The 71,426-nt window shown below is 46.5% G+C and overlaps 1 protein-coding gene across 3 annotated transcripts; it reads right to left on the reverse strand.

The window, feature by feature from the left end:
* Positions 1 to 15,109: 15,109 nt before the first annotated feature.
* Positions 15,110 to 38,735, reverse strand: Cd34 (CD34 molecule). 3 transcript variants are annotated; one of them, XM_023701229.1, is made up of 8 exons: positions 38,616 to 38,735; positions 29,620 to 29,790; positions 28,786 to 29,048; positions 27,172 to 27,252; positions 17,828 to 17,984; positions 17,544 to 17,596; positions 17,062 to 17,226; positions 15,110 to 16,389 (listed from the first exon to the last, which is right to left on the reverse strand). In XM_023701229.1, exons 1-8 carry the CDS (start codon positions 38,692 to 38,694, stop codon positions 16,207 to 16,209), a joined length of 1,152 nt encoding a protein of 383 aa, XP_023556997.1. In that variant the 5' UTR covers positions 38,695 to 38,735; the 3' UTR covers positions 15,110 to 16,206. The 3 variants fall into 3 exon arrangements, with proteins under 3 accessions (XP_023556997.1, XP_023556996.1, XP_023556998.1); XM_023701228.1 differs by having other exon boundaries at positions 29,605 to 29,790; positions 38,616 to 38,734; XM_023701230.1 differs by having other exon boundaries at positions 16,296 to 16,553; positions 29,605 to 29,790; positions 38,616 to 38,734.
* Positions 38,736 to 71,426: the final 32,691 nt, after the last annotated feature.

Below are 71,426 nucleotides of genomic sequence, written 5' to 3' on the forward strand. Positions count from 1 at the left end.
CCGCTGGCGTCCGGGAACGGCGGCCGCAGCCTGGGTGGATTCGGAAATTCCCAGGGTAGGGCCGCGGCTTGCGGAGACCCTGAGACCCAGGTCTGGAGGTCGCTGGCCTGGGCACCGAAGGGGCCCACACTCTACCTCCAATGGGTTCTCCAGAGCTTGGCGTGTCACAGTGGTCCCTTGCTCTTACCTGACCGTGCTTCCCCTGATTTCTCTTCAGGTGACCCCTCTTCTAAAATGCCAGAGGCGTATATTCATCTCGGATGCCCATTTTTGGATTGGGTCTTTGAATTTTGACGGCCTGATAGGAAGAAATACAAATGACAAATATATGAAAAAATGTTCAGCATCACTGGTCATTTCAAAAATGCAAAACAAAACGACAATGAGGTTCTATCTCACCCCAGAAAAAAATGGCTATCGTCGAGAAGTCAACCAATAACAAACGCTGAAGGGACTGTGGGAAGAAGGGATGCTTCTCCACTGTTGGTGGGAGTGGAGACTGGGACAACTATCATGGAAATTAGTGTAGAGATTTCTCAGAAAGCTAGGGTTGGAAGTCCCAGTCAAGCCAGCTATTCCCCTCCTGGGTATTTTTCCAGCAATGAAGACATCATACCAGAGCGATATACGTGCACGCATGTTTATAGCAGCACAGTTTGTCATAGCTAAATCTTGGAAACAACCCAAATGCCCATCAGCTGAAGAATGGATAAAGAAAATGTGGTATTTTTACACAATGGAGTATTATTCAGCTGTAAAAAGGATAAATCTGAGGTTTTGGTTGGTAAATAGATGCGACTAGAGACCATGCTCTTAAGTGAAATAAATCAGACCCACATGCCTAAACATTATATTGTCGCCTTAGTGTAAGAACCTCGAAGAGTAAATAAAATCTGAAGGGTACAAAGACAATGAACCTGTTCAAAATGAAGGAATTACTGAGAAGGACAGGAGAGGGAGTTGGGGAAAGAGATACATCTATATATGTATGCATGGGGGTTTGGATAATTGTACTTTGGACTTATGCTGGCCTGTTTAAAGGTGCAGTTAATGCTTTTTGTCTTTAATTTTTTGCCTTTTTCTTTCTTCATAATTTTTTTTCTTTTTTCTTTCTTGCAATTTTGTATGCGTATATCTGGTAATCTGAACAACTGGTTTGAAGACAATACCATGTAATGCAACAAATACTGTTTAATGAAATCCTGTATCATTTGAAATTTTTTGCTTTAGTACTATTTTGTACTATCCTTAAAAATATAAATAAATAAATAAATAAATAAATAAATAAAAGAAATGCAGGGGGGTCAGGTGGGCAAAGGGTAGACATTCTTTCTGAGCCTGACCTTGCCAGGCCTTATGGCTGCGGGATCCAAGAACAGTGCCAGGACGTTTCTCCAGCCTTTTTTTTTTTTTAATGTATTTGGCACAGTTTCTCACTACACAGTTCAGAGTGGTAGTAATCCTGGCAGTGATCTTCCTGATTTCAGCCTCCCCAACCCTGGGAAAGGGTCATTGTGGCTTGTGCTGGAGTTCTCTCTTTCTTCTTCTCTTCTTCTTCCTCTTCCTTTTCCTCTTCTTCCTCTTCCTCTTCTTCCTCTTCCTCCTCTTCCTTCTCTTCCTCTTCTTCTTCTTCATACTGGGGATTGAACTCAGGACCTTGTGCTTGCCAGGCAAGTGCTTATTTTCTACTGAGCTATCTCCCCAGCCCTCCTCTAGCTCCTTAAAGAGCAGCACAGCCAACCTGCAAATTCTTCATTTAGAATACATCTTTCATCTTTTTCTCAGATTTAGACTGGTTTGAGAATTGATAGAAAGCTGTGGACACTTTCTCCAGAAAAATGCACATGTGCCTACAGAGACTCATGCCTGCACAGTTGGTCAGGAAATTCTGAAACTTCTCAAAGGTTGGTGACTTCTACTTTAGCAACTCACTCTCAGCAGCTCCCTGAGACAGGAGACTGTTGCCTGCTCCCCTCAGCCTGCTGTCCTCTTAGTCCCTGCCGTTTCTTCCCTCTCAAGTATCTCTACCATGCAACCTCAATCGCATGTCCCTGCCCACAGAAATCCCACGTACCCTGAAGGCCAGCACAAAGGCCTCTTCTTCCCTGATCTCCCCATTCAAAAGTGTCATTGATGATGACCTCAGTTTTCTCCCTCCCCTGTCTGTCTCATCTCAGTAATTCCTTGCTTTGAACAGGTTCATTCCTTTTTCACATTATCTGTTGTACCCTTCAGATTTTATTTACTCTTTGAGGTTCTTACACCAAGGAGACAATATAATGTTTAGGCATGTGGGTCTGATTTATTCCACTTAAGAGCATGGTCTCTAGTTGCATCCATTTACCTATAAAAGTCTTAGATTTATCTTTTTTACAGCTGAGTAATACTTTATCGTGTAAAAATACCACATCTTCTTTATTCATTTGAGAATACTATTTAGTACTATTTTGTACTATCCTTAAAAATATAAATAAATGAATGAATAAATAAGTAAATAATGAAATGCAGGGCGTCCATTTGAGGATCCAACTGAGGGTTGATGGGCATTTGGGTTGTTTCTAAGATTTAGCTTCATGTCTTTGCTATTTCACTTAAAGACACCTGAAGCTATTAGGTGGTGGGTTTAAGATCAAGTTTTCCCTTTGAGAATCAGGTGCCTTGAATCGTCCATGCTTGACAACAGCTTGCAAGGAGTTCAGCGGAGGGGAAGAGGACCACCAGGGAGGGGCCTGGATGCCCTGGCACTGCGGGGCCCTGGGACCCTGAGGCTCCAGCACCGATGTGCACATTCCAGTTCCTGGAGAGCAGAATCCTCCAGTTGGCAAGATCTTATCCATTCCTTCTCCTCCAGGCAAAGCAGCCCAGTAGAGGGTTTTCTGCATGAAGTTGGCATGCAAATTCAGGCAAGATGCTCCTGCTCAGTTGCAGCTGCTCTACCACTCACGTCTGCTAGTCCAGGAAGGGCACCACCACACTCCAGGGGCGACGTCAGCAGCAACCAGTATGTCAGGCTTTCCTGCCTGTCCTACTTCCCATGCTCCTTGCGCATGTCTCCATCTCCTCTGCTTCTCCTCGCCAAATCCTAAGGCAATCCAAAGATTGCCCTTCTCCCTTCCCAGCTCAGAGCCGTGCGGTCTTGCTCAAAGTTGGGTATTTGTCTCCATCATACCTGGCCCACCTGCCTCACCAGGCTCAAAGCTGGTCTTCACATTTGCTACTTTGTATCCTTCTAACATTCCTATTTTCAGTCTCTAGCTGTGGTGATGGTATCAGCAGGTGGGGTCTTTGGGACAGAATTAAGTCATGGAGATAGAGCCCTCCTGAATGGGATTCATGCTTTTAGAAGAAGTGACACAGATCTTGTTCTTTCTTTCTCTGCCATGCAACAAAAGATGAGGAGGAGGTACTCAGCTGCAGCCAGGAAGCTAGCCTCCAGCAGAAGCAAGCCCTGGACTAAGACCTCAAGCTTGGCCCCCCGCACCTCTAGCACTGTGATACATGCATAAATGCTTATTGTTTGAGCCACAGTCCGTGGTATTCTGTTACAGCAGCTTGAACTCAGATACCCTTCTAGCCAGGAGGATCTTCAAAACAATCAACCACTTCTCTAATTAAAACAATTTGTGGCATGTTCAGCCCTTCCTGGGGCTGACTTGCCCAAGGATCAGCCCTGGGCTGGCGTCAGGTCTCCTGCCTTGGCCTCTCCCCTAGCTGGGACTCAGCATGGGCAGTATGCTACTTACTCTCCATGTCCTTCCTTTTCCGGCATCACCCTGTCACCTGTCTTTTCCTGGAATGTCAGCTGCACTTACTGCTCTTTACTTCTACAGTGTCTGTTTTCTCATGGTAAAAATTTTGCAATTGGGTCTCCAATGCCCAGTGCAGTGCCTGGTACAATCTAGGAACACATATGTTTGTATTATGTGAATAAAGCCTTTACACATGGTGCATATCCAGATGAGAAGTTCTGGGGCAAATGTGTCATGTTGCCAGATGTGATGGGACCAGATCCACTGATGTTAGTAACAGCATCACTGATTATTTTCAAGTGAACTTCAATCTGAGTCTTCAGTTCCTTCACTGAAAAAACGGGGTTAATAATTCTCAGGCTGTACCTGAACGTGTCTAACGATGTGCTTGGGCATATTTTGCAACTTTGAAGTTCTCCTCCTGTCAGTAGCATTGCACCACCTCATTTGATCCTCACAGTAACATTTTAAGGAGGCAGCTGACATTTCTCATTTTGCATAGGAGGAAACCAAAGAGAGATGATTGGAGGCAATTTGCCTACAGTCACCTAGCTGGCTATCAGGGAACAGTGGCTTGGTGCTGAGCTCCAAGGCCAGGTAACAAGTGCTAGCACATCACCACTGCCATTCTCGCCATCCCCAAGTATTGGAACACACACACACTGAGGTCCTGAGACTCCCGTGGCACATCACATCTGTCACCACTTTCCCCCACAAAAGGATTTTTGGCAAGTGTGTTGGGTTGGTGGTGCAAAGTGGACAGTGTAGCAACAGCAACCCCAGCAGGAAAGAGCCACATAGGAAGAACCTGACCTCAGGGCTGACGCCATACCTGGCTGCCTCTCCTGGACCCCAGTGGGGTGACTTCTTTACCTTATGGTTGGCTTTCTTCTAAGGACTAAGCAAGGTGACCTAAGTGCTGTTGCTGAGTTGTTGCTGCTGAAGACATCTGCCCCAGCGCCCTGCTCTGTGTCTGCTGGTTTTTATTTGAGTGCCTCAGAATATCCAGGGTGGGGTGGTAGAGGAACTGGCACGCTAAAGAAGTGAGTGTGAAGGGCACCATACTCCCACTGCACCTCTTCCAGGAGTGCGGAGGCCACTGTGGGGCTCGGAGCTTATTGGAACTGTTCAAGAATGACTAGGGAGTTTCCAAGCTCCGGCTTTCCTAAGATCTTGGTGGGGAGGGAGCACGGCCCATGGAGGGTCAGCCGGGGGGCAGGAGTGGAGCCATCATCCTTTGGCAACCACAGCTGTGAAGGTCAGATGAGGTTCCTTTTTGGAAATTCCCCAAAATAACTTGAGGGCACTCTGAGAATTTCAACGAAATCATCAAATGAACATTACAGACACTAAGAAGGCAGGTGGCACCTGGTGTGTAGTAGGAACTCCATGGTGTGTGTCCCCGAGATGTAGGTGCCACTGAGCATAGGCGGGGTTCCTCCGTTGCTGGCCTTCTGGAAGCTGCTTCCGCGTCCCCATGTTTGTTTCTCACTTCATGCAGAGCCCCAGGGAATGCAAAGCAGGGCTGTCCTTCACAGATCCTCGTGTGTGGTTACGGTGGTTTTTCCCTTTAAAGATTAAATCATTCTTATCCCTTTCTGTTCAACAAAGACAACAGTCCTTTGGTTTTTGATAAACGCTCCTTTTCTACTAGCAGGTGGATTTGCCCTAGGCACTAAGCACTGTGCTTTTAAAACATGTACAAGCCAAACTATTCGAATCTTCTACTTGGTCTCTTTCATTTTTCTTATCTCCTGCCCCCTGGGCTGGGTTTTCTCTGCCTTGGCAGGTTGATAACATGTGGATGGGAGAGCTTGGCTCTAATTAATAGACTAATTAGAGATACAAGCCTTTAATAGCTGATTATGGGAAAGTCATTCCCCACCCCCAGCTGATTGATTTATTTATTGCTGTTGTGCTTTATTATGGTACAATAACCAGCTTCTAATTATCTATTGGCTGGTTCAGTTCGACCTTTCCCTTCTCTTCCTTTCATCCTTCCCTTGCCTAACAGTAGGCACGTGCAGAATGGAAGGCTTACCCACTAGTAAGCAGCGCCAGATCAACGGGCAAGGCCCCCAGTGCCACCCCATCCCAGGAGTTCAGAGGTAAAAGGGAATGGGGCTGGCGGGAGGGAGGGGGCAAGAGAATCCTACCCACTCTTGGATAATCTCACCCATACATACCCCTGCCCTCATAATCCCTCTCCCTCTGCATACTATAACTCACCCATATTAGCCATTGCATTCAAAAGAAGCCTAGTAAGAAGCTTAAAAGTATGTAGTGAAAGCCAACTACCTGGCGCACACTGTCTCACACCTGGCTGTACCTCAGTCTCTCCACCTGTAAGGTGGGAATATAATTATTTCTCCTGAGAATTGTTAGCAAAGTCAACTAGAATGTTGTGAGGAGTACATGAAATAAGCCACCTCTAATGTCCAGCACATACTAAGCCCTCAAATATGTTAGCTATGATAATTACAGCTTCCTGAAATATTAAACTTACTTTTGACATAGACGGAATTTTAAAAATGTCTATAAAATGAATGACTATATCATAATTTTCCAGTAGATTCTGAGCCCTTAAAGTTCAAAGGAGTGATGAAAAGAGGAAATTGAACAATAAATCCTAACAAAAGCTGCTTTTGGTGGAGCGCTTATCAGAGCAGGGCTGGGGCTAACTGCTGCATGTGCTTGCTTTCACTTAACCCTTATGCAACCTGATTTTTATCAGCTTTCTTAAGTCTTTCTTTTTTGTTTTGTTTTTTATTTTGATAGCCTGAGTCTCCACACAAAATTTTGTGGGAACTGGGTATTCTCCCAAGATTCTGCAGACTCTGGCAAATGGGCTGATATTCTCACAGTCACTTTTCCTTAGGAATTCCTACTCTCACCAAGGCCGTCCTCTTGTCCTCGTGCTCTTGCACACTCACACCACAAGGACCCTCCTTCCTTCTTCTGAGAGCCCCAGAACACAGGGCCATGTCGCTTGACAGACTCACACTAAAGATCAGCAACACTTGGTGGTCAGCGGGCCACTCACTCCCCAGTGGACTCTGAGCTCCTTCTGGGCTGGCCTGCACCCCTGCCTGCCCTGCAGCCACAGCCCTGCCTGCCATCCCTAGCTGCCGCTCTATTATCCCCGCCTCTCTTCTCTCTGCTAATGGGAGATTCCTTTTTCTTTACTATGTGAAGAAACTGGGCTCTTTTGCATAGTCTCATTCGGGCTTTTCTCAGTCTAGGAACAGAGAAGGAACAGAAGGCAATGGGTGTTTGGTTGCTTTTCTTACCTAAAAATATTTACCAAAGAGTTTCCTCTCACTAGGTAGTGAAGCATGATGAGTTCTGCCCGACCCTGGAATGAAGACGCACAATAGTACATTCTGCATAGCATCTTTTTCTTCCAGTTATACTCACAGTAATATTACAGAGCAGGTATTATTATTCTTTTTTTTTTTTTTCCTAGATGAGGAAACAGAAAATGAACCAAGTTTTACAAAGGCACTTACCTACCACGAACAAGATCCAGAGTTGAATCTAAATACTGCAAAAAAAAACTCACAAAAACAAAAACTCAGTCAAAGCCACATAGCTAAAGGAAGAGCTGAACCCAAATGCAGCCCTGTGGGAGTTCAGAGCCTTGCAGATCGGCCACGGCCCCATGTGGCCACTTACTACAGCCCCAGCCTGCTGGTGAGGTTCGATTCACTGGACAAAGTGAAATCTTCTTGTAAGGGAGGTCACATGAGGGAGAGAAAGAGAAACTAGGGACTGAAGGCCAAAGACATTATTCCGAGTTAGAGGCAGCAACAGCTAACCATGTGTAGCTTCAAGCCTGAGATTCAAGTGGAGTCGTCGGCATTAATCACCGTGGAATGATTGCTCTGATTGCCTGATTTGTTGGTGCTGCTGTTGCTGAATTTTACTGTGATGCATTCAACCTTGGGTAGGGGCCACCTCCGGCAAAATAACCTGGGCTCCTCTTGTTCCGGAGTGGTAACTTCCTAAGTAAATCATCGTGCTGTCTAAAAACACCAGCCTGGAGGCTAAGGCTCCTACCAAGGGCTCAAGGCTCAGCTACAGGAGCAGTGAAGGAATGGCTTGTTGTAATTCATCAGTGCTTTTCCTAAGGACTTGCTCAAGGCAGGAGTAGGAAGGTAGGCAGACACAGGTGAAGAGGTATGCCGGCTGGGAAGCTGCCTGGCACCAACATTGTAGGGGATGCAAGAACAGTGCTGGGAACATACTGAGCCCACCCCAACAGTGACGGATGGCATTGGAGAGAACACGTCAATGCTGGGAGGTGGGCTCAGTGGGGATTTCACCACATACTAGCAATGTTCCTGCAGTCCCCTCCCCCCAAAACAGGGATTACGATCCCAGAACTGTTCTCCCCTGAAGTGCAGTAATGAGAAACTCGGAGCTTCTGTTACCTCCTCTTCAGGCCACTGTTATCTGGTCTCTACCCTCCCCCAGTCCACTCATTTTCACCAATGGTATCAATAACTCCTTGGTTGAACATTTGATTTTGCTGTCACTCTGTGGCATCTGACACTGTACTCCAGCTGTCCTTTCTGAAATCCCTCCCTGACCAACTCTCCAAAGTCCCCTTTGAGGTATCTGTATTCATTATTTGTTGCTGAATAATAAATGACCTCACATCCAGTGGCTTAAGCAGCATTGATTTCCTCATGGTTTCTTGGGGCCAGGAATCCGGAGTGATTCTGTAGAGTAAGGTAGCAGAGCTGGGTGGTTCTGGCTGGGGCGCTCTCGTGGGACTGTGACCTCCGTTCATTTATCATCTCTGAGAGTCTTCCAAGGTCTTCCAGACCCATCCCATGTGTTGGCAGGAGATTTCACAACCACCAGGATGCAGCAGAGAGGTGGCCCTAGAGCTTGTGACTGGAGCAGAGGAAGTATGTGAGACGAAAGCCACACCTAAGCTGGGGTTGAATATTGTGGTGGTTGATGCATTGTGTCAACTTGAGAAGTTAAAAGCTTGGCTAGACGGGATTTCCCACAAGGGGTGTGGAGGGTGTAGAGGGCTCACCCTAGAGTGACTCAGCACTTAGAGGATGCATAAAGGGGATTGAGGAAAGATGGTTTGTTCCACTTTCTCGGAGGAACTTCAGTCTTTACAGCCAGCTTGGATGCTGTCTCCTGGCTTCAAGCGCACTCTTGGCCTCTGCCGTGGATCCTTCAGCTTTCCATCGCAGATTCACGAGCCTTCTATCCCTTCCATCGCAGACCCATGATTGACTGACTGATACAGACTTGCACAGAACACTGCAATGTGGACGTCCTGTGCCCACTTCCTCATCCGGCTCTGCAGCTGACCATCATAGGCCAATCTTGTAATTTCTTCCTTATACATTTGTATATCTTGTGTTATATCTCTTCTTTATATTATATCTATTTCTCTAATAAAACCCTAACTGATACAAATACCATCACTTCTGCCCACACTGTCATGCACACCAGCTCTGATACAAAACAGACCAGGTCACACAAGAATATGGATACAAAGAGGTGACCTTGCAGCCATCTTGGAAGCTGTCCACTCCAGTATCCTTCTTCACTGACTGACCCTCATATGCCAGCATTCATATTCTTTCACAGATGTGTCCAATGTGTGTATACGTGTGTGTGTGTGTGTGTGTGTGTGTGTGTGTGTGTGTGTGCTGGATCATTGGAAAGTGGCAGGCATTATTAGACTTCATCTCTAAATATTTTTGCAGAGGAAACCTAAAATGAAGACGTTCTCCTCCTCAGCTGTGGTACCATTCTTGCACGTCAGAGCCCATCCAGGGACTTCACCTTCCCAGCTGCCCACGCAGAGCCACTTCCCTCAGACCACTAGCCCCCTTCCCCTCTGGGAGAGCCACCATTGCCCCAGCATTCCCTTTCACACTCTGGATTCCACACCCTGGCCAGAGTGAGCTTCCAAGGTACAAATTCGAGTATGTCTGTCCACACCAGGCTTTTGATGGCTCTTACAAAATGAAGAATAAGCTTCCCGAGGCACATGAAACCTGTGTCATTTGGCTACATCCGGAGCAGAATCACCCAGTAGAAACATGTTGCCAACTACATGTGCTATTTTAGATTTTCTTGACATTAATTAAAATACATTTTATTTAATCCAGGATATCCAAAATATTACCACAGCAACATGATCTCAATACAAAAAATAATAATGGGTAAGGTATTTCCACTCTTCTCCCTGAAGGTTCTCAAAATCTAGCATGTGTTTAATTCATATAGCACATTTTAATTTGGATGCTAAATTTTCTAGGGTTAAAGTAAAATGCATTTCTGCTGACACTCTAAGGTTATGTTTAACCACAAAAGTATACATAAAATTGTTTTTAAGTTTGAATTACTGAAATTGGATGAAGTTGGGTTTTATTCCTTTTTCGCATTAGCCACACTTCAAGCTCTTGGTAGCTACAGGTCTAGAGTGGAAATTCTCAAATGGGGACCCAGGTTACCCTGGAGCGGCCTATAACACTGCTGAACAATTTCCAAGGTCTAAACTATTTTCATAGGCTACCAAGGTGCTCTTTTCCTCCTTCACTTCCACTCTCTCACAGGTGCACAGTGGAAGGTTCTAGAAGCCACGTGAACTATAGCATCACACTGGACACAGAACCCCGTGAGAGAATGGTGGCCTCAAAGCCTGATCCTAGACAAATTGGCTGAAGTGTACAGCAAAGTCACAAAAAGAAAAAAAAAAGGTCACTCTCTTCCCTAATTGTTTTCTTTGAAAAAAATATAACTATTTTTCATTAAAAATGTGTTATGTATTACATAATAAGATAGTTATAAATGTTTTATTTTTTTTTCTCTTATTTTCTTACTTTTGTTTTCTTTTTTTTGGAGTGCTGGGGACTGAACGGGGGTTGGGGGGGGGCTGTGACTATTCAGTACATGCTGTACCACTCAGCTCCGCTCCCAGCTACTTTAGTTTCTGATGCAGTCATTATTGATAGACACAGCCCTCCAAAATCAAAAGCTTTCTGGAGCCCTCAATAATTTTTAACAGTAAAAGAAGATTTTTGAAATAGCTGCCTAATGGTCTAGTCTCATGGCTTGAGATTTCCTCTCCTTCCTCATATTTTTGGCTTGAACCTCTGGTCCCAGACAAGACGGAGCAGACACGCTTCTCTCTTTTCCTACTGCAGAGTACATCTAAATCCCTGGACATTATGCTTGCATAAAACATAAGAAGACTGATGGTAAAGAAAAGGCAGAGGGGCTATTGAGACTGGGCTCAAGAAATGCCACGGCACCAGGGTACTGTAGTCCAGACAGGTGGAAGCCAGAGAGTCTGCCCTGGCCCGGGGGTTGGGAGGCACCCATTCCCCCACCCCATGCTCCACAGAGGCCAACACTGAGTGGAGAACTTGGACCATCAGTAGAGCAAGCCTGCCAAGACAGAAGGTTGTCAAGAGATCCAGAGCCTGATAACATAATGCCCGAGATGTCCAGATACAATCTAAGACTGCTATTACATCAGGAACCAAGGAAGTCGCAGGTGCAATGCAGGGAGACAGCTAATAGACACCAACACTGAGGTGCTGGAGGGAAGCATCTGTGAGGATTTTAAAACAGGCTTCATACAAAGACCTGAAGGACCAATAGCAACGTGCTTGAAGCAAAAGAACAAAGAGAAAGCTCGGGAGATGAAAGACAGAAGACCTAAAGAAGAATCCTGCTCTTCTAAAGTTTTCCACTTTCTTGGGTCTTGCAAGACTCACTCCCATCCCTGGAGTGGCCACCTCCGGTCATGCCCGCATAAGGCCTCTTCCTCTTCCCAGCACATACAACTCGGCTCTCTTCTCGTTTCTCATCTCTGTGCATCTGCTGAGATCAGCCCATGTGTCACCTCTGCTGGAGCTTCCAGGGCCTCTACAGCCCTCCAGCTCAGAAGCTCCACACCATAGCCCTTGTGCTCACCATCCTGCCATCTTCATGGGCCAACAGAAGGGACTGCGCCACACGCCCGACGTAGCAACCCAGTCATACTGATTGCTCAATTCTGAATAAACGAACACTCGTCTGGGGCTCCCTAATCTCTGGAATAAAATCAAACTCTGTGGTCTAGCTTTAAATGCCATGCACAACAATGACAGCTAATCATGCTGTTCCTCAGCTTCCTTTAATACATCCTGTTTCTCAATTACACATGGAAAGACTGTCCTCTGAAGGTATATCCCTGACTCCAGGTCTTGGGTGTGCTCTTCTGGTTGCCCCCGATGTCCCCAATCATATCACCACCCAAATCCTACCCACTTCCAGAGACCCACTCAGATGCCACCCATCTGTGACCCAGGGTTGGATGTCTCCCTTTGGAAGGAGTCTCACCACCTCTGGATTCACAGCCCTCCATTTAATCCTTTCCTGTGGGTTCACTTCAGCCTCGTATTTGCTTTGTTGTGAGCTTGTAGTAGCCTCTACGAGATTTTCAAATCTGCAGATCCAAATAAACTAGTGTCTGACTCATCTTGGCCTCTGCTGCTAAGCATCGCTGGGTGCCTCATCTCTGTGAGTTTCCATTTCTTTCTCTGAAAGGATAGTACCCGCTAGTCCCTGCCCAGTGACTGCCAAAATATGCTCAAAGTTGGTTCGGTTTCTCAGTTTTCATAAGTACTCAATAAATGTTATGGTTATTGTTATTAAGTTACCTAAAAGAATAAAGAAAGAAAGCAATATTTGCTGTCTTCAGAACGTTTTTGGAACCCTCACCACGTTCGGCCTTGCTGCTTGCTCCTGCTGTGACCTTTGTCCTCCACTCTGTCATGAGGTCTCCTTCCTTTCCCACTCTTCTTCTACTCCTGTTCTCCACTCTGTAGGCAACACAATCCTTTTAAGATGTGAGATCACATTGCTCTACTGTTCAAAATGCTCCCGCAGTGTCCAGCCAGAGGCCGCTGTGGTCCTGTCCCTCTGCTGTCCTCTCACAGCTGCTGCCCAGCAGCCCTGTCTGCACGCAGAGGTGTCCGTGCTGGGCGCAGTTGCACCCAGGCCTGCACAGTCATCGTTCCCTTGAGGTGGGAGGATCTCTCCCCATCAGTCTGAAGCTTCTGCCCATGAGTCTCTGCCTTCCTCTGTACCTCCTAGAGTATCGCCTTAGTCATCACTCCATGCTCATGGGCCCTTATCTGCAGTTCAGGCTGTCGTTGCTTCAGTTACATGTGGTTAATCGTGGTCTGAAAATATTAAATGGAAAACTGCAGAGAGCAGTCCTACAGAAGGGAGTGATGAGGTCGCCCACTGTCCTGCTCTGTCCTGTCCCAGCCCTGATCCTCCCTTTGTCCAGCCTATCCGTGTTGGAGATGCCATGTGTTTGTGGCTTGGTTGTCAACTCCACTCTCCCAGTATCACAGTGCTGGCCTGGAAGGTTCAGATACCTGCTGGGGGTCTAGAAATAGCATCCCGGATGTAAAGACAGATTTCTATATTTTGCTTTTCATCATAGCCTAAAAACATGTCTACTGAGACGAAAATAAGTTGTCGTCTTTCTCCTGGGCTAAAACTGTAAGCCCCATGAGTAGTTTCTATATTCCCAGGAAGGCAGCTGGCACAAAGGAAGTGAGCGTTCAGCAAGCCTTACTGAAGGACTGGCTGGGGGCCTGGAGACACGCGCAGGTCCTGTAGGAACAAAGCAGCATCCTCTTGCACAAAATGGCTCACCTACCTCGGAGTTTCTGGGAAGAGGAAACATGGGGTTGGTCCAACTAGAGAGGCTGGGGTGGAGCAGACACCAGAATACAGGCTGCGCTTCTCCACTTGAGATGAAAATGCAGCAGAAGACGAGCTCAGGGACCCCTTCTGTAGTATGCAGGGCAACGCCCCAGTTAATTCTGAGAGGAGCTGGGGCAGAGTGGAGGGAGTTGGCCCCAGCCTGCTGGCACCTTCGTAGCCAGGCTCAGAACCTGCTGGGGGGAGCCTGAGCTGCCCTGACCTTAACCTTCACAGCTCCAGCTGGATGACACCAAAGGCCTCAGGTGGCAGGGTGAAGGGGAAAGTTGTGCGTGACCCCGGGCGACCAGGAAGCCCATCTTTTCTGTGAGCCTATGTTTGTGTTTAGCTGCACCGCAGCGAATTGGACTGAATGTATTTTTGAGCTCCTCCACACCAGTGCCTTGCTATGGCTGTGTGAGGTTTGCATATGAGATGAATTGGGCTAGCCAGCTAAGGGTCCGCGGAGGAGAGCAGGAAAACCAACGTGGAGTCTCACAGAGCCAGGGCCAAGAAGTAGGAGCTCAGGAGGCCACCAGGTGGCAGCATCGCCGCACTAGCGGGCTCAGGTCAAAGGGGAATTTGATTTTCCAGGAACAAAATTAAATCCCTCAGAGCAGGCAAGCTTTCCAGCTCTCAGGGACAACCAGCCTCCGCTCTCAAACCCTCACCGCTTCCCCACAAAGCCCCCACACTCAGAAACTCAGAGCCAGTTGCTTTAGAGCCAGTAGCCTCTAGCCAACGCGTCCTGGGCGTGCATGTCCAGGACTCATTCCTTCCCTTTGACAGGCCCGCCTACCTGGCCAGACCCTCAGCTGGCCACACTATGGCCACACATGCCACTATATGGAGGCCACCCAGAATTTTCTTTCTAAATACCTTGGTCCCTTTTCCTATCCTCCAAATCAAACACCATCTTCAGAAAGTTCAAGTCCCTCCTGAGTCCTGGGGAGAATTCTCTGGTTAGAGCAGTTAGAGCAGAGCCAGAGGCAGGCCCAGTGTGTCTGGAGGAAGTATACTAGGGGAAAAGGTCTGGCTCTGTGGCTGTCAAGAGGGGAAGAACTGACCTCCGTTTGGCTTCCACCGGCTCAGCCACTGTTGACACCACGGTGTTTCCTGAGGTGAGGTGGCCTGGGCAGCGCCCCTCCCCCACTTCCTGTGGCCTGGAGAGGGGCGACATCTGGAAGCCAGATCTCTAAGGCAGTCCCCAGCAGAGGACAGCCCTTTACCCTTCCTGTTCCGACCCAGGGCAGGGGACAGTCTGACAGTAGAGCATTGCCTTTGCTATTCTGCATTTGGTGTCCAGCTTGCCTTTTCTCAGAAGTGGGTTCCTAAGCCCCCAGTACGCTGTCCAGAGCTCCCCTTCAGCATTTGAGCCTGTGTCCCAAGGCTGGAAACAGCCAGCTTCCCTGTCGCCACTCACCCCCTCACCCCTGGAGAACAGTTGCCAACATAGCCACAGGTCCTCAACATCCTGCATGTTAATGTGACTGTGACCCTTGACGGTCCAGCCTCTTATGGCCCTCCCCTTCCCAGCACTTTCCCGAACAGTCCAGCCAAGTCCGATGGGGAAGCCACTGCACACACCCAGCCCAGCCACAGAACACACATTTAAGTATCACTTTAATTACAGTATTTACACACACCTATTTTTTTTTATTCAAAAAAAACAATCTTCTCAACTCTGGAAATTTCTATTTCCAACCGTCATTGAAATCAGGAACCCTGCTCACTCCTCTGGAAAAATGACAAGGCGGGCATTACCCCAGAGGAGGCAGCTTGGGGTCCCAGGGGAGATGTCTTGGGGCTGCAACCAAAGGGGTGCAGCACCATGAAGGGGTTCAGTTGGGAAGGCAGAGACAGAGGTGGAGGAGTCTACTGGGGGACTCCAAGGCTCAACTCTACCGGGAGCAGGGGAAGAGGGGGCAGGCCATGAGGTCAGAAGAGCAGGCCAAGCCCTGCCCTAGTGCAAGAGAGCGCCTCAGAAGAGCACGAGGCAGGCAGCTCTGCTTGAAGATCCCGTCCTGTGACCCAAGGGTAGTCTGTGTGGCCCAGAGACCAGGACTGAGTGGTGTACATGGAGAGCACAAATCCAGGCTCCAACCAAAGCACTATGCCAGCCTCTGTAGGCATGGGATAAGGCCCATGTGGAGCTCAGTGGAATATGGACATGTGGGGAGCAGGTGACCAAATCTGCTGTCATGGAAGGACAAGGGAAATGGCTTAAGAAGTATGTTTTCTGGCTGTGCTATTCAAGGGGAGCAGGCTCAAGGCATTACTTTGGTTTCCCTAAAGTACAAAAAGAAAATAGAAGGATCAGTAAAAGCAAAAGCCTCCTAAGAAAATGCTGGAGCTTAGGAAAGACCGCCCTTCCCCCTTGGGTTCTTGTAGTAGAAGGGAAGGAGGGCAGGAGCTGGCAACTCCAATATGGCTGCTACTGGGCCCACAGCCCCCACGGCAGACCCCTGGATCCTGGCTTTTCTCCACACCTGAAACTAAGGAAGCCCGGAGTCTGGGTTTGGAGAGCTGGAAGTACAGAAGGCTGGAGTGTACCTGCCTCCCCTCAAAGCGGCCCAGGGGCAGCATCTGGGGTGTGCACAATGGGAGAAGGTAGGATGCGAGGGACATCACCTCCACCTTGCAGGTGACCCACAGTCAGAGGCAGGGAGGGCTGCTTTCTTGGACACCTCCTGTCTTGCCCCACCCAGCCAAGTCACAATTCGGTATCAGCCACGTGTTGTCTTGCTGAATGGCCGTTTCTGGAGGTGGCCTGGCCGGTCCCGTTCTCCTGAGCCCCTTGGTTCACACTGGCCTTTCCCTGAGCCTCAGAGGAGGCCCCAGGGCCTGAGCTATAGCCCTGGCCTCCACTGTTCTCCGTATCATAAGGGTCTTCACCCTAGACAGTGTATAAATAAAGGAGCATTATCTGGTAAGCAAGGGTGTGAGGTACCGTGAGGGTGAGCAGGAGGGGCCAAAGGAAGTTGGGGAGAGGACTGGGGGAGGGGTGCAGCTGTGTGTGCAGACTCCTTTCTTCCTGGAGAGCGATCAGGGTTCCAGCTCCTAGAGAAGAAAGGACAGAGGAGAGGCACCACACCAGGTCAGTGCAGCTCAGCCGCCAGCTCCCGTGAGAAAACTGCCATCCCATGTGGGGTGACCTCCCCAGAGCAGGTTAACACCCAGAAGCCAAGAGCTCAACGTCAGCCTTGTCCTCTCATCCAGAACAGCACAAATAGATTTTCCTTCCTTATGTCTCCTTCCCGTGAGCAGGTGGCACACACCGGGCATTTAACAAGCTTACAAGTAAGTATGGCTGACCTAGCTGCGGGTTCTGGTTGTACCCAGCTAAACTATCCCAAGCACCATGATAAGCAGATGAGATGAATCATCTGATATGACAGTGAGTGGTGGGTGGACGCCAGCTACCTTCCCCCTAGTGTATCCATGGATACCAGTCTTTGTTTATCCATTTCTCTACATCAGGGCATGTAAATACTTGTACTGATATCATTCCCTGCTACGACATCCCCAACTTTCACTCATTCCTCTTTCCCCAGGCCCCATAACTGACCAGTCTTTCTCCTGTGGGGCTCCAACTTCGGCGGTTCATCAGGAAATAGCCAGTGGTGCCCAAGATAGCCAGCAGGATTCCTGAGGTGACCAGTGCAATCAGGGTCTTTCGGGAATAGCTCTGGTGGACCCCAACATCTTGTTCACTGAAATTTTGGATGCCCAACTTGAAAAGACAAGAGAAGACAGCTAGTCACTCAGAGGAAGGTTCTCAAACAGTACCTCAGCCCACTCTGGAGCCCAGAGTTCCACTCAACAGTGGACGGACACAAGAGGACATGGACTGCATTTCTGAACCAGCATTAAAATGGACCTCTTTTAACTGAGCTGCACTGTTTAAGTTCTGACTCAAACCCAGGAAGTTCAAGGCTGTCATAAAAAGACAGAGAGATAGGAAGTGCAGGACTAGGGAAGAGCATCACTTCCTCCCCTACTGGGTGAACACACAAGCCACGATGCTCCCTCAGCGACTAGAGGACTTACCTTTTCCAGGTCAGGCCGGTGCTTTTTCAAAACATCGTATTTTCTGGAAAGTTCTAGAATTAGAAACACAGATTGCTAGCGATAAATGAGCTCATCCTTCTCTATCCTCCCACACCACTCTAGAGATGTCCTCGTGGCAAGGGAGGTTCCTCTCCCCCAGATCCTTTCCCCACTGCCTATGGTCTCTGGAACGGCAGTGTGGAGTCTCCACCAAAGACCCTCATCCCCATCCTGCCTTTCCAGCTCTACTTGTTCCTCAGGGCCCCATGCAGGCATGCCCTTACCCGTGCTGTTGGCCAAGACCACCAGCAGACACTGAGGCTTCACCTCAGACTGGGCGAGGAGCAGGGAGCACGAAGTGTCCACTGAGGCAGCGTCAGCCTCTTCCTTCCCACACAGGATCTGGATCAGGTCCTTTCCTCTGTCTTTCTTAAAGTCCTCCTAGGGATAGAGAAAAATGGAGAGCAAGAAACTCCGTTACTAGTATTCAGAGTCTCACATAAGAAGTTTCACTAAGGGCTGGCCAAATAGCTCAGCAGATTAAAGTACCTGTAAACAGGCACAGGGGTAGGGGGTTCAATCCCTGGGCCTGCCATGCCTGCCATGCCAGCCCTGCCCCCGGGGCACACTGAGATGGCAATTGAGACAGTGTGGTGGCGCCCATCAGTAATCCCAGCTCCTAGGAGGCTTTAAAACAGGCGGATCACTATAAGTCCGACCTAGTAGTGAGATCCTGAACACCCTGTGGACCCTTCCCTAAAATACAAAAAAAAAAAAGTCTCACTGATATCTCATTTTGAATCCCCTCCATGGGAAAGAGCCTTTTGCCTAAAATTCCAAGGGGGAAAAAGTACTGCCAAGTGTGTATGTGAAAAAGTACAGTAATTTCAAAAATTTCCCAGTGCCAAACCATGTGCCAGAGAATGAACTTAGGAAACATTGTCTTCTTTCCTTCCTCCTCCTTTTTTTTTTTTTTTTTTTTTTTTGGCATAAGGTCTCACTACACAGCTTGGACTTGTAATGAGCCTCCTGTTTTCAGCCTCTCTAGTGCTGAAATTACAGACACATGCCACCATGCCCAGTCTCAGTGCCCAGCTCAGCATGCTAGGGATGGAGTTAACAAGGCATGTGGTGCCAGGGATCGAACCCCGGTCCCTATGTTTGCCTAAGCAGGTGCTTAGTCTGCTAAGCTATCTCACCTTCTCTCTCTCTCTCTCTCTCTCTCTCTCTCTCTCTCTCTTTCTTTCTTCTTTCTTGCCTTCCTTGTTTCTTTCTCTCATTTCCTTCCTTTCCTTCCTTCCTTCTTTTGCAGTACTGGGAATTGAACATACTGCCTTTCCACTGAACTACATCTCCATCTTATTTTTTATTTTGAGACAGTTACTAAGTTGCTCAGGCTGGACGTGAACTCTAATCCGTCCTGCCTCTGCTGCACAGGTGTGTGCAATCACGCCCATCTGCCTCATCTTATTTAAGGGTTGGCCAATTTACAGATGTGCCCTGCAAACTGAACTGAAAAGAAACTGCCAACATCAGAAAATACCAATAACGTAATAATAATGAAACCTTTTGCTTCAAGGACAAATAGCCTCAAGTGCTAGCGGACACACCAAGGAGGTGAGTGGGGAACACATCTATGCATATGTGCTCCAAAAAGGGTCTTCAGAAGCTTCTCTCACTTCTCTTTTACTGCTCAAGCGCTGTTCTTATCTGGGCCTCCTTCATCCTGTCCAACTCAAAACTCAAAACACAGTTTACTGAAATTCACAGATCCCTCCCCAAGTTGCTGACTGGTCCACAGGACCCCGAACTCAAAGGATCACCAGATTGTTCTTCAAGGAGTGACTCCAGGGGCCGGGGAGATAGCTCAGTAGAATAAGGGCTTGCCTGGCAAGTAGCCAAAAAATACAAAACAAAACAACAACAAAAAAAAACCCCAAATGACTCTTAGGAAAGTGTGCCTCAGGGCACTAGCTATGCCCTTTAAAACCCTGTTCTCCCTTCCCAGGCCTTCTTCCAGCAGGCTGCAATCTGAGGTGGCCTCCCCCAGGCTCTTCTCTGTCCTGGGGGCAGGTGGCATAGGAGGAAATGCCTGAGGGCTCTGACAACTTTCCTGTAGGGGAAAACTGCTGGGCGTGACAGTCAGCAGACCCGGATCTCCCAGTTCAAGGCCTCTGGCTGAGCCAGAGATCCTTCCCCTTGGAAGGGAGCCTGGGTATTTTCCTACTTGTGAGTCCCAAGGCAGGAAAACCCAGGCTCCTTTGCTCCTGGGCAAGGCAAGGTCAAGGTTGGCCCCAGGCCTCTGCTGGGGTGTGAGGGAAGATGACGGCTTGGGTACGCCTGAGGAGCTCCAGCTACTCCATCTGCAGCAGCCCAGTCCAGGTCAGAGAGCAGGACTCCTGCAGAGGCTTCTGCCCGCGGAAGACCAGGCCACAGAGAAAGGAAAGCGCAGCTCCCTGCAGTGCCATCTTAGAGAAGGGCCAGTTCTGGCTTCCCAGTGAGTCGGGTGTAGAGGCTCTGTCACTGGGAGATTCTGCCGCTCAGCAGCCTCTGCGGTCGGTAGGCAGTGCGGTGGACAACACACGGGGCTTGAGCAGCAGTCCCTATCCTGGGAGTGCAGGGGAGCCCTCCCCAGAAGTGCTCGCCCTCAACGGATCCTAGGTCACCTCCCTTAAATGAAGTACCCTTCTGCTACCAGGCCTCCTGGATGGGGAAAGGGAGGTCTGGGCTTCCACCGGTGTGTGGGTAAAAATTGCCTGTGTCTTAGGCAGGACAGGGCGTCTAACAGATCTAAACCAGCCAAACAGAAAGGCACCCTCCTGATCACACCCTGAATCTAAGAACCTGTGTGGAAAGCTCTGCTTGTGTGTGTGTGTGTGTGTGTGTGTGTGTGTACGTGCGCGCACGTGCACCACATACACAGAGGCAGGGATGAGAGTAAGAAGTGCTACTTCAATCCCACTTAAAGCAAACTTTCACTTTATAAATGCTGCAGCTGGATGTGGTGGCCAGGCTTACTGAAATCCAGATTGCTCACACTCATAGTCTAGCTCACAGGAGGCTGAGGCAGGAGGATCACAATGAGCTTGAGGACAGCCTGGCTACACAGTGAGTTCAAGGCCAGCCTGAGCTACAGACACTGCCTGCCTCAACAACTGTGTGGTCGATTACTCCTTAGGATGTCTAGGGCACTGTCCTAAAGTGCTTTTCAGACACCCCTTTCGGCTTTCCAGCACTTTCCAAGGTGGATGTCATTTTTCTATTTTACAGATGAAGAAATTAAAAGCAGGAGATGATTTACAGGGTGAGAATCATAAGAAAGGTACACCACCAAAGTGCTCTGGACACACAGGAGGCCGAGGACAGGTGTGGCTTGGAGGTGGCAGAAATGTCTCCAAGCGGGGCTGGAAGAAGAGTAGGTGACACCTGCGGTGCCCTCTCCTGCCTGTCTTTGGGGAAAACTGAGCATCAACACTTGTTCTGCTATTTACCTTAATTTTCAAGTCACGCAACTAGTCTTAGAATCCAGCTCCTCACCCATACACTGGGTTGTGGTGACTACAGAGAAACCGTATGAAAAATGTTCATTGCATCAGGAACCTGGAGGGCATCAGGTAGCTGTCAGCTATTCCTATTAATAATACTAACAACACTACTGATTGTGCAGATTATCACCTATGCCTAGTACTGCGGATTGAACCTAAGGCCTCTGTACTGAGCTACATCCTCAGCCCTTTCTATTCTTTAAAAAAAATTTACTATTTCTCCAGCTGCCAGCAGCCCACTCTCCCTGCCCTAGGCCCTGCCCCTGGCCCCCCCAACTGCCCCCCTGAGCCCTGTTTTATTCTGTAAGAAGGGTTTCACCAAGTTGCTAAGTTGCCCGGGCTAGGCCAAGTTTGCAATCCTCTTGCCTCAGCCTCCCAGGGTCCTGAGTTGCAGGTGTGTGCCACCGTGCCATCCAGAATTCACATTTGAATCACATTCTACAGTACCACCGCTGTGCTTCGCTGACTAGACTGCGAGCGCAGGCTTGGCAGGAAGGGCGTTCATCATGTAACTCTGGATCCAAACTGCACTCATCGTTGTACTGAGCGAACAAAAGCCCTCAAGGACCCGGCGTCCAACGTAACACCCCAAGTGGCTGGCCTCCTCACAGGGCCCGCCACCGCAGGGTCAGCTCCTTGGACCAGGTTCAAGGGAGTAACTGCGGCCAGCCTCCCACTCTGAAATCCAGCAGCCTGGATGAATTGTGTTCAGGCTGGAGAGGAGCAGGTGGAACCTGAACAAAGCACAGTGCTTCTCCGGATGCTAGAATCAACATCCTCCCTGGAGGGATGCTATGGGCAGACGTCATGGGAGAGTGGGCAGGAGGAAGCCACAGCCTTCGCAGATGCTTCATGAGAATCAGACTTACCAGCCCCTCACTCCATCTACTCACGCATGCAACTCTGCCCAAACAATGAAACTAGCCGAGCTTTCTGAATAGCACCCTCCACCTCTGCAGTAAACTGGCCTATTCAGAAAGCACACAAGGCCTTGGGCGAGGGTGAGGCAGGCTTTTTTCTTAACGACCTTTAAAACATTTCCTAACGCTGGATTTCTTCTAGGTTCCAACCTTTCCTACTAGCCTTCTCTTTCCAAGTTCTGTCTGCCTTGCTGTGTGAGTTTGATGATTCCCATTAAAACCAGTTTTATGTCCGGACGGGAATAATTAAGGGATTTGCTACCACTCACACTGCAAGAGGGCTGCTGCCCCAGGGGACAGGGCCCACAGTCCCCCCTCTCCAGCTCCTCCAGCAAGCACACTGTCTTCAGAAATCCTCATCCACGACTCATGCATTCTGTGTGCGGGAGCTGACCTTTAGCGTGTGGCGGGGGTGGAGGCAGCCTACCTCCCGATGAAGTCACCACAACAGACCCGTACTGAGAGCTAATTAGGTAGGTGGAAACTGCTCAGACACAGATGCGGCAATAAAGGGAGTTTCAAAGAACTTCTGCGGGCTAAGCATTTGAGCTGACATTTCTCTAAAGGCTTACAAATGGCCAGTGAGCCTAAGAAAACACGCTCAGTGTCACCAAGCATCAGCCAAGTGTAGCTGGAAGCCTCCTTTAGGTATTACTTCACGTCCATTAGAATGGCTGCTCCCCAAAACAAAACCCAAAAATCCAGACTAATAGTGTTGGGGAGGGGAGGGAGAAAGTGGAGCCCTTGTATACTATTGGTGGAAAAGAAAAACGGCATAGGGTTACTCATAAAAACACTATGCTAAGGGTCGGGGAGATGGCTCAGTGGAATAAGCGCTTCCCTGGCAAGCGCAAGGACCTGAGTTCAATCCCCGGTTCTGCAAAAAAACAAAAAAAAACACTATGCTAGTTCCCCAAAAGCTCAAATACAGAGTTACCATATGATCCAGCCATGCCCCACCAGGATATACACCCCAAAGGACTGAAACTGGGGTGTTGAAAAGATATTCACACACTCACGTGCATAGCTGTCTTATTCACAAAATACCCAAAAGGGGAAAAAAGTCTCTATCAATGCATGAAAGGATAAACAAGATGTAGATAAATGCATATATATACAACAAATTGTGTGCCTAGACCCTAAATGATGCCTAGACAACGCTTTCCAAAGGAAGGCATTGGTGATGGACGCTACCCACAGCTGAATCTTGAACATGATACTAAGTGGAATAAGCCAGTTGCAAAAAGACGAACAGGCCAGGGAGATGGCTCAGTAGAATAAGCGCTTCCATGGCAAGTGCAAGGGCCTGAGTTCAATAAAAAAAAAAGACAAACACTACAGGGTTCTACTCACATGAGGTGCTGAGGAACCAAGCCCACACCACAGAGATGAAAAGGAAAAGAGTGGTTTTGGTGGCCTGGGGCAGTGGGGAGTCTGCATGGGTAAGGACTTTCAGCTGTGGAAGATGCTATGTTCAGGAGGTAGGCTGTGACGGGAGTGTGCTGCACACTTTAAATAGTTATAGGAGGGCCAGCAAGACAGCTCAGTGGACTAAGAGCCTCCTTAGGCAAATGCAGGGACCAGGGTTTGATCCCCAGCACCACATGCTGCACCAGCCCTGCCCCCTGGGTGTGGTGGCGCACACCTATAATCCCAGCACTGGGGAGGCTGAAAACAGGAGGATCACTATGAATCCAAGCTACATAATGAAACCCTGCACAAAATACATTAAATGTATACAATAACATAGCTATGGGGTGTGTTTTATGTGATGTGTATTTTACTACAATTTAAAAAAAAATTGCATTTTGGTAAATTCCCCTGGACAAATGAATGTAACATAAGAATAAAGTCATCTTGTGGTTCACAAACTATTTTTGGGAGCCACAACACAAAAACTAAGCAGACACTAGAGCAGAGAGGGCAGAAAGCAAACTCAGCGAGACTCTGCCACTGGAGGCTCAAAAACGGGGAGCAGGTCCTTGAGAAGAGGTGAGTGACCCTCCCTCCCTAAGGCTGCCAACAGGCAAAGGGAGAAACACTGGGGCTTCAGTCTACAGAAGATCTGCCTCAGTAACTGTCAGGCTTATGCCTGGACATCCCCCAACAGCCCCAGAGAAGTCATAGGTGGGGTTTTGAAGAGGTGGCTGGATCTTGAGGGTGTGATGCTGGGATCATGGATGTGGTGCTGGCATGGACTCAGTGCAATGCTGGGATTGAGGCTGCTCCTCCCTGGGTGTGGGTGCTACCTGCCCAGAGTGTGGCTTGGATAAGGTGTGAGAGACAGAAGGAAGGCTGCTGCGGCGGCTGCTGCTGCTAAGGCTGCTGCTGCTGCTTGCTTCCTCTCTGCTTTGCTGCCTCCTGCCTTCTGCCCACCATGAACTGTGTCTTCACTGTGATGGCCTCTGCCTTTGAGCCAGCTGCTAAGGAACGAAATAAACCTGTCCTCCTTTAACCTTGGGTGTCAGGTGAATACAGCTCTCAGCAATGAGAAAACCACACAGGAAGGGCTAGCTCAATGGCTCCAAGAATGCACTAGTGCAGAATGAGGGTTGGACAGCAGAGAAGCAGCTGTGTAGAGTGCCAGGCTGGACTGGATGCACGTGGGTACCAACAGTACTTGTGTACTCTTGCACACTCCTCACCAAGCTGTGGGTAGGGCCCACACATCCCACAGTAGAACCAGGAACTTAAGGCCCTCCTACACCAGGAGAACAAACACATCTATGGACAGTCAGGAGACACGGGACTCCTCACAGCCTTAGGGACAGATGTGGGATCATAAACAGAGGGACTGACAGGTCAGCAAGGAACAGGAAGGAGCCACAGACAGGCATCTGAGGTAGACCTGGGAGCTGTGGCTAGAAGTTCTGGACCCAGAACGTCTGGCTGAGGAAAGTTGAGCGTGGGAAGCAGTAGAAAGCACTTGGGTTTGGGAGCTGTGGAGAAGGTGCCTTCAGAGGGACAGGGCAGGCACACCCAGGGACATCAGAACCACACATGCGCTGCCAGGCTCTGCTGATCAGCACTGGACATGGGGGAGCCCTTCGCTTTCCAAACCCCACCCCTAAGTCCCAGGGGGGCCCTTCCCAGCTGTGGCACACAGCAAGCCAGAGAGCAAAAACCACAGTGAGGAGGAGACTAGAGCAGAGGAAGAGGAGTGAGCTCTGGCACAGCACTCGTCCTGCACAATGGCCCTGAGAAAGGCAAACCTCAGAGAGCAGCGGACACTGGGAATGCTCTGAGTTCAGCAGGAAGGACAGTAGAGCAGACAGGCCGGCGTGACACTGAGGAAAAGAAACGCTCAAGACGACAGAGAAAGAAGACTATTCTCCTTCTTCATGATAAGGACTTGCGCAATTTGTTCCTAATGAGTAGGACTGAAAATCAGCATCATAAACACCCTGGCTGTCGCTCCTACACTGTGTTTTCATATGTAACTTCTGCACACCACACTGAGTTATTCTGTCCTGTGAACTTTTCTGTCTCTTTCCGAATAACATTTGTTATTGAATAATTTTGTTTATTGAACAATTCTTGTTTTTAAATGCCTCTGGGGAAGTAGTTCCCACTCAGGTGAGTCGGCACTAGTTGGAATGGCCAAAGTAAGTAACTGACGCCCTCCACAGACCCGGGTCTTTCCAATCTGAGTGGGTCCTGGTGCTTTCCCAAGTGATCTCCAATTTGTTAGAAAATGTTCTCTTTGTACATACGCAGCGCTCCCCGCCCCAGAGCCGTGCTTCTGTGGGGAGGCTGGCACCACTGAAGCTGTAAGCAGGCCCGCTATCTCATTAAAGGCTGCCACTCTCCCCCCACCCCATGTCCTCGCCAGGGCAGCAGGACAGGAAGCTGAAACGTGGGGCACTAGGAAGGAGAACGGCGTACTGCGGTGGGAAAAACAGCAGTTTGCCTTCAAAAGAACCAACTAAAAAAAAGCTCCTGAAATGAAGAAGCAAGTTCAAGAAAACAGACAAATGCTAGGTAATTGTTCAAAGCTCCATAACCTTCTAACATCTTGGCAGCAATTAATTGGGAGTATATAGTAGGCTATCTGTGCTGTAAAAAAGGGGGGAAAAAAACCTTACTAAGCCCCCTTCAAATTTGAGCCAGGCGTGGTACCAGGCGCCCACAGTCCCGGCACTCTGGGAGGCTGAGACAGGAGGAATGAAGATACAAACCTTAGTGACTCAGTAAGTCTCTTGCAAGAAAAGCTGGTAATGTGACTCAGCAAAAAGATCCTGGGTTCAATTCCCAATACCAAAAATAAAGTTAAAAATTCCATCAAACATATAGGAAAATGGGCTGAGGATGTGGCCCAGTGGTACAGCACCCATCCAGCACCTGTGAGGCTCTGGGTTCCACCCACAGTGCCCCCAAAAGAAAAAACAGACCCACAGAGACAGGGTCTCCCCATGTTGTCCAAGCTGGCTTTAGACTCAGCAATCCTCTGACCACAGCCTCCCAGGATGCTGGGATTACAGAGGTGCCACCAAGTCCAGTTTGGGAAAATATTTTAAAGCACAAAAACACAAAAGAAAGCTACAAAATAACTGTAGAAAAAAAAACAGAAAACGTTAAGACAGTTCCAATTAAAAACTGCAGTGGCCTTCTTTGTGTGAGTACGCATGGGGGACAGTGATTTTTGACCGGTATGTCTCCCAAGATTCTCTAAGAGAAGAGCTGAGAAACACTTTGCTTTTTTCATAGTATATGAGGAATGACCTTTTAGGCTGGATATTAAAAGCACTGTCATGTAAAAGCACAAAAGTTTTTTTAAAAAAATTTTCAACAGACAAAAGTATGGCCAAGCATCTTAAGAACATGATCAGAACACATAAAAACATAAACTATAAAACTGCAAACCATCCTGTCACTGCAAGAAAGTTACTTGTCTGTCAAACGAGAACTGACATTGCAGACAACTGACTTACACACAGACCCTGAGGACAAGCTGAACACCAAAGCACCTGCAAATATAACAGCATCAAAAAAAAGCAATTGCATTGCCTCTTCCCCCCACCAGATGGCGCCTTGAACTCCAAAACTGAGTATTCAAGCAGCCAGACCCTTCCAATGCTCCAGAGCCCGCCAAAGCACCGCGGGGATCCCAGAAGGCGGGCAGGTCTGACTGGGTGAGAGAAGGGGGTGCGGGGGATGACTTACACAGCTGGAGGTCTTGTTTAGTTCCAGGCAGATGCTGTGAGTCAATTTCACTTCTTTAATTCCTACACATTTGATTTCGCCCTGTATTAAAACAAAAACAAGGTAAATATACATGGCTATCTTTGCTCTTCTTTCCTGAAACAAGCCCTTTCCAGTCTGATTTCCCTCAGGCACTCTCTTTAGAAGTATTAGGAAAAGGGAAGCCAGCAAGATAGCTCAGCAGACTAAGCGCCTGCTCAGTGGACTAAGCGCCTGCTTAGGCAATCTCAGGGACCCGGGTTCGATCCCTGGCACCACATGCCACGCTGGCCCTGCCCCCCAGGCACACTGAGCAGGCCACCAAGTCCAGGAGTGGGGGCACACGCCTATAATACTAGTGCTGGGGAGGCTGAAAACAGGAGGATCACTACAAGTCTGAGCTGCATAGCGAGACCCTGTACCAAATGCATGGGGGGAAAGACGTTTTAGGGAAAGGGAAATTCTAAAATGTGCTAGGGGACAAGAGGTTTTTCATAAAAACTGAACATCTCTAACTCCAAAATCCAAAATCGGAAATGTTCTAAACAAAACTTTTTGAGTGTCAACACGATGCCATGAGCAGGAAATTTCTATGCCATGACACTTGGTTTCTGCACAAATTTACTGAAAACTACAGTATACCATTATGTCCACCCTCAGTGCATGACGATGCACCGTTAGGGCACATACATGAATTTTATGTTTTGACTTGAGGCTCAGCCCCAAGACATTTCATTACCTATCTTCAAATATTTCAGACTTTTAGGAACCGCCAGCCTAAAACCTTTCCGGTTCTGAGCATTTTGGACAAGGGACGTTAGCTTGTCTATACCTTCTTCCACCTGCACTATCCCACCAATAATCAAATCTTTTGTTACCTGCCCGGGCTTGCAGGAAGTGACTATTTGCAATCTTGGTAAACACAGGCTTATGATGCACACGCATGGGCGAAGGATCTTTTCCCATTTGAACTGTTTTCCCTCAACTCAGCTACACACTGGCAAGAAGGCCACCATCTAGGCAAACTGATAATGAGGTGGCCAGACTGACTTTACTATAGTGACTTTAAAAACAGATACCTGGCCCCTCTTTAAACTCCACACCCTCAGGCTGTTGACAGCTACAACCTCAAGGCCAGGAGGCCAGGCTGAGCTCACCGTCTCCGTGCCCAGTTCCTACCCGGGCCAGTGACGTCTGCCCAACCTCTCCACACCTGGCACAACCACCAGTCTCTCCCTGTTGGAGGAAGCACTGTCATAAACACCTTGGGAAGGCCAGCTCCATTAGGAGGGGAGAGATTCCAGATTCCCCAAGTGAAGTGGAGCATGGCAGGAGCCACATCCATGGGTCCTGAAGGGTCCACAGATGACTGGCTGACCTCTGAGATTCTTTTAACTTTTTATTTCCCAAAGCACAGCTCAGCCTGCCTCTGGACTCCATCTCTTTCTTGGCTTTCTGTGCTTCCAAACAATACTGAAGTGTGTGCTTCCATGCAGATCCCCAAGTGACCCAAATCTCACTGGCCAGTGGGAAGGAGGTAAGGAGCCTGGCTGCATACTGATGAAGTGAGGGGCATCTGGAGCTCCACTGACCCACCTTGGTGGCACTTGGGGCAGATGTGTAGAGCTTGGTGGGTGATGTCATCTCAGGGCTGGTGGGGGTGAGAGAATCATCGGAAACATTGACAGATGGCGTGCTGCCGGGACTCAAGGTCACATTTGGAGCGGAAGTATTTTCTGTGTTGGTGAGTTCTGTGGTACTGAACACTGTGGTGTTTAGAAAGATCTGTGATGGGATGGAAGCGTTTGTGGGTTCAGAGACCGGAGTGGTTCCAGAGGTAGACGTGACGTTGACTATTCCTGAAATAGACCAAGCACATGTACATAAACATGAACACACAGATGACAGATCTTCTCGGTTCACCATGGCGGTGTGGACATCTTACCCAGAAATGAAGTGTGGTGTGCTAACAGTTACTTCATGTCCTACCCCGGGCAGAACTCATTCAAGCCAACTCTTAGAGCCGCAGCTACAATCTAGTCCTCCCCGCGCCCCAGACTCTGAAGAGATCCAGCTGCCCCTCTGCACTGGAGGAGTCAAAGACAGGCCCAACCTCCTTCCTTTAAAAGAGACCAGAACTTCTCCATGGGGCCCTCATCCAGTATTTATGTTAATACAGCTGAGGTGGGCATGTGAGGAGAGGTACAGGGGGCGTTACGGTTCAGAGCCAGCGGCCACAGCACTGGCCTGGGGAAGCTGTCAGGACAGGAAGAACCACCTCAGACCTACTTGAGGTTCCCCGGAATGACACTCACAATGCTGCTACAGGACTACGAGGGTTCCGTGTGTGGCAGGCAACAGCCTGCAAGCACTCTCATGCCGCTGCTCTATGACGGGAGGCGCAGCCCCCTTTACCTGAGATGGCGGCACCTGTGGTCCCCGTGCTGTCCAAAGGGCCATAGGAGGTGGTGGTACTTTCAAGGGTCAGTGGCGTTGTGGTTTCCGGGTGGGATACAGTGGTGGAAACAGATGAAGAAGATCCATTCAAGGTGGACCCCTCTGTGGTGTCAGCAGTCAGGCTGTCATTGGTGAAGCCACAGGCTATAGGAAAACAAGAGACAAAGGTCAGAACATAAACCTTCCTGGAGTCCTATGACATCACTTGATTGGTCACTCGATTTCAGGTAGGACATTCCCTGGGGCCAAACATCAGACCAGCAACAAGAACATATGCCCGGACGGTGGACTAATTTTCTATTCCTAGGTTTTACCTAAGCAAATAGAAAAGCAAACAATTACAAGCACACGAGTGTCTCATGTGATTTTTTTTTTTTAAATGGGGGAAAGTTATAAGCAACAAAAATGAAATAGAACAGGATAAATGATATATGCACTTAAAATGCTGTAATCATTACATAATTATACACATAATTGTCACAAATAAAAATTTATGAAAACTGTAGCAAAATGCAAATATGAAGCAAAGTTCATAATGTGTTTAGTAAAATACAAGTATAAAGTTACATTTGCATAAATTTTGCACAGGTTGAAAGTGTGAGGAAGGACAAGCTTCGATTTTCCCTTCAATGTCTCTCTATTCTGGTCACTGTCTGCCCAGAGATTAGCGCCTGGAGTGACCACACTCACCATAACTTAGTATTTTCACTCCCCTAGAAACAGCCATCTTCATCTTTCATTCCTGGGCGCCTCATCCTTTCCCTCATGCCCACCAACCTGTCTCCTTCCCCTTGGTTGGGCACACTCAACTGTAGCAAGCACCCCGAGTCACTTTTCTTGCTAGCCCTTATGTAGTCCAGGCTGGCCTCAAACATTGGGTGGTTCCCCTGCCCCAGCCTTCTGGGTGCTGGGATCACAGGAGACCACCACCTCGCCCAACTTCCGAGGCTTCCTCATAGGAGTCCTTGACCCAGGAATCCTGTTGCGGGACTGGAGATGGAAGGACTGGTTTTTCATCAAACATGGAATGAAGATAGCACTGTTTGGGCTCTTCCAGTAACTAATTATGTGATTTAAAGTCTGTCTGCCTCAGAGTACTTACTTTTTTTTTTTTTTTTTTTTTTTGGCAGAACGGGGGATTGAACTCAGGCCCTTGCGCTTGCCAGGGAAGCGCTTATCCCACTGAGCCATCTCCTTGGCCCCCGTACTTACTTCTTAAATAAGGGTCTTTTCTGTCTGCTTTACACATGTTGTTTGGGAAATCAGTGAGATAGTAAATGCGAAATTACCATAGTAGAGCGCTCCTGGGCTAGCCAGTCTGGAGATCTTCATGATTCCTTTCCCCTTTCTTGCATATACTGGTTTTAAGAGGCAGGAAGACTTCTGCCTGCACACTGTATCTTAGAGTGCCCAGGCCCCACCCCACCTTCTGTGAGGACAACTGTGTCTTCTAGGTCACGCCACGATCAAGTCCTGGAACTTCTCATCCACATGGCTTTAGTGCTTGCATCCAGCTCCTGTGGGGAGCTTTCCTCCAGCCCACCCTCCCAAAGGGAGCCCCCGGGAGCAGCATGCAGCTTCAGGGTGTGTGTCCCAGGCTCCACAGTGGCCAGCGGTCAGGTCAGCTGCTTGCAGGCAGCAAGGTTAGTACTCAGGTGTGCAGCTGGGGGATCTTGCATGCATGCAAGGTGCCCCGAGTCTGGTCCTTGGACCTGTCTCGTCCAGAGTAGCCACACTGTGCACTGAATTCCAAAAGCATGAGAGGCCCAAACTCAAACCTGGCCTTCTAAGTGGCAAGAAGGTAGAAGGTTATTTCATCTATCAGCTACCAGGCTGGACTTGTGATAGCAGCTACAAAGACATCTACGTAGAAGCAGGGTCTCTGTGGCATTCTGACCTTGGACTCTAAAGAAGCCATGACTAGATTTGTTATCCAGAGTTGATCTTAAGGTACTGTCTGCAAGGAAGGGTGCTGGGCCCGAGGACACCCTAAAGCTTGTCTCTAAATTATCTCCATTAAGCATGTAGGTGTTTTCTCCCCACGTTTTCCAGGTAAACAGCAGGACAGAACAAAGACTTGTTTTCCTGAGCACCAATTAAGTGGAGACCAAGAACCCTTCCTTACAGGTAATGACAGGGTCTCACTTTCCCCAGCCTGCCCCTCTCCCCCACCAACTGGCTGCAAAGAGACTGACGTCAACAGGGAAGACAGTAACCACATCGTCATCTTATGTCAGGTGAGGAGGAGGAGGAAAGAGTGGCATTACTATTGCTGTCTCAGAGATGAAGAACCAAAGCTGCCAGGTGCTGGGCAGGAGGGAAGGGCACGAACCACACCAGGCGAGAGGCAGTGTACACTGGGGTTTAGCTTCATCTTGGGTAGATAGTGGCAAGGGAGTGAGGCTGGGTCAGAACTGCCAGGATCAGGGTGTGTCCTCCAACCATGAGAGGAGACGATGGGCGCATTCGCAGGTGGCTTCCATGGGAGATGGGCTGATCAAACTAAAATAGCTGGAGAAGTCAACCTACGCTACTTCCTTCTTTAGATAGTCACCTCTCCAATCTGACTCCAAGATAGGGATTTATTACAAGCCCAGGTGGAGGTAACATTAGGACACTGGATTAAAGGATCATGCTTCCAAGACACCCCAGGAATCCCCTCTCTTCAGGCCAGGCCCTCCCTCTTCTCAAATACATAGATTCCTGGGAATCCCATCTGGCTCTGTCTGGCCCCACCCTCTTCCCTCTCCAAAGGAAGCTGGGCCTGGCCGAGATGATGTCATACTTAGAACCCCCTCCCCCAAGGGGCTTCCTTCACCCAGACAAACACTTCTGAACTTTTCCAGATGTGAAGAAAGCCTGTAGCTAGTTCTGAAGACAGAGGTGCCTGTTCCAGAAGAATGAAGCAACTGTGGTTCCCACCAGCTGCTGACCTGCTGAGGACGGGCTCCCCACTGCAGCCGCCTTGTCCCTCCCACCACACAGCCAGGCACAGAGGAAAGGGTAGCCGGATCTGTATGCAAGCAAGAAGGGAACTCTATCCTCAGTCACTGCTCAGAGCCTAGGGTGAGCAAGAGAGGCTTCTAAGGCCAGGGGCAATGGGACAGAGGGGAAGCGCAGGAAGGCAAGGCTAAAGGCCAGGTTAAGTGTCAACTGGCACAGGCAGGGCTGAGAGGTGATGTGCGCTCCATCTCATAGTGCTCAGGTGAGCAGGTGGGTCTGGAAGGAAGGACACCCTGCCAGGCGAGACTGGTCGCTTCTTCCCATACACACGCATGGCCTGAAAAGTGAGCCAGCCTCCCTTGATATCTGAGCCTCTGATCCCCAGCTCTGAGGGGGTGACACCAACCTACAGGCAGTGCGAGCCTGCTGGATGCTGACAGCCAAGGAGGGAAGCTCCACTCCACCCAACTCCACAGCAGCACCACTCACGCCTGCCCTGTAATGAACCAGGACGACAAACAGCTGAACGGAGTGCTGCTGCCACCTGTCCTCCTTAGCTGCGACACCAAAGGACTCGCCATGACTCTAGTTATCCCTACACGATCTCATCTCTTAAATGTGAAGGGAGGAGGCCAAGGTATCAGGGCATCAGCAAATGGAGATTCCAAGAGGCCAAACAGAAGGCACAGTGCGTGTAGTAAAACGCGCACACTGGTCCTTACAGGTACTGTTCAGAGGCACACAACATCCAGCAAGTGTGGCGATCTGATGTCCTAGCCAAAGCTGAAAATTCAGAAGAGACTATGAAAAACAAAAGTAATAGCTAGAAACTTAGAAACCAAAATAAATGAAAAACAGATACTGGTCTGGAATCATTTACTGCAAGAGTGAATAAATGTACACACCTTACTAAGCATTAAAGATGTCACTGAATTGCAAGGCCTTTGCACTGAGCCAAATCACCAACCTTTATTTATTTATTTATTTATTTATTTATTTATTTATTTATTTTCTTTTGGAACAAGCTGTTGCTAAGTTGCTAAGTTGGCTGGGCTGCTCTGGAATCGATGGTCCTCCGCCTCGGCCTCTTGAGAAGCTGGGACTTGGGAGAACCTCACCACACTTGGCATGAGTCATTTGCCTGAAGGAGTCCCTGAAGTCTCAGGCAGAGCTCAAGCCCTCAGGAGGGAAGCTGCGTGGTGGGGAACAGAATGGGCTGGGAAACAAAGGGTGTATCTGCACGGCAGGCAGGCAGCATTCAAGTGCTTCTCTACCGTGAGTTCCAGGCCAGTCCCAGATACACAGCGAGTTTAAGGCCAGCCTGGACAACACAGTGAGACCCTGTCTTGGAAAAAAAAAAAAAATCAAACAAAAACAAATACTTTTCTCCCAAGTGCACCACTTGGAAAGTCAGCTTATTAATCTCTGTAAAGCTCTATGAGGGGAGTAAAAACAGGGCCCGCCCCTCCCAGTCATCCTGAGGAACCAAGGAGGCTGCAGTGGGCCTGTCTGGGGAGCACTGAGAGCCCTGGGGCCCGTCCCCGCTCAGCACCTTTCTTTGCTCCTCAGAGAACTGAAGGAAGACTTATCTCGCACGTCCATCTGGCACACGCGCGGATGCCGTTTCCTCCCTGTAAGACCGCACACATGGGCTCCTGCTCCACCAGGCTCTCTGGGGTCCTCGTGTGTCACATGCAGCCCTAGCACAACCCAGGGAAGCAGGATGTGCGGCAGGATGAGCAACACCGTGCTGGGCGTGGTCAAGGATACAGGGTCTCATTCTGATCCTGTTTAAGAGGAATTTCATTAAACTGGGCTGTCCATGAAAAATGACCAGGAGACTCTACAAAGCGACAAAGTAGGACTGATGGATGAATCCAGCACAGGCCAGTGAGAGAAGTGTTACAAGTCTCAGAGACCACATTTGGCCCCCAAGACCTAACATAGTTATTCAGTGGTTTTTTTTTTTTTTTTTTTGGAACCGGGGACCTAACATAGTTATTGGATGGCCTTCCATAAGAGAAGTGTGCTGACCCATGATCTGAAAAAGAATTTAGAGAAGGAGAATAAATGACTTCCTTAGAGAGTCACTTCACTTAACACATGATGTGTGCTTTTCTTTTGTAGGCACCAATGATGGGCCAGGGGTCGCGCCCAGTCCTACAGAGAGCACAAAATCAGAGCCAATTCCAGCCCTTCTCTGCAGTGGGCACTAGTGCCACTGTCATTAAATAAATTCCTCAAGGAGCTAATAATCCAGCGGGGCCTCAGTGGTCTTTAGGAATTTTTAGGAAGGATCTGATTAAAACTGTAACAATACAAATCATGGAATTAGAACAATGCTTAGAAATTATAGGAAGGCTAATTCCACTACAATACAAAGGGGAAAAGACAAATGTTACTTTCTAAAAAGGATGAGTTTTGTGAGACCCCTCATCCCCCACCTCCACAAGCATTCAAGAAGTGCTCCCGTTAGGGAAGACGCTGGGTCTACTACAAGCCTGGGTCTATCACAAGCCTGAGTCGTTTTGGAAATAGACGCGAGGTGCATGGTTTTCCAGTTTCAGAGGCTAAACCGGGGTGAGGTGAGGGTAAAGCAAGTGTCTGTGCCTGGACGCCATATCCCACGGCTATCCAACATCCCAAGGACTCACAGACTGCCTGCGTTGCCCACTCACCTCCTCCTCCATGTCCTAGTCCTCCAACTCCTGGGGTGAGGCCCAAGGCCTCCCCATGCTGCACTTACTGTACCATGAGCTCACCAAGCACCCATGCCACCAGGCCAGAGTGCATGGACACGAGAGCAAGGAGTACAGGGCAGTGCAAAAGGAAACAGCATTACCTTGTCAGGTGAGACACTGCGCCCTAGGGAAGCAGGGCCCTGAGGGATCTCCTAGCCAGCTCTTTTCTTTCCTTCTCCTGTCTCTCTTCCTTTACTGGTGCAGGAACCTCCTCTTCCCTCCTCCACTTCTCTCCCTGGGTTCCAAAGCATTTGCCTGTCTCCCCAGGCCACCCAAACACAAGGTCCACTTCATCATCCACAGCAGTCTGGCCTCCTGTGAGCCCTTGCACGTTGGGGTTTTTCCAATTCTTACCCACAGACCTACTAACACATTTTCCTAAACAATAGAGCAAGTTTCTTAGAGATGCCACTCCCCTAAGAAGTATACTTTTTTTATTATTATTATTTTCCCAAATCAGGAAGAAGCAGACTTCCCCCTTAAGCCAGTAGGTCTTTTCCTTTGCCTATGAAGGGAAGTGATTCATTCCCTGATGGGGTCTGGTGCTCAGGTCAGCTCTGCCTCCCATTTGTCTGGCTCTCCACCCTTCCAAGACACATCTTTGTTCTTATAACACAAAATCAGGGCCCTTGAAACTAAATATCATAAGAACGTGTTTTCATTTCTTAGCTAAGGAGGGAAGAAAATATTCTCAGTGGAAAAATCAAAGCCTTAAAAATATGGAAATAATGCCCTGAGGACTGTGAGGATTTCTCCTGGAGGGTGGTTTTTGGTTCTATTTGCCATACCTTCATATTTATAGTTCTCCACACTGTAGGACATTTAGTGAGAAGTTAGTGAGAGAGGAAGCCCAAGTACCCCGAGAGTCCTGATGCCCAACCAGCTCCAAACCAAGCCAAATCCAGGTCCTCCAGCTCAGGGCTGAAATGAGGAAGGCTGGAAGTGGATTTGTTCCTCTCTGTTACTTGTTTTTGTAGGGCTCTGCTCCCAAGTTTATCTGCTGCACTTCGGCATTTCTTGCCCGTTTGTGGAGACAAAGACTTGGAAAGGAAGAAGATGAAGACAAGTGAATAAGGAGGTCCAGGAGGTGGAGCCAAATGGATAAGAAAAGCCGAACAAACAAATGGGAATGCTGCTGGAGACAGCGCTTGCTTGCAAAGGTTGTGCCTGCTGGGTTGGCCTTACAAGGGGGAGCCCTGGTGACCACTGAATTAGTCAGAGGTCCCCAGGGCTGCTGCTCCTGGTTGATGTCGCCATGTGGCAGAGAGTCAAAGGGCGGAGTCCTCTCCCCTCTGGAAAATAGCTGATAAAATTCTTTTCTCCTTTATTTTTCCCCTCTTACATGTAGCCTCAGACAGGATATGGGTGTGGGGTCAACAAGCACAAAGGACTCAAAGGAAGAAAAGGAATATGACCATGCAGGCCTGGGGGTTTTGTCAGGGTGATGGGACAGACTGGCCTTTGGAGAGCCTAAAGAAAGAGACTTGATGATTCCTCTTAGGGCTCCATCCCAATGGGGCTGTGTAGTGGTGCTTGATGGACCCCAGCCCTGACCCTGACTCTGATCTATAATCAAACTCTCTCCCTACAAAAAGAATCCACTTGTGATCAGCCTTTGGGTCTTAGCATGAGCCAACACCTCAAAGGCACAGAAGAGAGAGCCCAGGTATGTTCTTTGTTGGGGTAGTGATAAAAAACACAGAACCCCTTTCTGCATTGAATTTCCCAACAATCACAGAACCCACTGTTGCAATGCCTACTGACCGTTTTTCAAGGGACAGTCAGTCATTTCATTTGCTCCAAAATGCACCCCAGGTCAGAAAACAACTCCTAGCGTTATGAACAAAACACACCTAAACACTCTGCAGAGCTCTCCTACAAGACACAAAGCTCTTAGAACTGGCCCAAGTCATCTGGCAAGGTTGAGCTCAAGGACCCACTCTTGGCTCCAGAGCCAAGTCCACAAAGTTCTCAGTTATCTTTGCCCAGTTTTGTAGAAGCTTCTCCACAGGCCAAGGTGAGACTGCAGCTAACTGCCCAGTTTGGGGAAATAAGGGAGCAGTGGGCTTCAACTGCCCAGGCCCGGGTCGTCACAAGCTGTGCAGTCAAAGGAGAGTGCAACATGGGCCGGGCATCTGAGACCCTGAGCCCCTGCTAACTCCACCTGGCTGTGGGGGCTGACTGGAACCCACGGTAGGGCTTCATGCCCTCAGTACGAGCTTCCCCCTTTCAGAGGACACGCTCTGCGCTGCCACAATCCACCTAAACCTCAGTGGGCAGCCCCCAGCCACTGCCAGCAAAGGAGATGGGGAGCAGAGTTCAGGTGGGTGGGTCCAGGTTGCCCTGCAGGTCCACCACCGTGGGTGGCCTCTTCCTCCAGGAAAGTGGGAGCCCTAGAGGGTGAGAAGCTAAAGAAAGGAAAGGTTACAGAATTCCAAGCCTCTAGGCGCTGAGAGAGGGTAGCTTCCAATGTGCCTATTGCTTTTTTTTTTTTTTTTTCTTCCTTCTCTTGTCGAAGTGAGACTGGGCTTAAGAAATAGGCGTAGGTGTGCGCAAGCCGGGAGTGTCCTGACCTGTCCACTAGCTTTAGAACTTGGCGGGGTGGCGAAGAGCACTCCCGGAGGTAATAAGCTGGAGAATGCGCAGGCATCTGAGAGGCAGGGAGAAGAGGGAGGCGGGTGTGGACCGTGCTCTACTACCGCCTCCCCTCCTGGAGGATCTGCGCGCTAAGGACAGGAGCGATTCCAATTTAGCTTTCTGATTTCCACTGCAAGGCTTCCGCCCCGCAGGGACTGTTCCCCACCCAGACTCCTCTGCTCTCCTCTCTCGGCTTTCCTCCCAGCCTCCGGCTGTTGGACCCTGCGCCGCACCCCTGGTTGGCTTCCCTCGCGTCCCTCAATGTTCACTCCGGGTTCCCGGGCCGTGAGGGCCTGTGGGCGCCTGGGCCCTCCCCAGCACCCCACGCTCCCCTCTGGGCGCTGCTTTCGGAGTCAACCCGCGCAAACTTCCCCGCTTCCCTCCGCGCCCTCCAGGTACTGGCTCCAGCTGTGCGCGGCGCACCTCTGGCCCCGCCGGCGCCGCGGGCATCTCGAAAGTCCGTCCTTTTGATCCAATGAAGCGAGTCCAGGCTTCCGCGGCCGCGCGGTGCCGACCCTACCCGCCCACCGCCCCAGTCCCAGGTGAGGCGCGGTCGCTGCCGCGCAGGCGTGAGCGTGGGTGTCGCCGGGTCCCTTCCCGCGCGCAGCTCGTAGCCCCAGCCCGGCCCGGTCCCGGCCCCGTACTCACGCAGCAGGCTCAGCAGGCAGAGCGCGGCGCAGCCCCACGGCACCCCGCGCCCCGCGCGCGCGCCCCTGCGGACCAGCATCCTCCCGCGCCGAGCCGCCCAGGAGCTGCAGTGAGCTGCGGCGCCGCCCGGACGACGTCTATCCGCCCCTCCCCCGGGAGGGGCCCGGGTGGGGGTCCAACCCCTCTCCCCTCCCCCTCCCCCTCCTCTGGTTGGGGCGAGGCGGGCCCCTGCCTTGGCTGCCGCTGGCCGCCCTTCCAGGCTTGCTCCCCAGGCGGAGGCGGCAGTGGGAGCTGGGGTTGCACCGCCGCCGTCGAGGCCAGGAGAGGTGGCAGTCTGAGTACCCTGGGAGCCCGCTCCGCTTTCTGCGGCGGCCCTGCAGGGTCCAGCAGGACCTTCCCTCGCTTAACCCCTGTGTTAGCCTGACCACCACTCCTCTGATCTGAGCCGCGCCCCTTTCCTTATGCTTGTGTTTCTTTTTAAGTTTTAAACTGTTTATAATAACTATCTTGGGGAAGGAGTACACTGTGAAGGTCTGAGTTTACAAATGGGAGCGTTTTGATAGTCAGATAAAATTCACCACCTGCCTAGAGGAGCTCACCGAACGCACGTCAAGGTACAGGCTTTGTTGACCGTGAGCTGGACACAGAGTTGACCGCGATCACCCATCCTGGCAATCCAGTCCGTCCTTGTAGACTTCCTTTCCACTTCTTTTTCCACTTCTTACCCTTCCTACAAGATCTACAGCACTGGACTGATTTGGAGGATTCTCATCCCCTGTAACTGACGGCACTTACTCAACTCTGCTGAGGGAAAACGCTATGGTTATGAGACAAGGAACTCCCAAAACTCTAGTTCCAAAGCCCTCTCCCCAGTCAGCCTCTCTCCAGCCCTGATTCAGGCTTCTGGGGTTCTTCTTGCTCTTTCTTCAGAAAAAGGACTGGATGTTAGATGTCAAACGCCCAGAGTTCCCATCATGGGCCCACATCCTGGAGGATTGAAGCCTTCAACAGAGAAGTTAGGAGACTTCACAGTCAACCAGGGAGAGCAGGGGGCTGGATGGGAAAGGAGCCAGGCTGGGCAGATCCCGGCGCCTGGTATCAGTGGGGGAACATGCTCTGATTGCTGGCAGCCAAGCCAGACAGAAATTAATACACAGTCAGAGAGGAACGGGCTCTCAAGGAAGTCAGCAGTAGGAATAAAGATGTCAGAATTGTGCCTGGAGGCGCCTTCGAAAAAAAGCAGGCCTCAAGACACAGATGATGTAGCCAGGCCTACATACCTCCCTGAGGGGTAAGCAGTAATTTGAGATTATATTATGATCAGCACCACACCCCAGGTGGGTGTGTGACCAGCTCCCATCTCTTCCCCAAAGTGGCTTTATTCTTTCCAAGTACCCTCTCTACAAGACTCGTTTTCCTGTTAGGTCAGTATTAGCAAAGAAGCTTTTTTTGTAATACTGTAGGTTGACTGTAGGCTGATCCATGTTGTACCCACGTTGTGACTATGTTGTGTGAGTTAGTCCTGACAAAGGGCCTCAGTGGTCACCCTATTTGGGACCCCTCCTGGTCCCCTCTTCTTTGGTTCTTGACTGAATTCATTCCTCCATGCTGTGGGACCATGAACTCAACACATTTGGCATCTAGCAGGTCAGGAGTTCTATTTCTTCTGTATCAATACCAAGGCAGGGAAAGGAAGGTCAGACCAGAATTCTGGAATCCCTTCTGAATTACTCCTCTGTAAACATCCAGACATTAGGAAAGCAGGTCCATCTTTAAGCTTCGACTTATTAGACTACAATGTATAAACCCTAAAGCTTGCTATTCTGATCTGATTGCCTAATATTCCCTTAAATAGAGAACAAAGCTTTTCATCACGTGACAAAATGCAAAGCTTAGGTATGCAAATGTGACTGAAAACAATGGCGTGGTATGAGTTTGTGTGAAAGCGCAAATGAAGGTTTCCAAGTGAACATTGTGATCCAGGGATTGAAGCTGGGGACAGAAAGGGCTGCAAAGTGCATTTTTAATTAAGCCTTGGTCTTTGGGAACCCCAGTTAACAAGAACACCATATGCCTTTCATTCTTGCAGCTCCCTCAGCGCCAGAGCAGGGTCTACTTGGGGCACCCAGTGCGAAGTTATAGACAAAATATGGGGTTGTGATCCCTGCTAGATGTGAGAATCAGCTTGATTCAATTGGCTCCAACTTTAATCCCAGAATTTTTTTTCTGGTTACCTCACATGCCATTTGTCTTCTAGAGTTGGACCATGGGAAATGGAAACCTAGAAAACTTCTCTCTCCTGCTTGAACTTCTTAACTACCTTTGGGATCAGAGAGAGAATGATTCAGAGGAGCAGAGTTTCTCCAAGCACAGTCCTCACAGAGTGGAATCAAAGGTAAAGGCCAAGAATCTCAACTTCTGAGAAGCATTTTCTATGATTCTCACACACACTAACAAGCCCTGCTATAGAAACAAAAAAGATAGGGGTCGAGTGGATGGCAAGGTTCCAGAGGGAAAATAAAGGGGCAAGCATGGCATACAGGACATCTCTCGCTTTGGGAAAGGAGAACTGTCTTTCTGGCCTGTAATGCTATTTGGATGGAATGGAACTCTAGAGCTACACAAGACAGGCCATGCTATGTGCCTTCCTGGCTCCCCAAATCTCATCACCCCAACTTTTACATCTTTACCCCAGGCTCTCACAGCTTGGGTTCTGGCCACTGGAAAAGCTCTCTGAGGGACTCAGCCTTGTTCTCTCACAAGCCAGACAGAGTTGAGCTTCCACAGTTCTCCAGAGCACCCATCATTTTTGACTGCACACTGCACCTCTGGCTTCCACTCCCATGTCTAAGGTTTTGTTAGAAGAGACTGTGAGCAGCACTAACCATGGAGGGTACAGTAGAATGTACCAATCAAGAGGCTCTTCCAGGGGCCAGGGAGATGGCTCAGTGGAATAAGCGCTTCCCTGGCAAGTGCAAAGGCCTGAGTTCAATCCCTGGTTCCGCCAAAAAAATAAAGAGAGAGAGAGAGAGAGAGAGAGAGAGAGAGAGAGAGAGAGAGACTCTTCCATGTCCTTTACGGACCTTTGTGGGTTATGACTTCTCTTACTATTAAACCTTTACTTCTCCAGTCCCACCCAACTCCAAAATATACACATTCCATGCCAATATAAAATCAGGTCCTTAGTCCACATTAAGTATAATGCTACTGAAGTGAAAAAAGTCTTAGTTCATTTTCTGATGCTATAAGAAATACCCAAGATTGAGTGATTTATAAAGAATAAAGGTTTATTTTGACTTCTGAGATACCCAAAAGCATAGCCCACCTGCATCTACCTGGCATATGTGAGGGCCTCCTTCCTATGACAGTGACAGAAGAAAACTGTGACTCTCATCCTGTTAAGACAGGTCATCAAATGTAAGAGCTCGTGGCCTCACACCATCAAGGAATGAAGCTACAAACCAAAGGAGGAAGTTAGGGGATTTTTGTTAGAAATAAGGAGAGAAGAAGAGCTACTGCATTTTCAGGAGATGTCCCAAGTGGTTAGCCACCAAGGCCTTTTGTCAAAAGCATAATTTATACAGCAAAATTACAATGGGGTAGAATGTGGGCCAGGCTACTATTAATGTATATGTAGCTAATATTGATCCAGTAGGGAAGCAAATCACCCATCATAAAGCAGGATATGTGGAAAGATCAAAGGAATTTTTACAAAGCGAGAGAAATGTGGGTCAAGGTGTTTTGCTTGTTAGCTGCAAGGGGCAGAAGGCTTGTAGGGCTGGCTATTGTTTCTCTTTCCTGAGGCCTGGCTCTCTTCAGATTTGCCTTGAGCTATGTCAGATGTCTCTATTTTTTTGTCTTACTTCCTTGAGAGCCAAGTCCCTCTCTGACAATGTATTAATTCCTATCTAACTTAGTTGTCTGTAATAATAACGTGGAAGAGAGTATCATATGGCAAGACAGAACAAGCCAGCCAGAAGGACCGCACGTTTTAGCAATGCCATTCTTTCACTAACTAAATAATCACTGCATCTAGGCATAGCTTCCTCTCCAAGGGCAGAGCTCTCGAGCCCCAATCATCCAGCAAAGGTACTACCTCCAAATCTGAACATCTTTGGAGACTAGACTTCCAACATGTGAAATTTGGGGAATACATTCAAAATATAGAAGTAAGAGAGTTTCACAATTCTGAGGTTTAAAAAATATTCTTAACTTTTGTCCTTATGGTATAAACCTTATTGCATATATAGAACTATTAAAGAGTTGGATTGCAACTTGTAGGTTGATTAAGTTTATCTTTTGTAGGCACTTGATGAACCATTTGTTAATTTTCATCTTTCCAGTTTCATACTTGGGAACCAATATTTTTCCCCACATAGCCAACTTTGGCAGGAGGGGAGGGTCTTTGAAAGTGCTCAGGGTTGGTCTCAATATAGCAGGAAGGGGACTTTCCTGGTGGAGGTGCTAGGGTGCTGGGAAGATGCCATGAGAGCCTGAATACACAGGGGTCCCTTCTTTCCTCCTCTCCCTGCCAGTCTCCCTCCAGTGCCTCCTTTTGGCAGAATCAAACTGGAAACCAGAGGCAAAGGATTTGGAAAATGTGGTGTGCTGATCTGGAATGGAGCCTGCCATCCATCAGGAAGTTACCTTCATGAGAAGCAGGTTTCCAAAGCAGGAAGACCTGGAACAGATTGGGATGATCAGCCCACAGAAGGGAACTCACAGGTCTTTTGAAAGCGTTCAGCTAGAGCCAGGAGGCAAGAATGGGAGCTGGTTAACAGCCTGAAAGCACCACCTTAGCAGAGTCTTGCATCCTTCCAGGGCGATTTTATCATTTTGAGGACCGGAGTAGAGATGGAGAAAGGCAATCAGCAAGTGGAAGATGCTTTACTGGAGATACAAGGGTCAGGAGGCCTGGTCTTACGTCTACTCACACCACTAATCAGTGTCCTGGGCAGCCCTCCCCCACCCCCAGCACTTTTGGGGCAGAGGACATAAGAGCCAGGACGCTGTCACTAGTATGCAGTGGCATGGCTGTCAGTCCAGTGGTGACACCGTCTATACCTTGTAACTTCTAGCTTGCTTTTTCTATCCCCCTTTTACCTGTGACAATCTAGTATATTTCACCCTTTTGTAACACATTCCATTTACTCTATTTTTACATGTTTTATGGGTTAATAACTTACTATTTTTAAAATTTTATTTATTTATTTAGTTAGTTAGTTATTTGCAGGACCAGGCATTGAACTCAGGACCTTGTACTTGGCAGGCAGGCGCTTATGCCACAGAGCTAGCTTCCTGGCCCTAATTTACTATTTTTAGAACATCTGAATTTTGCCTGTCTCACAAGTAACTTGCTTATGTATCATCTTCATTCGTGCTAGTCCATTTTTACTGCTGGGACAAAATACAGGACAAATGTTACTTAAAGGAGAAAAGCTTTGCTTGGGCTCCCAGTTCCACCCATGGTCTGCTGCCCCAGAGGGAGAAGCATCGTGGTGGAAGGGCCTAGCAGACAAGCTGCTCCACTCACCACCAGGAAGCCCAGCAGGGGAAGAGCCAGAGGGCAAGGCGGAGGGGCCAGGGAGTCCCAGGGTCATACCCACACACCCTGCCCAGCACACCCCACCATGTGCTTTACTAGCATGATGGCATCTCTCAAGCCAGTCAAATAGACAATCAAAATTAAACACCATGCTAACTAATAAATCCAATGACTTCTACCCATCCTGTTTGCTTTCCTTGATCTCTGCAGCAGAACTGAACCTTCTCAGATAGTCGGCTAAACACACACCATAGTCTGATGGAGAAGAAGGTGAGGTTGGGGACCTGGTCCTGGGATCTCTGGATCAACAAGTGCATCCCACTGCCTTCGCTGCACCTTAACTGTGCCTTTCACGAAATCCTAGGATCCGAAGGAAACGTTTTCTTTAGAAGAACCATAGATACTGTTAGGTTTTTATTCTTCCATACAAAGGGATAATTTACTAAATGTTTCTGAGGTTCCTTTCCAAAAAAAAATTTTTTTGGATTTTGATCAAAATTGCCCCATAAATTAATTTGGAGAAAACTGAATTTTTCATTCAGCAAGCTGGTTATCTAGCCCCTTATTGCAGACTTCTTTAATATTTATTATTTTCCTGATAGTAGTCTCAGTTTTTCTTTTGTTAGATTCATTCTTTGGTAATTTATATCCTCTAAGACCATTGCAAATATTATCTTCTTTTTAATTACTTTTGTGGCTGATATGTGGAAGTACAATTCATTACTTCCTATTAATCTTGTATTAAGCTAACTTGTCAAATTTTCCCATTGTTTTCAAGCCTTTGTAGATTCTTTTGGGTTTTATATGTAAATGATGATACCAAGTGCAAATAGTGATAATGTTGTTTTCTTTCCAATATGTCTGCCTCCACTTTGTTTTTCTCAAGTTAATGTGCTGGCAAGAAGACCCAGCCATGAAATGTGTGATACTTCTACACATCTTTGCCCCCTTCTAGATTTTTAGGGGTAAATGACCAATGTTTTTAATGTTTACATATTTGTGTACTTTTTTCTATGTGCCTTTTATTTGCTTAGGAAATTTCCTTCTATTCTTATTTTACTAAAATAATTTTCTTTAATAATAAATGTGGGGCTAGGGAGATGGCTCAGTAGGATAAACGCTTGACTTGCAAATGCAAGGATCTGAGTTCAATCCCCGGTTCTGCCAAAACAACAACAAAAATGTAATGTTGATTTTTCCAAATGCATTATGTATGTCTATTTAAATAGGTTTCACTTTTAATAGGCTAGTGTGTGAATTACATTAGTGGATTTTCTTTTCTTTTTTATGATAATGGGAACTTATCTCAGGGCCTTTACACTGAGCCATATATATATACATATATATATATATAGTGGCTCCGAGTTTCTTGAGTGGGGCTTGAACCTGTGATGCTCCTGTTTCAGTGCTACATGCTGAAATGTAGCACCATGCTCAGTCATAGATTAATAGATCCTTAGCATTCAATTATCTTGGGTATTTGGGTTAAACCCAATTTTTTCATGTTATACTATCTTTTTTTATACACTTAGAACTTAATTTATGGATACAATCATCTATTCATGATTTTTGCTTTTTACTCATAAATGAAATGGGCCTGTAATTCTTCCTTTATCTCTTTGCCAATGGATTTTGATATTCAGCCTATGCAATCCTCATAAAAGTACATTTAGAATATTTTTCACTTTATTCTCAGGAAGAGTTTTTATGAGGTAGATGTCTTCTTTTTTAAAAATGTGTTAGAACTTGCCTATAAAATTATTTAGGCTTGGGGCCCCGGGGAGATGGCTCAGTAGAATAAGCACTTGCCTGGCAAGCGCCAGGGCCTGAGTTCAATCCACTATTCCGAAAAAAATAAATAAGTAAAATAAAATAAAATTATTTAGGCCTGATATTTAATGTGGAGCTATTTTTATTGGTGCTTCCATTTCTGAAACTATCACGAAAACTTTCAGATTTAAAAAATATCCTTGAGTAAATTTTGTTATTTTCTTAGGAAACTATGTTCTTATCAAGTTATTCAAAGTTTGGTTGATAAAATTTCTATTTCCTTGTTAATATATACTTCATCTTAGCTATGTGTCTTTTTCCTTCATATTATTTCTTCTGGGCCAGCCAAATAGCTCAGCAGATTACAGCACCTGCAAGCAGGCAGAGGGGCCAGGAGTTCAATCCCCCGGCCTGCTGTGCCAGCCCCTCCTCTGGGGCATGCTGACACTGCAATTGAGACTGGGCATGGGGGCATGCGCCTGTAATCCCAACTCTTGGGAGGCTGTAAAAAGGAGGATCACTATGAGTCTGATCTAGTAGTGAGACCCTGAACACCCAATAGACCCTTCCCCAAAATATATTTTAAAAAACAAAAAAAACCATATTATTACTTGTTCTGAGAATCATTTGTGTCTTCATTTAAAAAAATATTTAAATCACAAAAGTTTTCAAACTCTCTGCCTATGGATGGGTACACATGCACATATGACTTCACACAAGCCCTCTGTGGCCCCCACGGTGTGAACTTCTCCCTCTTGCACTAGAGCTTTCTTCTGACCTTGCATCACAGGCACTGTAGCAGTCACTGTCTTCCTTGTTCCTGCAAGCAGTGTATACATTGCTTTTCCACAGTCGGCACATGTTCCTTTTACGATTAAAAATGATAAATACCGTCCTTTCATTTGAGCGGTTCCCACTGATTGCAGCCCTTGCTTTTGGATCTGGTAAGCGCTGGGTTGTCTGTGGAGCATCATGTGAGTGTGGCAACCCTGGAGGAGCTCCCTGGGATAGGTCAGAAGCCTGTGGTGTGACTTGCCAGGGTCTCTGCACTGTGCACTTGGCTCTGCTCATGTCCCTGTGGCTGTTTCGGTTTTCAGGCTGCTTTCTGATGCTGCAGGCTCAACTGCATTGCTCACGAGGCCGTCAAACAGCATGTGCATGTCCATGAAACTAGAACACCACGGGAGCTTGGGATACCCTGGGGTAGGGATGTAATCAGTTCAAGAAAATTCCAAGGTGAAGGCCTTGTACAAGAAAACAGACACACAGATACTTGGCAGGGTGTCCATCCTTCCCAAGAAAGTCTTTTCTGGAGCTGTCTACTGGTGTGTGTAGGGAGGGAATTTACCTTACCAGAGGGCCCAGGGATCGTCATGAAGAGCTGCACCTTCTTGTACCCAATACTGGATCCAGTTTGCGACTGAAAAGACTGTGAAAGCTAGGGACACAGCAGTTTTTGTCACTGTCAACCCAAATGGAGTATTTTAATGATATATATTTTATGGAGGCCAAAGCTAAGAGGGTGCCTATTTTTAACTCAGGGCAGGAAAAGGTGGCTGGAAAGGAAACATCTGTCCCAAACTGTTCTCTTGCGCTTCATACAGAGGTCTCCTCTATCATGAACCATCAAAAATAAAAAAGGGTGTTTGGTTCAGTCTTGGGTCTGGAGGGACAAGCCGGGCATTCCTCACTTCTTGTCATCTAAGTTGGGACGCGGCCTGGAAGAGACCACCGCAGAGGCAGGACGTGGAAAAGGCTCAAGGACAGCCAAATTCCTATGACGTCTTGGGCCCCTCCTAACTCAGCATCTTCATCCAAAACAGCTCCACCCTTTAGGGTTCACACTTTGCAGACTCCTCAGCTGGGGGTCAGCAGAGGGCTGGCACGGGGAGCAGGAGGCCTGTGGCTGCCAAGCGACTTTCCTTGGCTGTCTGGCTGCTGCCCTCTGGGCAGAGTAATTGTTCTTTCTCTGAGGGCAGCAAGAAAGTTCATTTTTCCTCTAGACACGCCAACCTCCTGCATGGCTGGATGGCAAAGCAAGGGACATGTGTGTGCTGCAAAGCGTCAGAGGGGTCCTCACCTCGCCGGAAGGATTAGCCAGTATTTCTGGGTATGCAGAAGAAAGTCAGCTTCATTCTGCACAGGCTCCAGATGGGGCTGCTGACGGGGGCGGCAAGGCTGCAGTCCGCGGCCTCTGACTGCCCACTGCGTGCAGCTGCACCACGCTGGAGATTCGCGGCATCCGAAGTCCCCATCTACTCCCATGGATGGGGGTGGAGAAGAGGAGGAGGAGCAAGTTGTTGGCTGAAGCCTTCCTGGTCTTTTCCTTGGAAAACTAACCAGCATAGTCACAGTGCAGTTCTGTGTTTTTTCTTTTTCTCATATTTGATTTTTTTTTTTTCCTCATTCCTGTTTTTAGCCAGAGACTGGGCCAGGAGAGGAATACTTTTTGTTTTCCAGATCGAGTAGAGGGTTGCCAGGAGAAATGACAAGGAAGGAACGGGAAGCAAAGAGCCGGCACTGACCCACTCGCTCCTGCTCTGGGCACACTCCAGGCAGAGCAGCGCTGAGCCGCGGGGCTCGGAGGGTGTGAAGCAGAGCTGCCAGATTGCATAAGTCTCTAAAAGGATCCATATGTCTGGGCCGCACCAAGCCTCTGAGCACAGGGAGGGGGCCGATAACATCATCTCCTGGCCGGGAGCGTGCGCTCCTCCTCTGGGAGAATTAGATGTCATTTTGAGGAGATGCTGCTAGACTCCTGATGGCCCAGGTTGGGAACTCAGGGTGCAAGTATTTGGGTGGGGAGGGAGGAAGAGGGGCAGGGAGCAGAGTAAATAGGAAAGATGATGTTGGTAAGCTAGAGTCTGTGAAACATTTTGGAGAGAAGCAATTTGGAAACACCAGTACATTAATTTTTCTTTGAAAAAATTTTCCCATGCCAGGACCGCTTTGGAGGAGCCGTTGAGCAGACAAGTGTCAGGCGATGTGCCCACCTCGTGGGTAGTCTGGACCCTTGCTCTCACAATCCACCCACCACAGCCAAAAAAGGCAGAGTCCACTCTCTTCCCCCTAGTGTCTTTAAGTTCTAAGCTGTAGCTCCCTCTGGGGTGGAGGGCCGCAGATGGTGCCCAGCTGTGAGCTGTATTTGCTTTTGCAGGGATCAGAGGAAGACACAGGCCCCAGCTGAAATCTTTGACTACCCTGGAGGCCTTGTCTCCAAAAATTTGGGGTGCTGCCCCTGACACTCTACCCAGACCCCATCTTCGGGCAGAATTCATGTTTTTCCTTAGTCCCCCGTGCCTCCTCTCCAGTTCCAGCTTCAACTGGACCAGAAGTAAATGACTGTGTGAGTGAGGACAGGCAGCTGTTCCCCAGATGTGTGCTTTCTCCAGAAATGGCCATAGCCAAACTGAAGGGCACTGGAAAGAGTGGCTGGGGGCCATAGGGACAGAGCCTGAGCAGTTTCCTTGAGGACGAGAGGACCTGGGGGAGCACGCACACTGACCAGCCCAAGGCCCCTTGCAAAATCCAAAGGACTAGTGCTGGAGAAGCACTGGGGGTGTCTTGGAATAATCTCTGGTCTCCTTTCCAAATCTGTGTCCAAATGTATGACTACTACATTTGCCAAATGACCTGACTCATAGTCTCATAGTGGTGTGTGTTTGTGTGTGTGCATGTGTGTGTGTGTGTGTTGAACAAGTAGAAGAGAATGTTCTCTAAGAAAGTCTTGAACGTACCACCTCTCCATCCCTTGCTACTGAATTTCCCACCTGGAATATCACTGGCCTCTAATCTGATCTCTCCAGAACCACTCTTGCATTTCTCTAACTTTTTCTTCACATAACAGGCCGAGAAATGAATGAAAAATTTCCCTGACCCAAATACATTTTTAAAAAAGAAAAAAAGGAAAATATTCCTGCGGAAAAGCTTTAGTAACTCTTTTGCTGTAAGATAAAATCCAAACTCTTCCCAGTGGTCTCTAAGCCCTAAAGAGGCTGCACCTCCACCCGCTTCCCCACTGTCACCTCAGAGCTGCTTCTCCACCTCCACCCGCGTCCCCACTGTCACCTCAGAGCTGCTTCTCCAGCTCTCACTCTCCTTGCCACACTGCTCACTTCCAGTACCAGAGACTGGTCTCCTGCAGCATGGAGCCTTTAGCTAAGCTTGCCCTCGCCCTTCTCCCTGCCTACTTTCTGCAGACTTGCTCCTTATCATCTACTTCCCTGGCCACCTTGGGGACAACTAGCTCCCTCCCTTCTCTGTTAGTCTCAGCAGCCCCCTTAAGACTCTCTGGTGGTCCTTATCAACTTTAGAGTTACGAAGTCTCTTCTTACTGTCTGTCTCCTCCATTTGATTGTAAGCAACACCATGCTAGAAACCAGGTGTGTTTCGTGCCCTATTGCAGTAGGGATCATAAACAAATACTGCAAATAGTCACTGAAAGAATGAATAAATGACCTTTTCATTTTCTTTTGAGTATTCTCTACTCTATGCTTGACCAATTATATTTTCTATTTTGCACATTAAGTAAAAAAACTTGCTTTAATGTTAAGAATTAATATGGGGTTGTCATATACTATTGTAGTCATTTTATAAAAGCAAGGTCTTTTATTATTATTATTTTATTCTTTTATTTATTTACTTGGTACAGGGTCTCACTACAAAGCTCAAACTTGCAGTGATCCTCCTGTCTCAGCCTCCCCAGCTCTAGGATTACAGGATGCCTGGATTTGGTGGCTGGTTTGGCTGCTCAGCATGAGGTACTCAGGATCAAACCCCAGTCCTTGCACTTGCCAGACAGGACCTTAGACCACTGAGCTATCTCTCCAGCCTAATATGTTGTTGTTGTTGTTGTTGATGATGATGATGATGATGATGACGATGATGACGATTTTGTCTTTTTGAGACAGACTCTCGTGGTGCAGTTCAGGCCGGCCTTGAACTCACTTTGTAGTCCAGGCTGGTCTCAAACTCACAGCAATTCTCCTGCATCAGCCTCCAGAGCGCTGGGATTACAGGCATGTGCCACCATGCCTGACTAGCAAGGTCTTTTTTGTACCTTAAAACAAGATGCAAATTCAGAAAAAAAAACAAAACCTCTTTCCAGGAAAGCATAAATTATTATGAATTATTATGTTAATTTTCTTCCCTTCACTGAGGACCTATGAAAATGTGGTCACCCAGGGCCTGTGTGCTCCACCTGACATTCAGAAGTCTTAGCCCTACTTCAAAGTTCTTAAAACCTGTTCCCCCTCTGCTCGCTGGTGAAGTTCTGCATGGGACCCTGACCATCGTAGGGACCTGGGTGAACCAGTTCCATTCTGCTCAGTGCTGGCCTCTCCAGGATGACAGCAGAGCCCTCTTGAGAAGCCAGCAATGGTCGCTAAGGGCTGCTTTCTACCTAGGGCACCGAGGGGTAAGTAACCCTATGTGAGAGCCACAAGCTGCTGCTTGGCAAGGGGAGTAGGGTGGCTGTTTCCTGGTCTGAGGAGCAGCCAAGGGAGAGAGGGGAAGCAGCCAGAGTGGGTGGCCGTTTCCTGCCTCTGACCCTTGGGACTGTGCCTGCAGCCCCTGCCAGGCTCCCACACCTTGGCTAAGAATAGCTTGGCTCTTTCCTGCTGGCCCGCAGTCCTCCAGAGCCCAGAGGAAGGTGAACAGGACTGTCTAACCTCAGGCTGGGCTGTCCCTTCCGGCCATTCTCTCCCCCGCTCTGGGGATCAAAGGGCTGCCAGGGATTTCAGCTCTAGTTTCTAAGGCCACCACCTAATAATAGTGCTGTGGTATGCAGGGAAGGGTGGCATTCAGGCCACCTTCTGCAGGGTGGGAAGCTAGAGTCCTTGAATCTCAGAACTAATGATTTCAGTGTTAAGGTTTGGGAGAATGTGCGCTCCAGAACACAGCAAGTTAGCAAGGGTCTCAAGGCGATCTAAGGTTAGAGCATCAGCATCAGGCTGTGGGCTTGTGGGAAAAGAGACTTCTGGTTCTGAGCCAGACCAAGGCCAGGCCTGGGCACCTGAAACAGTGGCCTGAAGAGAAGGCCTTCCTAAGCAACCAACAATATATGGTTGGCAGGTCCAGGGTGGAGATCCTTGCACAAGGGACTGCCCTGTTCTGACTACTGAAAAAACATCAGGGCAATCCTGTGTACCCCAGTGTTGAGGGTAACCCTCTAATTTATCACCAAAACAGGAGAACTTTCCACAGTGAAAGGGGACTCCGTTGACAACTATGCACCAATGGAAGACTATCCCAGGAAAACCAGAACTTCTGGTTCTTCTCACCACTTCCTGTTGACGGGGCCTAGGTTCCCTTCACTGTAAATTTTTCAATAATATATGAGATGTCATAGGTTAAAGAACATTAGAAATTGAATTACCAGACAAATCTGGGAATTATGACCACGCTCCCCAACATTTCACCAGTCTTATCGCCTCTGCACACATGAAGTAGAAGAAAGTTAATTTCAGAACCAAAGACGTGGTGCTCTGAGCTCTGGCAGGGCTGGAAGGACAGGAGACTTGTCAGGAAGTGTCACTGCTGGGCTGGGGCCAGGGCTGGGGCCGGGGCTGGGGCTGGGGCTGGGGCTGCCTGGATGGAGAGATAAGCTCAATTTCTAAGACCATAGTGGCAGCTTCTATTTCTTGTTTTGTGTGTGAAAATCCTGCACCTGTAGTGAACCCCTGAGAGAATCTTGTGTTCTATTTCATGGTGAAGTTCCGAACTCTGCTCATCCTCGACATGCTCCACAGCTCGCTCACATGAACCGGCCCACCTAGTGTGTGCAGACTAAGAAGTACGGAAGGAGCAGTCACTAAGTTATGTGCCTGCTTTCATATGAATTCCCGGAGCTGGGAAAACAAACAGGGCCATGGCTTCACCCCTCCAGGAAATCACAGTCTAATAGGAGAGGGAGCAGCCTCAGTAATTCATGAAGAGATGCAGCAATGAGCCCCTAGAGGAGAAGCACGCTGCAGACCCTCTTTTCCAGCCTTCTGAGGACTCTCACTACCTCCCTTTGAACAGTTGATAGCTGTTCATATAGAGACACATTTGCTCTTGCTGGAATTTCCTGAGAGGCCTTGGGGACTGCCCATGAGGACCATAGGTCCAGGATAAATGCAGGAGTCGGCCCAACCTGCATTGGAATTCTAGCTCTTCTAACTCGCAAATGCTCTGCCCTTCATCAAGTTTCTTAACCCTTCAGAATGTCTTGGCTGAGTCAGGCTGTCACTTATGACAGTGTTGGCTTCAGGCATATCAATAAGGAAGCCCTGCTCCACTCCACCTCCCCTTGCTCTGGTTGCCTCAGCACCCCAGTTGTCACGGTTTATGTAAGTGCTGAGGGCTGGGTCCCCAGGGCAGCACTATCCTGAGGTCAGACCTGGGGAGCTGGCTGAATCCTGAGGCACTAACCTGGAGGATGGATAAATCCACTGTTCACAGCTGAGTGGAACATTAGGGGCTGGGCCCTCATTGGAGGAGGTCACTGGAGGTGCACCTCCAGAGGCCCGTCTGGCCCCTGGCTCCTTCTTCTGAAGCCCTTTCCTTCTCTCTCTGTTCCTTCGCTAACATGACGTGAGCAGCTTTCCCCACCACATCCTTCTGCCATGATGGCTCTTCACAGGCCCTTCCACAGGCCTCCCCACAGGCCTGTCAGGATGAAGCCAGCAGACCATGGACTGAAAACCTCTGAAATCATGAGGCAAAAGAAATCTTTCTCCCTTGAAGTTGTTTATGTTAGGTGTTGTGTCACAGTGAAGAAAAGCTGACCAACACGCTGGCCTTCCCTGGTGAGGCTCCAGTGACAGGCACTGCCAACTGTGCCCTGGTACCCAAAGTGCTTCTTGTCTTATTCCAAGCAGGTCTGGACAATCTGTTACTCAGTAGTAAATAATTCAAACATCAGAAAAACTTTTGGTGTGAGAAAATATAATATGGCACTACAAAAGTGAAGTTTGTTTACCTCGAAGCCTTATTTATTGGTGTTATTATTTGGTGTTCTATTTATTGGTTATATTATTTGGGGCAGGCATGATAGCTCACACCTGTAGTTCCAACACAGGCGAGACTGAGGCAGGAGAATCATTGCAACTTCAAGTCCTGACCAGGCTAAATGGTGAGTTCAGACCAGCCTGAACTGGAATGAGACCCTATCTTGAAATAATGAAAGGGGAGATATTTACATATACTTAATAATAATTCATATTATCACTTAAGTATTGATGTCAATAATGTTTATGTTCAATGTAACTAATTTATAATTCAGTATGTCTATTGTGTTGTGACAGACATGCTGAATGTGTCACCGATCATTTAACTGGGGCTTATTGAGGGCTAGAGTTTAGTATGAACATCCTGAAAGATCATAGTAGGGCTTTTTTCCAGCTGGGTCTTATTTGGGGGAAATATAGTGTATATCAGTGTATATTATGTTGGAGTCAATTATCCATTAGGGTTTTTTCTTTTAAGGAAACATCAGCTCTTGAGATTAAATTTAAATTCTGTGATTAAGTATAATATCATTAGAAGAGAAATAAATACTGAACAAATAAAGCTTTAGAACCAGACAGACCGAGATATGAATTCCAACTTTTAGCACTTACAAGTTGTATGAATACAGCCAAGTGGATTTATTGTTCAGCATCTCCATTTCTTAATCTGTTAAATGACTTAATATTACTGCTTACAGACTGCTGGAGATACGTGGTGACAGGGCCCGCGGGGCAGTCATTATTATTATTTGCTGATCTTGAGAAACATCATGCTGGTGCTAGAAGACCGTGTAGGAAGAGAACTGCAGCAAGAGGCAGGAGGCAGACAGGGAGGATTTCCAAAGCCCCGTCTCCCAAGTTAAATCTTAAAATGGGCAAGAATAGCTAGGTTAGATATTGTCATTCTTTAGAATTTCAAAAGTTTCAAAAACCTTTCACATTTACAGAAAAAAAGGCCTTTAAAAAAAAAAAAAAGCCTTCCTGATTTTGAATTTAAATTTAAGGGCCCAACAAACCTTAGGCTGCTATACAGGAAGGCCTACTGTCAAGCATAATAATTAAGACAGTGGGTCTTGGGATGGGGACACACTGGTGAACGTGAAACAGCGTGCAGAAACACAGCGGGGTGTACTTACTGCTCCTGATTTATTGCAAAACTAACAACTCAGAGACCATGAAAAATATATAGAGTTGAATGGAACAAGAAGAGGTATGAAAGCTGAGGAATGGAAGAGGTTCAAGGAGGGGAATATCAACAGTGTCAGATACGGCTGGTGTCCCTGGGGCTGAAGATTACCTTGAGCTGGACTTCTGGTGGCGTGCTGATACCTCGGGAGGAGGCCTGGGGAGGTGGACAGAGGCATCTGCGGCCTTCCACCAGAATGGGGGCGCTCAGCGGACAGCAATGCAGGCTGAGAGAGAAGGGCGGCATGCGGAGCACAGCGGGGTAGAAGGGACGGGGTCCTTGCTTACTGTGAAGATTAGTAGCAACCTAAACATATGCGTAAGCTGAGGAGAAGATGGAAGTTGAAAGAAAAAACCAAGTGAACGCCGTTGGAGAGCCGCTGCAGGGCGAGCGCGGAGGAAGTCCACGCCTTCCACGGGAGACAGGAGGACTGGGTCGAGAATAACACGGAGGAGGCTGTGCATGCGTCTCTACAGGTCCCCAGAAGCTGTGATGACTACATTTCGGCTAGAACAGCCTCAATTCTTGGACATTCTCATTTACACCTCCAACGTCTTTTAGCTGCCTATAAATATATTTTGAAATATTTCAGGCATTTTTTAAAAAGGCTAGAAAAAGAGTAATGTGAAGAATTTACAAACCTTCCGCTCAGGTTTAGAAATAAAACATGACTAACACAATGGAAGGCTCTTCGTAACCTCATCTCCGACCAAGGCTCCCTGCTCCCCACTACCTCCAAAGGTGATGAGCTCTGTGAGCTTTCTGTGTTTATTATTCCTGAGCATTTCTTTAGACTCATAATAAACTTCTACATATCTATAAGTGACATATATTGGTTTGCCTATTTGAATAAACGGCATCACACTGAATCTTTTTTTTTCTTTTCCTTTCTTTTGAGAGACAGAATCTTGTTATGTAGTTCAGGCTGGACTTGAACTCACTATGTAGCTTGGGCTGGCCCCGAACATGCAGTGATCCTCCTGCCTCAGCCTCCTGAGTGCTGGGATCTCCACCGTGCACTGATGCTGTGATCCCCACATTCTGAAAATGGTTTCAGTCCTGAGTGTTTTCATGAAATGAATTTATGTTGCTATGTACAGCCACAGCTCATCAATCCTTAGCACAGCACGGCATCCTATGATTGGGTGCGCTGACACTTACCTTCTGCCCCACTGAGGGTGTCAGTGTCTTCTGACCACACACGGACACTGTGAACACTCCTGAGCGTGTCACCTTGTACGCACGTGTGGGAGATGACTTGCGGGGATGCTGATGCAGCATAAGATTGCTGCATTAAGTGAGGACCACACTCAGCCTGTGTAGGAATAAACTCTCCAGTGCGGCTGCTCCGATTTTTCAGGTCTGCAAGAAGTTCAGCTATTAGCTCTTCAGAGATTTCCTCTGTCTCTGGGCTTTGCCCTTTCTTTCTGGGCCTTGACTAAGTGCTTATCCGAAGGCCTCAGTATTTACTCCAGACGTATTAGGCATGAGTCTCTCCACACTTTCTGGCCCTTTGAATCCCTGAGCTGCATTTTAGAAATGTCTTCATTTCTGCCTTACCACTTACTAATTCTATAATTACATCTCACACTTTAATCCTATTTATTTTAATTTTATTTACAGTTATGTCACATAGCTCACAAGCAGAACAACTGGATTGTCTGAGAGCTTTATATTTTCAGGATATTATTTACCAGTTACATGGTGTCATCTTTTTCCAGTATGTCACGTGTGCTTTTTAAAATTATTTCTTTTGTTACATGGAATGAAGTTATAATGTAGTTAAGTTTATCAGTCTTTTTCGTAATGATTTGCGCCTTTTTGTATCTTATAGAAAAGGCTCTTTCTATATTATAATCTTAAAGAAATATTACCATACATAATTTTATCCAAAAAGTTTCAATTTTGCCTTTTCACAGTCTTTAATTCAATTGTAATTTATCCTGGTATTATAGTGATAGAATTGAGTATTATTATTTTGCATGAGGCTAACTGAACTGGTACTAATTAATTAATAGTGCCTCTTTTCCTTTTGTGTCCTAAAGTCGTTTCAAATTTAGATAACTCTTCCATGGTGTAATATTTATGGGTGTGCTAGTCTATCTAATTATTTACATTACTATCACATGCCAATTCTTATTTTAACTACTATAGCCTCAAAATAAATCTTAATATACAGATGGAAGAGGCAATCTTCTCTACCTCATCATTTTTAAGGAAAGTATTTTGGCTCTTATTAAACTTTCACACTTTCATAGAAATTTTAGAATCAGCTTACCCAGAAAAATATTGACTATTTTTATTATGACTATGGAAAATGCAAGGATTAAATTGGGAGGATTTGGGAATTTTATGATATTAATTCAACTTAGGAATTTTGTGATATTAATTCTACCCATGAACATCATTAAATTCATTGTTTAAATTTACTTTTTTTTTTTTGAGGCAGGCTCTCACTCTATAGTGCAGGTTGGCCTTGAACTTTCAATGATCCTCCTTAAGCTTCCTGAGGACTGGGATCATAGGCATGTGCTGCCACACTTGGCCATTTTTAAATTTTGAACACAAAAGTTGATATCTTTTTCTCTTTTAGATTAATCCCTAGGTAGCTAATTCTTGCCATCACCAATGGCATCCCAATAATTTATTGCATTGTATAGAAATAAATACACCTTTATATATTGTTCTTATTCAGAAACTCTGAGCCTAGACACTACTATTATTGTTGTTGTTTGAACACAAGATTTTGTGCATATTAGACAAGAGCTCTACCACTGAGCTACGTCCTTAGCTTTTCTGTCTTGTTTTTAGACAGAGCTGACCTAAGTTATCCAAGCTGGCCTTAAACTAGTGATTTGATTGCCTCAGCCTCCTGTGTAGCTGGGATTAGAGAAAGTGTGCACGGTCATGCTTGACTCTTTTATTTTTTTAACTTTCGTTTTGTATTTCTTACTTTTGTCTTTTTCTTCCTTGGCTGCAACAGCCAGCATCCAAGCGTTAGAATTGTTTATAAGAGTGGAGAGTCTAAGCCGCTTCACCCGTTGCTGATGTTAAAGGAAATAGTTCTGACACTTCACTGGAAGAATCAGCTCACACCCGTGGTTCAGATCCTGTTGGTGCATCACAGGTGGCTGAGCCCATCCCCAGAGTTTTTGAATCAGGAGGTCTGGGGTAGAGTTTATTTTATTTTATTTTTTTGTATTTTAGGGAATGGCCTACAGGGTGTTCAGGTTCTCACTACTAGATTGGACTCGTAGTGATCCACCTGTTTACAGCCTCCCAAGAGCTGGGATTATAGGCACCACCCATGTCCAGTCTCAAATGCAGTCTCAGCGTGTCCCGAAGGTGGGGCCCTTATAGCAGGCCGGGGGATCGAACCCCTGGCCCCTGTGCCTGCTTGCAGGCACTTTAATCCGCTGAGCTATTTGGCCGGCCCTTGGAGTAAAGTTTAAGCATTTCCATTTCTAGCAAATTCCCAGATGATCACAAAGTTCCTAGTTCAGGATCCAGATTTTGAGAATCATTGGTTGAGACCTAATTTTTGGCACAGATCACTGTGTCCGAACTTTGCCTCCATCCTCCCTTTCCTCCTCAGGACTAAGACCCCAAGTTTCAGTTGAGAACACAGCCTGGTGAGAAGACTATAGTCCCCACACTTCCTAAAAGTTAGGCCATGTGACTAAGTTTGGACAGCAAAATTAAAGCTAAGCAGTATGTGTGATGTTTGGGGAGACATCCTAAAACCAAAATATAAACAAACAAACAAAAGTGAAGTGTTCTAATTTTACACTACTATGGAGGAAAGCACATAAAATTGGTAGCTTAACATGAATGTTTGACTTTGCTCATAATTTCATAGGTCAGGAATTCAGGAAGGCCTGGACTGGGTCCCGTGTCGCAGCACCTGGCACGGCTGGGGCTGGTGCATCTCCCTCTGGGGTGACTGCCCACAGCTCCTTTCCTTCTCTTCTCACCGGCCCTTCTCTTCTTGGCCTCTCTATACGGCGGGGCTGCTCTCTGTGCTGTGACCTCAGATCCCTGGGGTTGAGCCTGGCTGAATAGAGGTAGGAAAGATGGCTGCCTGGAACTGGCTTGGTGTTAGGCTTTGTGTCCTGGTCAAAGCACATAGGATCCTTCTGTCTTCAAGGGGGTGGAGGAATGACTGACTCCACTCTGGGGAGCAGGGAGAGAATAGCATGTTACAAAACAGCATCTGGAATAGGAGACACCACTGTGGTCACCTTAAAACATGCAAGCTGCCACAGGGAGAAGGAAAGCAGGCATGATGGCCCAACTATGGTGCCCACAATGAGCTGTGAGGTTGAAGCCAAGCACTGGGATGACCAAGCAGGGAGAAGCCCGGGTCCGGGACGACACCTGGGAGCAACCATGGCATCTCTGGTTCCCATCTTGGAACCTCTTCTACAGGAGGGAGGAGTGTGCGACCCATGGATATCTGGAGTAGGGGTTTCAGTCATGTGCAGATGACCTATTCCTTTTTTTTCTTTTTTTGACCCATTCCTGATTAATATGATGTTCTTTATGAAGTTAAGGAAATTCACATCGCTTTTTTAATGTGAATCAGGCTTACTTAACCTTCCTTAAATTCTTTCTATCACCAAGGGAAGTGAACATTTTTGTTTTGCTTTAATTTGTTAACATATTGAAAATTATATTACTAGTAGATTCCCCACACCCAGTTCTTAGTACATTTGTTGACTTTTTAGTATTTTATCTTGAAGCTTGTATTTGTTCTTATTAATGTGTTAATACAATGCTTCATGTTTTTGTCCTAATTTATACTTCGGCATTAAAGTTTTACTAGCCTAGTAAAGTAAGTTAGCTAAGATTTCCTGTCTAATACCTGGAAGCATTTGTGTGACATTGGAATTATTAGTTCCTTGAGATTTGAGTGGAACTTGCCTATGACAGTATGCATATGTGTGACTGGTCAACTGTCCATTCAATTTACTTAACAGTTTTAGTATATGAAAATTTTTTGTTTTGTCTTGAGTTGATCCTAATATACAATATTTTTCCTTTTATTTGTAACTGTACATAATTACTTATATGTGTCTCAACAATTCAAATTATCTTCTCTACCTATAGTTATGAGTGATTTAAAAATCCAAATTTGGGCCAGGGATATAGCTCAGTGGCACAAATACCTGCCTGAAAAGTGTAAGGTCCTGAGTTCAATCCCCAGTAAAAATAATAATAAAAAAAGCCAAATTTGGTGGTTTTGTTCCTGTCTTCAATTTAGTCAAAATGTCAGTTTTAAACATCTTCAAACACCAACTCTTAGCTTTTTATTGTGTACTTTTTTTGCCCTTTCTATAATTTCTTATAATGCTTAATTCCTTGTCTTCCTTACTTTCTAATACAAACACTTAAATTGTAAAATTTCCTCTAATATCATCTTTGCAATGCTACATATATTTTGATAGGCTGTGCCTTATTATCATTTGAATTTACGTGTTTTCCAATTTCCATCTTGATTTATTTTTTGATCCATGAACTTTGTAAAAGTATATTTGAAACTTTTAAATACCTTATGTTTGTTGTATTATGCCTAGTAATCGCGCAATTCCATTTTGGATAAAAAAGATAGTGTCTAAAATATGTTTTCTACTTATGGAGATCTAATAACTTCTTTTTATTTATTTAAAATGTATATATTTGGTACAGGGTCTCACTCCCCAGCATTGGGATTACTAATGTGCGCCACCGTACCGGGAATCAAACGCCAATCCCTGGGTTTGCCTAAGTAGGTGCTTAGTCCTCTGAGCTATCTCACCAGTCCAAATTCATTAGCTTTAAAAGTGTTTAAGGGTTTTAGTTTTTGGAAGTGTTTTGTTTATGTTTAAACAAAATATATTTTGACAAGTATTAGACTCAGAAATCTATAGGTAAACATTGAAATAACTGTGTCAATTGTATTTTCCAAATTCTTATTTTTAGCTAATTTTGGTCTGCTTGATTTATCTGTTTTGAAGAGAATTCAATGAAAATCTTTCACTGAGTAGCATTTTGCTCTTTTCTTTGTGTAATTCTATCAAGTTTTGCTTGTTCTATTTGAAGCCATAAGGACCGGGGAGATAGGTAAAGCAAGCAACTTTTGAACTAGTTTCTTATTTGAACTATTTACTGTCTTCCCTGGAATAACCATACTATTGAGTTCTGACATGCTTTGATTTTGTGGATTTATCCTTGGATCAGCCCTGAGCTCTCTGGTCACCGCGCCCTCCTCCTCAGACATCCAGACCTCCAAAACTTCTCCCTGCTTCGCTGTCTTTGAGAAGCATCTCCTAGAGACTGCCGCTGTCTCACCTTGTCGGCTGTGCTCTCCTGGAGGGATGCGCTCCATCGCAGGCTGTCTCCTTAGTCCTTCCGCGCTCTCTGCTTCTCTCTGTGAGCCATAGTTCCTGTTTCCTGTACTTCACCTTCTCCTGATCAGTTTACTCTTTCATCTTCCACAAGTGTGTCCTCTACCAGCTTCCTGAGAAACAATGTACCACGAGCTTATTTATAACTTACATCTTTGAAACTGTCATTATCCTGCTCTGATAGTCTATCTAAGAATAGAATTCTTGATCCTAAATTGATTGGAAGTTCTAACACTCGTAAGGCGTTGTTCCACGGTCTTCCGGGTCTGAGTGCTGCTACCAGGAGGAAGTCTACAGCTGTCTTTAATTCTTGATCTCAGAATGGGACATATTTGCTTCTCCTGGAAACCTTTTCTGTGCTCCTTGGTGTCTTGAGAAGCCGTGAGGGCCTCAGGGTTGGTAACACACTTATCCACCTAACTGGCTTCTTGATAAATCTGTGTTCGTCTCTACACCCTATCTGCTTACTTGGGAGAAAATGTCTTGTATTGTTGTGTTGTCTCAGGGCCGGCTTTCTGTATAGTCCTTTGGCTCTCTTATCTCTTTTCAATAATATTTTCCATCTTGTGTTTTTATTCCCTTTGGGAGTGATTCTGAACTTTTATTATGTTTTTAACTTCTAGAATGTTGTTTTCAGAATGCTTCTTAATTTATTTTCTGAACACTAAGTTTTGCTTTTCTTTTTTGTCTTTATTTTTGGCATTTTATTTTTGTTTTATGGGCATGTCTTTTCTTATCTCTCTAAAGATCCTGATGGTAGTCCTTTAAAAAAAATTGTCTTCCTGCAGTCTCTGTTTCCTCCAAGTGGCTTTTTATTTCCCTGTTTGTCCCTTTGCTTATTTGTTTTGGTCTTTATCTTTCGCAACAGATGCCTGCTTTGATATCTGACGACTCTTGAGGGCTGCTTATGTTTAATAGCTGTCAGAGTGCAGGGAACTGAGAGTCAGGCCTTGGAGTACAGCAGGGATGTGTCTTTGGGGAAGCCCTGGCGTCAGGAGCTGTAGGTCTTTTCTCCTGCGCTTGTCAGAGTCCCCAAAAAGATTTCCTTCTTCTCTCGGGGGTTTTGTCCTCACTGTTTTGTCCTGGGTATTAACTGAGAAGTGGACTGGTGGGGTGCAGGGGCTGCATTCAGCTATTTTCAGAGATAATGCCCTCCCAAACAGGAGTTGAGTATGGGGCTCCAGAGAGCAGGCTTTCCATTCTCCCACCAGGAGGTCTCCAGTCATCTTGCTGCAGCCCAGTACTAACAATCAGGCCCTGAGCAGGGCTGGCCAGGACATAGGCAGTGGATGGAAATGCGGGGTCTGACTGCATCTTGAGTTGATGCTTATTTCAACTGCTTATTTCATTTTAACTTTAACTTTACTCCCACTTCTTCAAGGTTCTTCCTTCCAGTTCCAAACTTCCTGGGGAATTTTATCCTAAAAATTTGGTTGTTTTTTCAAGTTGCCTCACTGTAGGGCCAGGGCTGAGGTTTTCTCAGCCCTTTTGGGAGTTTCTAAATTAATTATCCATCCCATATGTTTTCAACTTTCAGCTTTTTACTATCATCTATTGTCCCTTGCACTTTTTGTTCTTGTGGATTTTGGGTTAGAAATTCTCTTTGCTCTGATTTTAGTGAGGTTTCAGAAAGGCATAACAGTAAAGGACATATTCATCCTCTGTACATCTCTGGAAGTCAAGTGTGTTCCTTTTGAGCCTTGTTCACCAAGTGACCCATGTGCTTCTGTGAATCTATTAAGCTTCCTGGATGTCTGAGTCCCAGGTCCATAGAGAGGGGGATATACTTTTGCTCTTTTTGATCTTTAAAACCAAAACCGATCTGGTCAACAGAAAAAGTCCTTCGGAGCAGCTAGGCAGAGCTGGGCTTATACAGCAGTGAGTACACATCCATGAAACAGATATTTTGTTCCTTAAGCATTTCTCCTACTTTCCTGTGAGCTCAGCTCTGCACTTCAAGGGACGTGGGTTATAGTTTGTTGGGTTTTACAGCAGGAGAATTCAGATATCTAGCCCGTCTATAACTACATTCTCCTTTAGCTGTTAGTCTCTCAGGACGGGTCATGGTTACTCAGGTAGGCGTGGTACTACTCATCTATTCAGTTTTCAAAAATTGTTGAAAGTATATCTTGTGCTGGAAATTCTACAGGGATATGACCCTATGACACAAGTCTCCAAGGAGACTGTAGGGCACTAAGTAGCTTTGAGCAAGACCCTTTCTGAACACAGAAAGTCTGCCAAACTGGGAGGCTAGACAGAACTGCAAAGAATTACTTCTGGGGGAGGGCATGTGAACCACCAAGTGACCACAGCAGTCCACCCACCCCTGCCAGTCCTTGATCATTGGAGGGAGACATTTCAATCTGATGTAAAGACAAATACAAACTTGATGTTTCCTGAACCCAGAATTGTTACGATTAAGCACATAGTGTTTAAGCAGAAAATCTTCAGAGTTCTGTATGTACTGCTGGGGCAGAAAAAGACAAAGGACAACTAGAGACAAACCAGCTAAGAACATCCACCTGATGCAGGAACTGATGGTGGGACAGATTGCACATTCAGTGTGTTTTCTTTCTTGGGGAGGGGCAAGGAAAATGTAAAAGGTCTGACATGTCCCAAATGTCTGTATGTGCATTTAAAAGATTTTGACTCAGGATTCCAACTTGAGTAGCAGAGGGCCATTCTGAAATTCTCATAGAACATTATCTAGAATCATTTGCTTGCCAAAGAACCCTATGTAACAACAAAAATATTCAGTTCTTTGTGATTGGAAGGGTTTTCTAGATATAAAAACACTTACTTGTTGAACACTGTCTAACCCAGCTTTCAGCCTGTGGCCTCAGGGGTCCTGTACGTCTCACACCCAGTTCCTTCTGAAAGCATTTTGGGATTTGAAATTTCAGATAGACCGAGTCTATATTTCATTATTTTAAACTAGAAAAATTAAAAAGCATTTCTTAAAACCTCAACCGATTTCCCTAGGTATCACTAAAACACCCTCATTATATAATAAATCCATGTAGATTTCTGAAAAGTATAAAAAAAATTGAAACACTGATAACATTTAAGAACAAACAGACGTGGAGTGTAAGTGCATTGACAGTGTTAGGTACGAGTTAGGGTGTCCTTCCCTGCACCTGCGCTTTGGCTTTCTTCTCCTCTGTCATAATGCTTTTTACACTCTGCTTTCTTTTTAGTAGGTGGGCCTTAGTGGGCCTCTTTGGCTCACACACATTTTTCCCACAGGTTTTGTGACTTAGAAGGCATTTTGCTCAATGACACAGAGATGATGACAGTGAGAACATACAATTTAAACAGAAATAGCGCAAGCAAGAGAAGCCATCTCCCAGGTGAGACTGTGGAGAGAGGCTTCAGGGCGCCCTGCACCTCATGCCCAGACTTGTGCTCAAATTATAAGCTTTTGCTGCCCTGGCATGCAGATCATTTGGAGCAAGTTTCCAATTAGGGTGATGGGGGCATGGATTCGAGCCACCAGGGACCGTTTGGTGAGTGAGAACTCAGGTAGTGAGGGGTATTGGTCTTGGGTCCTGTAGAGCAACAGTCTTTTCTAAAAACAAGGTGAAAACTTTTTTTTTTAATTAAAAAAGAAATAGAATCAAAGCACATAAGTGACAAGCAACTATATGTATTTGCTTTCTTATGGTTTGCATTCTGCCTGCTGATTAAACAACAAATCCCCGTGTGGAAATGACTTCACTTTACAGTTCCGGCCAACTGGTGATGCTGGCTGCCCACACGGTGCCAGGCGCGGTGCCAGGGACCTGAGGCACAGAGTTGTGGTGACGCAGGCCCAGCTGAGGCTGAGTGCTGGGCTTGCTGGACGAAGTCTACTTCCCTGCTTTTCCATGTCTGGCATCCACATTCTGCCGCTGGGATGATGGGTCAGTTCTCTGTGGCACCTGCCTCTTCTAGACCAATGCCACCATTCCCAAAGCACCCTCGGCTGGATGGAAGAGCAATTGGGTCATTTGTGCTGCAATTCACTCCAAATATGACCATTAAAATAAAGACAAAATTACTCTGCCACTACCTGTCATTTACATAAGTCTTTTGTGTGTGTGTGTGTGTGGTTTTTTTTTTTTTTTCTATTAGGACAGAGTCTACAGGGTGTACAGGGTCTCACTACGCACGTCGGACTTGTAGTGATCCACCTGTCTTCAGCCTCCAAAGCACTGGGATTACAGGCATGCCTTACCATGCCCAGTCTCAATTGCCATCTCATTGTGCCCCAGGGGCAGGACTGGCACGGCACACGAAGGATCAAACCTTGGTCTTTGTGCTCTGCCTAAGCAGGCGCTTTAGTCCACTGAGCTATCTGGCTGGCCCTAGCCTTCTGTCTTTTGTAAAGCAAATAATGAAGGGAAGGCACATAGGGGCAGATTAAATAACTTTCTCCAGTTAACTCCATCCTTTAAGTCTGCCCGCTCCTTCCCCTAATCCCCATTTTATTTTGTAAGCTCAGCCCTTCACTGTCTCAGGGGAAGTGTCCACTGCAGAGAGTTCTTGCTTCAAAGGCCCAGAAAGCCAGAATTTCTTCCTTTCTGTGCTTCAGAAAGTCTGATTGTCCTGGGACCAAGAGTCTGCAGTGACTTACTTGTATATTTCCTGGGGAAAAGATATTGTATTTCACTCTTTGACCCTTGAAATAGACTCCGATGTATTTTAACTGGCCAGCTAGACTTCCAGAAGAAATCTTGATGTCAGCTGTGAAAGTGACCTTCCCCTTTCTTTTCTTTCATAATTAGAAAAGCAAAGAGCAAGAGACAAAAACAAGCACCCATCAACACTTCCTCTCCCCACTGGAGTGAATTCTCCCCCACTGGAGTCCCTCTTCCCTCCAGACTCCAACCCATCTGTCTTGCTGAGGGCAGTGATTCCTAGGGAGCAGTGGGTGCACCCCCAGACTAGCACTGTATGACAGCAGTCCATTGGCTGTTGGCCCTGTTACTTACATTTTTAATAGTTCATTTTAAAAGGCAAAAATAAACAAGGAAATTGATTGGAATAACATTCATTGTGTTCCCTAATGCCAAGAAACTATTCTCATCAATGTGTAATCAGTACAAAAATATTGAGACATTTTAGATTCTTTTCTCCTTTCTAAATGCATCTTAACGCTCTTCTACTTTACCAGATTTCAATGTTTAATTTTCATAGAAAATAGATGAATTGAAGTATATTATTTTATAAAATTTACAGTTGGAAAAGTCATATACACAAGATGTTCCAAACATGCTTAGAAGTTTCTTATTAGCTGAAAAATCATTCTTATTTAATATTTGCATACACATTGACAAAACTGGTCCATCTTGTTAATAGTAACTATTTTATTTTAAATTTATGTATTTGGTATAGGGTTTCTTTACACAGCTGGGGCTCATAGTGATCCTCCTATTTTCAGCCTCCCCAGCTCTGGGATTACAGGCATGTGCCACCATGCCTGGTTTTGGTGACCAGCTCTGCAGACCGCTGGTGGGGTGGGCACAGCATGTGGTGCCAGAGATCAAACCCTGGTCTCAGTACTTGCCTAAACATCAGCTTAGTCCACTGAGCTATCTCACCAGTCATCTGATCCATGTTTTTAATAGTAACCATTTTTTTTAAATAGTAACCATTTTAACTACCAGTTTCAAAGCTATGTCTGTTCAAGTGAATGAAATTCAGTATGAGGAAGTCACAGTAGTATTGATCAACTGGAAGCCAGATCTTTTTCAATATTGACCATTCCTTCCCACTTTTCTTAGTCTTTTACATCCAACGTATGTATTATTGTCCATCATAAAGTCTCCTGCATATGAACTCATGTAAGAAAACTGCAAAGATTATTATTAGTTGTTGAATTATGAAAGTTAGAATTTAAAATCCCACATTTGTGTAGAAACACCACAGGTAAGCTTTTCCTTTTCTTAAAAGTTCAAATATAGCTCATGCAGACAAAGTGTGATGTTGACAAGAAAGTGTACACCACAGTGGCATGATTTGTCTTTATTTTTAACTACCTGACAAGTATTTTTTCTTTTGTTTCTTTTTTTGACACATGGTCTCACTATGAGTTCAGGCAGGCCTTAAATTCACTATGTAGCGGGCCTTGAACTCCCAGTGATCCTCCTGTCTCAGTCTCCCAAGTGCTAGGATTATAGGCATGCACCACCATCCCTGACCCAATATTTTTTATTTTCAAAACAATCTTGAATTGGAGTTAGCAGTAGAGTAAATCTTTGTGAAACACTTCCCTAATTCAAGCAAAGAACCTTGGCAAAGAAGTCATGAAGCCATTAAATTCACTGTCTTCTATTTCTTTCAACAGATCCATAAACTTAACAACGATTCATTGCATTTGCATGTATACACTGAGTGATCTTAGCAACGGTATCCAGGACACGGCTCATGGAATCGGCTTTAGAAAATTGAACATAAATATTTTTAAGCTGCATCATACAATGAAACAAAGAAATAAAGGAAACATCCATCAGTCCTTAAAAAGAATTCCAATAAATCTGGATTTTTGGCTGAACATAGTTAGAAAACGCTTTATTGTGTTAGAAACTAATGCTTAAATACCTACAGACATAAAATATTGACAAAATACCTATACCATGAGCTTGACATTTTAGGTCATGAATAAACAATATTTCTTTGTAAATTAAAAAGTGTTTTGGAACAGAACATACCCAAAGTACTAACTGGGCAGTGTATTTTATATTTCCTCACTCTTCCAAAGCAAAACTTGAAGTTTTCCAGAATTTGAATTAGTTGATCTTGTTATTGTTAAGCTCTTGCATTTTTAAAGCCATTGTGTTGGTAACTACTTGCAGTTGCTATTTTTTTGTGAAATATAACTATTATTCTTTTTCTCATAAACTCATGACAAAATTTCTGTAATGGAAGTAATGATTTCTTTTACTATCTTTCTGCCTACAAGTACGTGTGCAAGCACATGTGTGTGTGTGGGGAGAATCACTGTAAGTTACTACCTGAGCTAAAAGAACCCAGGGCCCTGGCAAAAGCCTTTAAGTTTTAAAGTAAAAAAAAAAAAATCTTGATATTTTTCTTTTTAAGCATTCAATTAAAAAAAAAAGGAATTCAATTTTAATTTCAGGTAATCTCATCAATTCTTTTTGGGATGTTGAGAAAAAATTTATCAAATTCACTATGAATTTGCCAGTATCTCTTAATACAGTACACTTTATTATCATTAAGCAAATTACATACAATGTTCAGCTCTCTCATTTTGTTTCACCTCAGTGAATTACAATTATCTTTTATTGTAGATCTGGCAACATCCACATGTCTGTCTGTCTGTCTGTCTGTCTGTCTGTCTGTCTGTTGATCTATCCATCCATCCATCCTATTCCATCTATCATCCATCCAACCATCTATCCAACCAACCATCCATCCATCCATCCAACCATCAGTCCATCCATCTATCCATCCAATTGTCCATCCATCCATCTGTCCATCTATCCATCCATCCAACCAACCAACCAACCGTCTGTACGTCCATCCATCCATCCATCCATCCATCCATCCATCCATCCATGCATCCATCCATGTAACCGTCCATCTGTCCATCTGTCCGTCCATCCATCTGTCTGTATGTCTATCTTACAGTATTGAGGTTTGAACTCAGAGCATTCACACTGAATTACAAACTCAGTTCTTTTTATTTTATTTTTTATTTTGAGGCAATGACACAATGGCTTGCTAAGTTTTCCAGGCTGGCCTCAAACCTTTTTTCTGAGACAAGGTCTCACTGGCTGAGTAGTTCTAGCTGGCTTTGAACTCACTATGTAGACTACATTGGCCTTGAACTTGTGGCAATCCTCCTGCCTCTGCCTCCCAAGTGCTGGGCTTATAGGCACATGCCACTATGCCGGGCTTGGCCACAAATTTGGATGTTCCTGCCTCAGCCTCCCAAAGTACTAAAATTATGTGTGTTACCAAATCTGGCTTTTAAAATTATTTTATATATTTTTAAGGGCTGGCCAAATAGCTCAGCAGATTAAAGTACCTGCAAGCAGGAGCAGGGGCTGGGGGTTGATCCCTGGGCCTGACATGCTGGTCCCACCCCCGGGGTGTGCTGAGATGGCGATTGAGCCTGGGTATGGTAAGGCATGCCTGTAATCCCAGTAATCACAGGAGAATCACTGTGAGTCAGATCTAGTAGTGAGACCCTGAACACCCGTACACCCATCCCTAAAAAATACAGAAAAAAAAAGTGAAGACAGTGAATGGCCATACACACCCCAACACTGTTCATCTAGAAGGCTACCCACATCACTACAAATCAGCTGTAGCATGACAATGAATCCTACAGTCCAGCTTCCTTAAACTCACAGTCCTGATCCAAAATTTTTTTTCATAAAACTATTTTATTTTTTAATATTACTATATGTCTGTGAACTGTAACACCTCTCTCTTTAAGAGCTGGTATGTACGCATGTCACATCCTGGTCATTTCTCCTCTTCTTCCCCCTGCCTTTCCTCTTTCCTTTTTCTCAGATTCTCTTTCCATTTCCACAAAGTCTACATCCCTCTTTCCTCCTGTCTGTCTTTTATTTTGCTCTTTAAGTATTTTTATTTTGATTTTCTTGTATCTATCCTATGTGAGAAAAGATTCAACTGACTTTTATGTAGGGTTTATTTTACTTACCATCATGGTCTCTTGGGGCCAAGGATATAGCTCAATGGTGCAGCGCCTACCTGGAAAGTGCAAGGTCCTGAGTTCGGTTTCTGGTACCTAAATAAATAAACAAATAGATTCTCTGCCATTATGGTCTCAGGCTCCATCTATTTTCCTACCAATGGCTCATATATATCCTTCTTTATGGCTGGGCAATGTAGTACATTTTCTTTATTTATGTGTCAGTGGGCTTAGAGGTTCCTTCCATACTTTAGCTACTGTGAATTGTGCTGCTATAAATTTGAGCATGCACATATCATTGGAAAATGACCATTGTGCTTCAGGAATCTTCCTACTAAAGTCTGTAGTGGTTGTACCAGTTTATATTCCCACCAATACTATAAAAGGGTTCCTGCCATAACATTTGCACTCCTATGCAATTCTTCATCTGTAAAATGTTTTCATTGTTGATTTAAAAACTGGTCCATTCTTATTCTTAACTAGCAAGAGAATGTAAGTGATAGGTGTTTTCGGGTGCACGGTGCAGCAGAGAAACAGGCAGAAGGAAAAAGGGAAAGAGACTTTATTTTCTTTGAGGACATGGACAGAACGTGGGGAAGGATAAGGAATTCTCTGGATTGGAACAAAGGGAGGTTGAGGCTTTTGTGGCCTTTTGCCACGGGTGGAGTTTGGAGGGGGATGTTTAGATACACCTGAGGAGCTGACTGGGGGCTTCCCTGAGATGGCAGAAAGAGTCAAAGTAAATTATGTCCTGGGCTAGGTTGGAGAAGAGGGGGAAGGTGGTCTTGGTAAGATGGACATCAGTCATATTAGATGACCACCATGATGATCTTAGCAATTCATACTAGGGCCAGAACCTATCAGTCTGTGTGTTGCAATTAAAATGAAATTTTATTGCATTACCAGTCATGATCTGTATGGGTGTTACTCTAACTTACGCTGTCTGCCTCAGATATTCTGAGCAACGCATCACAATGTGACATCGTCCTACAGCAAAGGGTCACACACACAGCCAGCTTGTGCACAGGAACTAGGTCAGTGACCTGCTAACATGTAACACTCCAGACAACGCACATTCCACCACACAGGTACACACTGTAATACAGGGCCGGCCCATGTGAGAAACGGTTCATGTGGAATGGATACCTTTGGGACACATAGCAGAACTGGTACATATACATATTGCATCTTTATCCTGCCCGCTTTCCCTTCTCCTATTTCAGTTTTTTTAAAAAAATTATTTATTTATTTGTGTGTGTGTGTGTGTG

This window comes from Octodon degus, unplaced genomic scaffold (genome assembly GCF_000260255.1).
Source record: "Octodon degus isolate 3935 unplaced genomic scaffold, OctDeg1.0 scaffold00131, whole genome shotgun sequence".
NCBI classification, from domain to species: Eukaryota; Metazoa; Chordata; class Mammalia; order Rodentia; family Octodontidae; genus Octodon; species Octodon degus.

What these genes read in the sequence shown, in the direction of transcription:
- Cd34 (XM_023701228.1), bottom strand. Translation starts at nt 38,694, where the DNA reads ATGCTGGTCCGCAGGGGCGCGCGCGCGGGGCGCGGGGTGCCGTGGGGC. An exon ending in CTGCCTGCTGAGCCTGCTGC is followed by an intron (nt 29,791 to 38,615) that starts GTGAGTACGGGG and finishes GTTTTCCTATAG; the next exon opens with CCTGTGGCTTCACCAATGAC. An exon ending in GCCCCACAGGAGAAAGACTG is followed by an intron (nt 16,390 to 17,061) that starts GTCAGTTATGGG and finishes TACACTGTCTAG; the next exon opens with GGTGAAGACCCTTATGATAC.